Source organism: Mirounga leonina, unplaced genomic scaffold, assembly GCF_011800145.1.
Source record: "Mirounga leonina isolate KUSES-001 unplaced genomic scaffold, KU_Mleo_1.0 Mir_104, whole genome shotgun sequence".
NCBI lineage: Eukaryota > Metazoa > Chordata > Mammalia > Carnivora > Phocidae > Mirounga > Mirounga leonina.
In genome coordinates, this window is record NW_023270231.1 from 14,095,938 (window position 1) to 14,168,026 (window position 72,089).

A 72,089-nucleotide genomic window follows, 5' to 3' on the forward strand; every position below is an offset into this window, starting at 1 on the left:
GTTCCCAAACTTCGCTGCACATTGCATTCTCCCCTGCATCTTTAAAAATCACTGATGCCTGGCACTCACCCCTACACATTCCAATTTAATTAGTGTTGGGTATAGCTTGAGCATCAGAAGTTGTAAAAGCTCTTCATTAATGTTCTATATAAGATGTTTCTTATGAAAAAAAAAGATGTTTCTTATGTAGAACAAAGTTTGGAAACTACTCTTTGAAATGCACATATATATATATTTCTTAGGATGAGAGTAGCACTATTTATTTTTACGGGAGTAAAAATGAAGTCAGAGCTTCCAACTATATTTAAGAATAGACTAGATGTTACTTTTTAAACCTATTTTTCCATTTGGCTGGGAGATTTAAATCCTATGAATGGGATGCTGTTTTTAAGAACTTAACTCTGCCTCTGTTTATAGGACACCTATTAATCCCTTTGCCAGGAGTTTTATAGGTAGGAGGATAACAGTCACCCAAGACCCTTTCGTAACTCCTGCCTTCAGTCATCTATAGTAATAATGATTACATGCCTATGTAATTCAGAAGACATACTTTTTGTGTGTGCATAGAGATTTAGGCCTTGCTACATTCAAATGTAGTCAAAAGGACACTGTATTCCTTCTGATTTTTCTTACAAATTGCTAAATGCACACTGATCCCTGGAATTGTTACTCCTCCAACATTTAAAAGGTTACTCACCCCCAAGAGATTATTCAGTACTGATCTGACAGAAAGTGCAAGAACATTACTTTTTAGAGCCAAAAGCCAACAGATCTGAATTTCCAAAGAAACATGCTCTGTGGGAGGATATGGGCTTTACCCCAGCTGGTTGGGTAATCTGAGAGCCAAAGGAAGACATGAGTGTCAGAGAGGACACCTGACAAGTTCCAGAACTTCATCTTACAGAAGTATTTCACAAGACTGACCAATTTATCAAAAGTAGACAAATACTGCCAGCATGTGGTGTGTCATGGGGGAGTTGATGGGGTTCATTTGTGATGATTCCAGGTTCCAAGCACCCTGCCTGATAATGCAAAGGCAAATAAAATGGTAAGGCAATGATCGAAGAAAGGATCACATCCCGTATCAAGGCTGCCTTAAGTTTTATCACCATGATAGGAAACAGGGCGCTTTTACTATCCATCTAAGGTATGTAAAGTCCACAAAATACTTATGCCCCATATTTTGAGAAAACTTTGGAAACAAAAAATTATCTTTTTAAACATGAATAACTAATACTTCTCTTACACTTCTCATTATTATACTTTTGGGCCACCTTACTTAATTAGCTGGCCACTTCATAACCAAAGGACTTTAAAAATTACTGAAATTATACACCCTTTTAAATATTTGCTATTTTTGGAAAATTAATAGGACAACATGTTTTGTTTTCCAGGAAATAGATAAATCCATCCATGGCGTGATAAAATATTAGGAAAACATGAGTCTTAAAACTTTAACTTCATCAAGGGTGGATCTTCCTTTAAAAGAATTTAATACGACTCTGTATTTACACACAAGTGAACACTTTCTTTAGCCAAGAATTCTTTGCTTTACAGGCCTCTCCAATAGGAGTATTTTCTATACCAGTTTCCTTAGTATAATTTAAAATGCTTGAATTAAAAAAAATATCAATACATAAATTCCCAGTGAAGAAATACTGGTTCAAGTGAGGGACACATATTATCACAAGTGAATGAAGTGATTAAAACTTCAGAGATTATTTGGTGTACCATCTCTGGAACACTTAATTTGTTTCATGTAAACAATTAATATATTTTCTGCATTTTTCATTCAGAATTAAGAATAGTAATTTTTTTTTAAGAATAGTAATTCTTTTATAAGTTACTTGACTTGGTTCTCTCAAAGAGAGTTTACAGATACCTCATTTAAATTAATGAATTTCATTTATTATTCATTAATCAAACTCGACCTTAACACCTACCTGTTCCACGCACTACGACACTTGCTGAGAGAAACCACAGTGAGTAAAACATATTGGCTTTTCTAGCCTCAAATAGCTTATAGTTTAGTAAGGGAGGCAGACATAAATTACACAAATTATTGCAAACTACTGTAAGTGTTCCAAAGGATAAGCACAGGGTGCCATAGACATACATAAAAGACACCTAGGATAGGGATTCAGAAAAGGGTAATCCTTTTCTATCCCAGATGGTGTAACATTTGAGCTGAGACAATGCTTTAGTAACAGCAGACATCATGCTAAGTGTTTAAAAAGTGTTAGTTCATGGGGCGCCTGGGTGGCTCAGTTGGTTAAGCAACTGCTTCGGCTCAGGTCATGATCCTGGAGTCCCTGGATTGAGTCCCGCATCGGGGTCCCTGCTCGGCAGGGAGCCTGCTTCTCCCTCTGACCCTCCCCCCTCATGTACTCTCTCTCTCTCATTCTATCTCAAATAAATAAAATCTTTAAAAAAAAAAAAGTGTTAGTTCATTTAAACTACACAATGACCTATCAAATTAGGTACTTTTGATCATCTCATTTTGTACTTGAGGAAACTGCGTCTTAAAGAGAATAAGTAGCTTGTTAAAGATTACACAGCTATGGAGTAACAGAGCCTACAACTGAACCAGATGTTGATTCCAGAACATGTATCATATTCTTAACCATTAGTCACAGGGCCTCTCCAGCCATGGAAAGTCTGCTCTAGGCTACAATAACAAAATTCTTAAACAACAGAGAATTTATTTCTCACAGTTCTGAAGGTTGAGAAGTCAAGGTCAGGGTGCTGGCCCAGTCAGTTCTTGGGGAGGGCTCTCTTCCTGATTTGTAGATGCCACTTTCAGACATGGCCTTTCTTCTGTGGTGCATGGGGGCGGGGAGAGAGAGAGTGAGTCAGAGAGAGACAGAGAGAGATCTTTCTCTTCCTTTTCTTGTAAGGCTACCAATCTTACCAGATTAGGGCCCCACTCTTATGATCATATTTAACTGGAAGGACCTCCTAAAGCCCTATCTCCAAATACAGTCACATTGGAGGTTAGGGATTTAACATATGAATTTTAGGGGAAGCAATTCAGTCTGTAGAAAGGAATAAGCTAGTAGTAAGAGGAGAAGAGTGCTCCAGATGAGGAATAACTATGATCTCAAGTCACCAAAAGTGTAGGTTATAACAAACACATGCGCTTGCTTAATCTTCTAGCTGAGGGGCGCCTGGGTGGCTCAGTCATTAAGCGTCTGCCTTTGGCTCAGGTCATGATCCCAGGGTCCTGGGATTGAGCCCCGCATCGGGCTCCCTGCCCCGCATCGGGCTCCCTGCCCCGCATTGGGCTCCCCGTTCTGCGGGAAGTCTGCTTCTCCCTCTTCCACTCCCCCTGCTTGTGTTCCCTCTCTCACTGTGTCTCTGTCCAATAAAATAAAATCTTAAAAAAAAAAAAATCTTCCAGCTGAAACTAGCAAGGTAACCATCTCTCCCAACAGAATCTGATTTCTGTCAACACAAAGACACTCTTTCAGATGAAATATTTGTAAAGACTGTCACCTAGTGGCAATAGGCAAGAGGTAGTTCATGAGCATCACTGAACAGGTGTATTCAGCTGCTTACTTGGGGGTGCTGACTCATCAATTTCTCCTTTTACTGTGTACACTCCCAAGTTGTTTTTTTCTAGGAATAAAATATATTAAGCAAAATATTACAGCATCAAGACAGTTACCACTTCTTTCCACTGAATCCACACATACACACACACGCGCGTGAGAGAAAGTAGTGTGACAGTTTCAAGCTCTCAGAGAAAGAACAAGACCTTAAGTTGTATCCTATCTCACTTTGAGTCTGCCCAAGTAAATCCGGGCCAACAGAATAGTGAGTAATATAGATAATAACTAGTGAATATGTTCTATTCAGTAGTTAAGATCAGAGTCACTGTACTGGGTAAAGAGCACCAATTAGTTGAGATACTGACAGAAAAATGAAAGAAATATGTAAAGGGCACTGGAAGATAGGTTGTCATAAAGTAGCAACTACAGTTTTGTGAATAGTTGCAAAAATTAAGACTGGTATTTTTCATATACACATATCTTTAACTAGGCTGGGTACTATTTTTGGCAAGTAAAAACTACAACTGATATAAACCTTCGGTCTAATTCTGTCTTAGGTGCTAAAATCACCTGAAGAAGTCAGCTTCACAGGGGCATAATGATAATGTGAGGTGTTGCCAAGAAAGGGATTACATGCAAGCTGCTTGGATCCTTATTTTACTCTACTATACACTACGCCCCTTCATTTAGAATGTCTTTCTTTTAGTTCAACCAATGAATTTTTCTCAGAGGAGCCATCACTAAATCCTATCTCTGGACATTAGCAACTTCCAGTTTTGGTCTCATGGCATCCTAAATGTAAACTGGGAACTTGACACGTTAATTAGTCTACTCAAGTTCAGACTTAAGTATTATTGAGTGTATTGGTTAAAACCTTTCATGTTACAAGTAACAGAAAACAAAAATTGAAGCCACTTGAGCAAAAACTATTGTTCAGGGATATTTCTTGCTTTAAGAGGAGTTTGATGTAGGGGTACAAACAGTATGACCTGGACTCTTTTTCAACCTCTCTAATTATCAGCTCTGCTTTTCGGTCTATTCCAAGCAAACTTAAGTTTCACGGAACCAGGATAGCAGCAGGCAGCTTTGAGCTACAAAATTTAAATGCAGAGGGGCTTAACAAACTCCATTTTTCCAGGAGTCTCAGTGAATATCTCATTTTGTTTCACTGGCTAGGATTCAGTTGCATGCCCATCTTTGAACAAATTACTATAACCAGAGTGATGGGATACCTTACAGCTGAAGGGTAGGATCAATTTTAAACAATCTGCATGGTTGAAATGGACAGGAAAATGAATTATTAAAGAATAATCAGAATGCTTTGGACAGGAAAAGGAGAATGGAATTGATTCTGGGAAGTTAGCTAATAAATGTCCACAATATTGGGATGATGCAACTTTGCTCCAAGTGAGGACTGCCTCTATTCAGGGGGAAAAGGAGTATAGCAATAGGGCTCATGAAGAACTGAAGCTGGTTATAAATAGCAGGGCCAAGAAAGACTGCCACTGTCATTCTTACTATTAAACAGTCAAATCTGCTGGCCTGATACAATCATTCATATTGATATCTAATTAACACAATAATTGTGACAGTTAAATTTCCTGATCACTTCTCAGATGGTTCTTCTGATTTTTTTTCTTGCTGTTGTTGAATCCTTATTCTTCTCTTGTTTTGTGGATTAGAACAATCACCAAATTCCTGCACATAGCCCTCTCTTCTTTCTTTTCTTTCTTTTTTTAAAAAAGATTTTATTTATTTATTTATTCGACACAGAGAGAGGCAGCAAGAGAGAGAACACAAACAGGGGGAGTTTGTGAGAGGGAGAAGGGAGAAGCAGGCTTCCCACTGAACAGGGAGCCCAGTGTGGGGCTTGATCCCAGGACCCTAGGATGATGACCTGAGCCAAAGGCAGAGGCTTAATGACTGAGCCACCCAGGTGCCCCTCTAAGACTGTTTCTTGATCTCAGCCATTCTGCAGGTCTCAATTACCACAACCTTGAGTTTAACTTCCAAAACTTCATTTTTTGGCCCATCCTATAAATTATGGAGCTTTGTAGATCAATCCAGTTCCTATTTGCAAACTGTGTCACAGAGTCCTGGGCTTGTTCTTGCTTGATCCCCCCAAAACTATCTTGGAACTTTATTTAATAATATGAAGGAACAAGAAAGTCTAAACCATACTCTGAGTAAGGATTTATTGTTTGGTAAATGTCTCTTTCACTAAACCCTAAGTCCCTCGAGGACAAATATTATTCCCCTATAATACCAAAAACAAATTTAATTATTCAGTAAGTTCATATCAAAATACACACAGGCTTTCAGTACAGTGTAACACTCCTTCTACACCATTTCTGATAACCAATCTTCCCATTTCCACTGTAACAGTCATATCAAGGAATGATGGCCAGTGCACAATAGCAGTCTTTTCTAGTTTTGAACAGCTATAATATCAGGAACTATGCTGGAGAGGAGGGTTGTTCTTTCCCAGCATCTAAATTCCCTTCCTATGCTTGGTGAATCCACTACTCTGTGTGAGGAAGCAAAATCCCGACTCACATTATATAAACTGAAAATAACAGATATATGCTTTTTTTTCCCCTGATCCATGGCATTTAGTGCATGGTGTGTGAACCTCATCTGGGTATGTGCATCTATATCAGGAACTATGAATCTTAAGCAAGTTATCCAAACAAGCAGGAACCATCCAGAATTCATTCATTTGTGACATCTAGTGTCCAGTGGTGGTAGTGGTAGCACCTTACCCAGACTGTTCCTAAGGAATGACCATAATTATAATACAGGTTGCTTGTATGATTTTGCTAATGTTGTGCCCTCCCCTTGAATGCACTCCTCCTTAGCTCAACCATTCTTCAAGGCCCCGCTCAAGTGCCACCTGCACTGTGACACATTAATGGAACAGCCACACAAAACTGACCTCTCCCTTTTCACCCTTTAGTGTAGGGTATATGGCATTTATATACAGCCCTCTAGTTATTTATATTTGTTTTTTTTTTGTCCCCTACTATTTTGTAAACATTTTCCAGACAGTGGTGGAGATTACCACATCTCTGAATTCCTTCCACTGTGCTTAATACATTATGGCCACTTGGTTAATAGTTTAAAATATTAAAAATTAGATTTGGAAGAAACATTAGTGAAATGTAGGTCTACCTTCTCATGTAACAAAAAAGAAAAATGAAGTTCAGGTACATTTTAGATTACCTAATTTCACTCAGTCATGGTTGACCTAGGCTAGAATGGTGTCTTACTTTGAGGAATTCAGTTGAAGAATCTTTGTTAAATCGTAGGGAAAATGGAATTTCATTTACTCAAAAACATGGGGGTGATGACAAATGAACAAGCATCTCACTCATTCAGACCCCAAGTGCATCTGCTAGGCAACTTGAAGGTATCATTGTTGCCAGTCTTCAAACCTAGATGAATTCTTGTCTGGCCTAGCTCAATCAGAACTAAAAGTCCACAAAGGAAACTAAAAAGAGGAAAGCAAGGAAGGTGTTGCACCGCAAGACCTAAACCCAGACTCAATAAGAGTAATCAACTCTGTCATAATACAAGAGAAGTGAGGATTTTGCAAGACAGAACTCACTGGTGATGTTGAGAAGAGCCATTTTACTGGATCTGTGGGGACCAAAACCTGAAGTGGGAAAAAATGCTACAATGAAAGGTAAGAAAATGAAGATAACCAGTCTCATTTTTTTTTTTTTTTTCAGGAATTTTGTTACCAAGGGAAGCAAATAAATGGAGGGGTAGCTGACTGGAGTCAAGGAAGATTAGAATTATTTTTTCAGATGTCAGTCATTACAGCATGTTTAGGTAAGATCCACCAGGGAAGAAAAAAACTGATCACGAAAAAGAGAGGAGCTATGGTCAAGGGCTCAAGTAAGCAAGAAAGATGGTTTCAAAGCACATGACCTATCATATAACAGCTGCTCGGACTCAGAAATGCTCAGTAAATGTTGGCTAGTGTTATTATTTCTGATTGCTTAAATTTTAGAATAGTGAATAGGCATCAGGCTTACAAAACATAAATTCGTTATTTAAATGGACCTTGAGAGAGCTTGTTTGGAGGTTCTAGCAGGGGAGCGCAGCTACTCGTATACCCTTGACCGAAGAACGGTCCTCCTCTATCGGGGAAGGTCGTCCTCTTCGACCGAGCGCGCAGCTTCGGGAGGGACGCACATGGAGCGGTGAGGGAGGAAGGGGACACCCGCCTAGCCAGCCAGATCAGCCGAATCAACCCTGGCGATCAATGGGGTGACAGATGTCGCAGCCAGATCGCCCTCACATCCCAAATTCGTTATTTAAACACACACGCAAAAGCCTGGCCGCTAGCAGTAGACTGCATTAGTTCAAATTCTAGTTCTACCACCTGGCCATTATACTTTTCTTCCTCCGGCTGTTTTCCTCAGTAGAAAGAGAGGATAATAATACCTACCTCCTCAGGCTGTTCGTGGGCTTAACTGAGATAATCCGTGTAAAATTTAGCACTGTACTAGCACATGGTGAAAGCCCAAATGTTAGAGCCATTATAATGATAACTGCCATCCTGTTCTGTAACAGTAAGTGTGATACTGTCCTATGATGAGTTTAGGCACTGTCACACTGATTCAGATTCCTGGAACCATGGAAGATATGAGAGGGCACAGCCCTCGGGGCGCGCGCCAGCCAACCTGCGAGTAGGATGCCGGAGGCCTGCACACCTCAGAATTCCCCACCGCCTCGCCTTCTAGTGACACTGTCTCTCCAGAAGGTACAGTCGTCAGAACAAAACAGAAACAAACGGCATGGCAACTAAACGCAGACATGGGGAAGACACGTACAAAACCAAGCTTGTGTAAAGCTGACCAGTTAGGGAACTACGTCGGCACCGGCACCCAAGTCCCCAGTACGCCACGTGCTTCTGCGCAGGCGCGGCAGAGAGGGCGGGGCGCTGGATCGGACGTTCCTCCCTGTTTTTCCTCTGCGCGCGGCTTGGGCGGAACATCTCGCGAGATGTGTGAGTTGTCGCGAGAACAGCATTCAAAAAGCCCTGGCGCTTACCCGAGAGCTAGGTGAGTGAATGGGCGGGCGTGTCTGGTTGTGGGTCGTGTTACCGTCGCGAACCTGGGTGCCCTGAGCCCTCGTCACGAGCCGCCGGCTGCAGTAGCAGGGAAAAGGGGTGAGGAGAGAGGTAGGGGCAACGGGCCTGGAGGGAGGTGTGTGTGGAGAGGAGCGGTGGGAGCGGCGAAGGGATTCTCTATGGGGAGTGGGGAAAGCAGGGCCTCAGGAAACCTGGGGTCTGGGTCATGGCGGAGGCCCTTACCCGGAACAGCTTCTTCAGCGGAACCCGGAGTTCTTGTCAACCAGGTTCCGAGCCGGTCTCAATCTTCCGTTGGGCTGTGTGGCCCCCCTCCGCCCCCCCACACCCCCGGGTATCGTGCATCAGTAAGGAAGGCCGGGTCGCCTGCGCGGTCCGGGATGGTAGCCACTAGCCACATGTGGCAGTCCGAATTGAGAAATGCTGTAAATATAAAATGCACGTTGAATTTCGAAGACTACACAAGAAGAGTAACAGCCCGTTAAGAATTATAAAGGTTACATGTTGAAATGCTAGTGTTTTGGATGGATGGGTTGAATAAAACATTACTAAAATGAATTTCACCTGTATTTACTTTTCTTAACGTGGCTCCTAGAAAATTAAAAATGACATATCACAGCTCGCATTCTTTTTCCGTTGGACAGCGCTGCCCCAGACAACTGCGTGTCAGATTCTAATTGCTTATCATCCCTTAGCTGGTTTAATCTCAAAACCCCTGTTAGGTAGATGTTACTGTCTTTATCTTATGGATGAGAACACAAGACCTTAAATAAGTTGTCCAAGCTCATGCTGCCAGTGTGTTGTGGAGTAAGAACTAAAGCAGCCTGAATCCCTGAGCTCCCTGTCCTAAATGCTTTGTGCATGTTATGTTTCTGAGAGGCTGAACAGAAAAGTGGTTAGGAGTACCAGACTTTGGAGCTAGACCCTGGTTCCCATCTCAGCCACTTATTAGCTTGGTAACCCTGGGCAAGTTACCTAACCTTTCTGTGCCTCAGTTTGCATATGTGTAAATGGCGGAAATACCTTATATTTCCTGGGGTTGTTGAGTTAGATAATATATGCAAAGTACCAAATACAATGTCTGGCATGTGTTAGGTATAGTTATTCAACCCTGCTACCTCTTTGCAGATTGACAGGTTAACTCTTACTCATCCGTTAGACCTTTGCAAAAAAAGTCACTTCGTCAGGGAAATCTCTTGTCCATACTCCCTCACCCCCACCTCAGTTCCCAACTTAGAACAGCACCCCCATGTTACAGGTTCCCTCTTGCACTTATCACACTTATAAAACTTTACAGTTATTTGATTTAATGCCTTTCCACTAATGGACTGTAAGATTCAAGAAGGCAGGGACATTGTCTAGTTTTGGGGTCCACATTGTGTCCTCAGTAATAGCCCAGTACCTGAGACATAATAGGAATTCTAGCAAATCTTTTGAAAGAACGAGAGCTAGTTTTTTTGACTTCCTTGGACATCACTGGATGGGATGTCTTGAAGCTAGCTCCCTTTTCTTCCTTGGTAAATGTTTATGACATTAATGTTTAACTTAGGCCCATCAAGAGAATTAAATGAGATAATTCGCCTGAAGCACTCTGCCTGACAAATGGTAAATCCTCAATAAATACGTAATAAACCAGTGCAATAACTAGGGACTAGCCCCATCACCTACAGGCTTTGGAAAGGTCTTGTACTTTATTTTTAAAGATTCTATTTATTTGAGAGAGTGAGAGTGAGCAATGGGGAGGGGCAGAAGGAGAGGGAGGGAGAGTCTGAAGCAGATTCCTCACTGAGTGAGGAACCCCATACGGGGCTCAGTCTCACAACCCTGAGATTACAACCTGAGCCAAAAACCAAGAGTCAGACCCTTAACTGACTGCTCCACCCAGGCACCCCAGAAAGTTCCTGTATTTCAGAGCAGTAACTGCCAGCCTTGGATACCTTTTTTTCCCTCTCTCTCTCTTCTGAAACCATTTATCTCCTTCATCTTCATTTTTACTTAATGACCTTGCTTCCTAATTCACTGATAAATTGGAGCAGTTAGAAGGGCACTTACTCAGATTCCCACCACTAATCTACCTACTTATCAGTGTCTGTACCCATCTATTTTGCTTTCCCTTACTTTAGTTGAAATATTCATGTTCCCGTCTAAAATCAGTCCCTGTACATTAGACCTCATTCTTTTTCACCACTTTAGCAGTTCTCCATACCTTCTATATCATCAGTTTTTCTTCTCTCCTGAATCTATCCCATGACATACAAGCATGCTATTTTTCCTTAAAACATTGTATCTTAAAAAAGATAAACTTAATCCTACTTTCCCTTCAGCTAATGCCTCGTTTATCTATTCTGCTTTGCAGCAAAACTGTTTCCTGTTTTCCCACCATTCTCTCCAGCCCATTTCAGTTGGCTTCCAGGATAATATGTGCTCTTGGTTTTCTTCCTACCTCACTGGTCATGCCTGAGTATATTTTGCTGTCTTCTTTCCCACCTCTTAAAGGCTCAATCCTTGGTCCTCTTTTCTTTAATTATGCTCGTACTCTGGTGACACCAAGACTCAAGGATTTAGGTTAATAACTCCTAGGTTTATATTTCCAGCCCAGATCCTTTTCATATTGCCAACTGGTTACTTGATACATTTCATGTCCAAAACATAAGCCCCTGATTTTCTTTCAAAACAATTTTTACTCATAATTTTTGATGATTCAGCTGATGGCAAATTTGCTCTACTAGTTGCTCAGGCCAAAAGCCTTAAAGGCTTTTTGACTTCTCTCTTTTTCATACACCCCACATTTAATTTTTCAGAAAATCATGTTGGCTTTACCTTCAAACTATATGTGCAGAATCTGATCATTTCTCCCCACCTCCTATATAATCACCCTTGTGTAAGCAGTCATCTCACCTGGTCTTTCTGCTTCCCACTTGCTCCCCTCCAAAGTATTCAACATAACAGCCAAAATGATCCTTTTAATGTATCGGCTCTCTACTCCAGACTTCACAGTGACCCCCAATCTCACTCAGAGTAGAAGCCAAAGTCCTTGTGATGGCCTGCTTTGCCTATTCTCCCCTATTAAGGCCTGTGACTTAAACTCTATCTTGTTTATTCCTTGGGTGTTCTTCCACTTTGGTGCTACCCCTCTTCCTCTACTCCTTTTTCTTTCCTGAAATAGATACATAGCTAATTCTTTTATCCTCTGCAAGGTTTTTTTTTTTTCTTTCAGAAATCACCTTGAGGGCTTCCCCCACAATTTTATTATTTTAGATTTTAGATTTCATCCTAGTTGCAATACCCCCACTTCTTCCAGGATCCCTTATCCTGTTGTTTTCTTTCTTTTTTTTTTTTTTTCACTTTCTAATGCATTTAATTATGATACTATTATTGCTTGCCTTCTCCCACTGGAAGGTAAGTTTCATGAAAGAAGAGCACTTTTTTTTTTTCTTTTTTGGCTCATTTGGCTTCTGATGGATCTGAAATGCCCGAATGGAGTTCAGCACATAAGGCTTTAAGAAATAATTGTTGAATGATGACTACATTGTCTGGAAAGTGGGGAAACAACCTTATTAACAGCCTGTTGCTCTTTGAATGCAAAGCTGAGTTTGAATCTGGCCTAAGAGATGGACCAATTTGAAAAGGCTGATGAGTAAGGTTGAATTACATGGAATGTTTCTATATAAAAGTCCTTGATTGTTTAAGTCCTTGATTAAAAATCTAGAATGAAAGAAATGTTTTTAATTACTCTGAACATGATTCTGTTTTTCATGTCTTCTTATGAATAATGGAAAATACTAGTGAACCTGTTGTCAATACAGCAAATTTAATGTGTTCAGGAAGTTAACACTGTTGTGAAAAATTGTGGACATGATAGTCCTTGCCTTAGAAACCTTATTCAAAGCTGCATGTTTGTATTTTAAGTAGCAGTCATGTTACTCTAAGTTCTTGATTTCTTTCATTGTGCTCTTAATTTGGTTACCTGTATAGTGATATAAATATGAGACCCACCCTTCCTCAGCATTTAAGGAAGCTTAGCACACAAGTGAACAATTTCCTGATAACTGCATTTCTTAGAAACAAAGTTAAATGTGTTCAATTTTTTTTTTCTCTGTTTGATTTGGTCTCAAATCAGGTAAAAGAATTATCAGACCTTGCTTTTAGAACGAGAATGCAAATTTGACCACTTAAAAGCCAGTAATAAAATCTTCGATGCTATGTTTTTAACATGGCAATAGTATTGGGGGGAAAGATATATATGTCTTTTATTATCGTTATCATTGTACGGGATATTTTGTTTAAGCTTAAGTACTTTCATTTCCTCTATTTACAGTAGATTAAAAACGAAAGAAAAAAACATGGAGGCAGATATAATTGCAGATCTTCGATGCAAGCTCAAAGAAGTCGAAGAAGAGCGACTAAAAGCTGCACAGTATGGCTTACAACTAGTGGAGAGCCAAAATGAGTTGCAGAATCAGTTGGATAAATGTCGTAATGAAATGATGACCATGACTGAGGTAGGACCCTGGATTCCTGTGTTTACAAGGTTGTGCTTAGCTATTGAACATTTTTATTGTCTAGCAATTATTATTAGTAGTAGTTTTATTCCTTTTTGAAGATTATAGTTCTAGTTCTTATTCACCCCTGTCTCTAATAAAGGGGACTGAAGTGAATGAATTCCTAGTATTCTTTCTGACCCTGTGTGTTCTGAATTTGAAAAATCAAGTTACTGTTTTCTTTAGGACATATTGGATTTTAGATATTGTTTTATCTGTACTATTCCTTGGTGACCTCACTTGTTTCATAGTTTTAGATAACATCTAAATGCCTTATGACACTACCACCAAGTCCTTAGTTTACCCCTAAAGTCTAGACTTGTGTATTCAATTGCCTACTAATGGACATCTCAAAAGTAACATGAACAGAATAGTTGATTCCCTGCCTGCTAACAACATTCTCTTGCAATTTAGCTTACTTAGTAAATATATAATAACTTGAACCAAATTTCAGGGAATTTTACTCCGTATCTTTGTGGCCCTTACTTCTCTTGTTTAATCCATCAACAAGTTCTAAGAACCTGACCTACAAAACACCCATCTATGTTACTGCCACTCTAATTCAGACCACCATCATCTGTCCCCTAAATTACTACTGTAGCCTTCTAACCAGGTTGCCTGCTTCCCTCATTGCCTTTCATACGGTTCATTCTTTCACAACAGCAGCCACATGGCCATTGAAAAATAAACGAAAGATCATGTCACAGTCCTGCTTTTTTAAAAACACAACTATGACTTCCAATTATATTAACAACAAAATCCAAACTCCTTACTTGGGTTTGCAGATTCCTGTGTGATCTTATCCATGCCAACCTTTTGACCTCATTTTAAACTACTTTCCCTTGTGCTTAGCTATACTAGTCCTGCCTTATGGGCTTTACACGAGCTGCCTTCATCTGCATTGCACATCCCCTCACTGTCATGGATTGAGTCCTCAACCTTTAGGTGTCTGTTAAACGTCACCTCAGCTGAGAGGTCTTCCCTGAGTGTTTTGTAAAGTTGCTATCATTCACTGATTCACTCTATTAACTCCAGATTGTAAGCTCCATGAGAAAGGGAATTTTGTCTCTCTTGTTCATTGCTATGTGTGTAATGTCTGGCACACATTAATTGAAAGAATGAATTAATCTGTTTTATGTAGCAAATGCTCAATAATATGTTTAAACTTTGATCTCAAAATTTAAGTATAGGGAAAAAAATAACTTGCTTATTTTTCTCTGATTTAATCTAGTTTTATTTTATCTTATTTGAAAAACTTACTGAATGAGTTTGAACTAATGCTTTTTTAATCTTTAAACTTCCCTGTGAGAGGGGCGCCTGGGTGACGTGTTGACATGCCATGGAACACCTCTTACTTCCTTGACAGGGTATAGAAGCAATTACCACATCAGTAGAATGGACTAAACCTCTCCGGGCTTTTCTTAAGACTGATTGGCTACAGAGTTATTCCAGGTCTACATGTGGTTGTTACTTAGAAAGCAGCAAATATGTGAAACAGGAACGAAACAGTTGAAGGTGAGAACTGTTTATATGTGGTGGCTTTAAGTTATTTTTATGTAATTGAATTATAATTGAATCTGTTTTCAGGACTATGAACAAGAAAAATATACTCTTCAGAGAGAAGTTGAGCTTAAGAGTCGAATGTTAGAAAGTTTGAGCTCTGAATGTGAAGCTATTAAACAACAACAAAAAACACACCTGGAGCAATTAAAAGAACAACTGAGCAGAAGCCATGGACAAGAAGTAAATGAACTAAAAAATAAGGTTTGGATATCTATGTATGTCAAAACAAAAATGTTTCATGTTTATGGAGTTAGCAGTATGTAAATTTTAGGTGATGAAGATTTTCTTAATGCCATCTATGCAAAATAGCTGAGATCAAGGCTCCATCATCATAATATTGGGAGTGGGAACACTGAGAAACAAGAGTTTACCTAAGGGACTTGTATTAATAACATTCTACTAATTAAATACAGTTATTTAATTTCAATAACTGGATATTTGTTATGGCATTTTAATTTAGTGAAAAGCATGACTTTCTTGCTTATAGTGCATAGTATGGCAGTCCCCTTTCAGAAAGACTAGTGTCCTAGCTTTCACTGAAAGGAGTAGTACACTTTGTAATCCTACAAAAGAAACCAGTAGTTTATTGTAAATTAATGTACATTAGAATTGATACTTTTCTAGTTTGGTTATTGAAGATAAGCTAATGACATATGATCTGCCTCTTACAATCAGTAAGGAAGGTACCATTACTGTCTGTGGATAACAGATGAGAAAACCAATGTTTAAACATATTGAGTAAATTGGACAAAAATTACAGAAATCAGTCAAGATTTGAACTGGAGCTGTTTGATTCCAAAGCCCACGTCACTGTACTTAAACTAACGACATGTACACTGGCTTCATTTCATGCATTAAAAACACGTTGTCCATTCTTTTTCGGTTACCCCCAACTATCTAGTTCCTTCAGGTTACTTCAGAGGAATCCAGAACCTTTATCATGGCTCTTCTTTGTAGAGAGTCCATACTTTCCAGACCCTTTTCTACAAAACCTTACCTGACTTTCGGCCTATTTTCTAATTTTCCATGTTTTGTGTAGCGTCTTTTAAGATTTGTCCATATCTGTACCACCTATACTGTTAATTTCTTTAAATTAACTCTCTTTTTAAATGTTTTCTCATTTTAAGTAATGATATCAATGAAATTATATATTTGAGCTGGTTAAATTTTTTCCTAAATTTTAGTCAGATGAACATGGCTATCAAAATCCGTTTTCGTGTAATACTTAGAATCTTCTTGCATTCATACTGGCAAACAGTAATCCACCTTGTCTGAAACTAATCTGAGTTGAGACACCAATGACTGATAATGAGGCCTGCCCATCCCCCGCCCCTGCCATGTTATTTTCATTTTAGCAGTGGCTTTCATTACCTAAACAAAAAAGAGTAATGTAGGAAATATTCACAATCTGAGGCAAGGCCACTTATATAAGAGATGGCTTTTTGGTGAGCAAAGACTAAATTAGTCAAAAAATATTTTGTCTTAATGGGTGTTCTCAAATCACCTCTGCCAAAATTTTAGAGTTATATTTGATATCTTTTACTTTGTCTGTCTTTCTTTCTTTCTTTCTTTCTTTCTTTCTTTCTTTCTTTCTTTCTTTCTTTCTCTTTTTTGAGAGAGAGTGAGCAAGCGAAAGAGCAAACATGATCGGGGGTTGGGGCAGAGGGAAGGGGAGAAGTAGACTCTCCCACTGAGCAGGGAGTCCGATGTGGGGCTCGATCCCACGACCCTGGGATCGTGACCTGAGTCGAAGGCAGATGCTTAACTGACTGAGCCACCCAGGCACCCCTCACTTATTTCTCAGTTATTCCATCAACTGGTTGTAAGAACTTGATCTACAAAGCATCCATCTCTGCTGCTACCATTCTAGTCCAGATCACCGTCCTCTCTCCCCTAGACTACTATTGTAGCCTTCTGTCCAGGTAGCCTGCTTCCATCTTTGCTATCCATACCATTCACTCTTCACATAGAAGCCAAAGTGGCCAAGAGTCCAGACATACTTTCATTACTTGTATGGACTATTTGTATGTTTGTGGGACAACGCATATCACTGTTGTAAGATGCTTAGCCATGGCCAAATAGGAAACCTTAATAGTCTCATCATGCAGTAAATTTAGGTCAGTCAGTGATGTTTTTCAGAAAGATAGCCACATTTCAACATAGATTGTTCAGCTGAAATTTTTTTTCACATAATGAAAATAGAAAAAGGAAAACAAGTCAAGAGGCTCTTATTTTTTAAATAGAAAACAGATATCAGGATATAGAATGTTGATACCTCATTGAAGATAATTCAAAATAGGTGATAATTATAACCCTGGACATCAAGCAAAAGTTTTTTCTTGATAACAGAAATTGTTTAGTGAATGCTAGGCATCATGCGGAATGTTTTACCACCCTGATCTCAGGTGAGAGCCACACAGTAACCCAGTAATGGTAGATACAGTCATTCACAGTTTTTACCTAGGAGGAATGGAACAGCTAAATCTAGGCTTGACCCTACAACTTCATCCTTCTGCTATTAGTTTGTTTCCTTTAAACTGTGTATTTTAGTTTTCCAAGATAGAGAACTATATGAAAGTGTAGTTTTGTTCAGCTTGACTGTCTTATAAAATAGTTATTCTCTGGTTACCAGAATAATTTATACTGTATTTTCTGCTGACCTTCAATTACCTTTTGATTTTTTAAGATTGCGATTTTTTCTTTTTTACTTTAGTTAGAAAAACTGAAAGCCGAATTAGATGAAGCTAGGCTTAGTGAAAAGCAGTTGAAGCACAAAGTAGATCATCAGAAGGAACTCCTCTCATGTAAATCAGAGGAAATGAGAATAATGTCTGAGCGTGTACACGAAAGCATGTCTTCAGAGATGCTGGCTCTTCAAATTGAGCTGACTGAAATGGAAAGTATAAAGGTAATTTTTATGGCATTTATGTTCTTAGGTTATTTTTTTCTTTTTTCCTTGCATATTTTTTTACATGTTTTTGTTATAATTCTTAGGTAATTTTAAAGCTGAAATATTTTTTGTCTTAACTTCGATGTTACTAATTAAAAAATGTAGAGTTTTTTGGTGGATTATTCATTCATAGTAAAGCTTTAGATTATGTGATTATGTAAAGCAGATTACCTTTAGATTAATGAAACCTCTGGGAGAACTTAGAGTCATTAACTCTGACCCTAGTTTGTGTCATAAAAGCCCTATATAAAACATTGGTTTCATGGAAATTGATATGCATATGAATGTAGATTTTTTTTCACTGCAGGCTGAGGTTAATTAAAAATTAAAGGCTTAAATTTATAGGAAAGAAAGATAGCCTTTCATTTGGTTCCCTGCTGAAAAATTTAGTAATTTTTATTTTATTATGCACCTTACAACTGCTGACTACGTCTTTAGTTTTAGTTTTGGCTGTAAACCATTTCTGATAGATAAACTGAGCAGCTGCTAAATGAAAGATTATTTAAGAGAATTTCCTCTTTTTCAATTCCTATTGAATAGAGCACCCTCAAAGAAGAAGTGAATGAACTACAGTACAGACAAGAACAACTAGAACTTCTTAGTACTAATTTAATGCGCCAGGTAGACCGACTTAAAGAAGAAAAAGAGGAGCGAGAGAAAGAAGCAGTTTCTTACTATAATGCCTTAGAGGTACTACGATTAAAGTAACATTTTTTCCAATTTATAATGAGTTGATTCCTTGCTAATCTAACCTCTATTAGCTAAATTGTTTTCTTTCAAATTTAGAAAGCTCGTGTAGCAAATCAAGATCTTCAGGTGCAATTAGACCAGGCACTCCAGCAAGCCTTGGACCCCAATAGTAAAGGCAACTCTTTGTTTGCAGAGGTATGTGACAAATACTCTCATTGATTAAATTGGCATTTCACTTAATACGAGTAATTAAACATGCTAATATTTTCTAGGTGGAAGATCGAAGGGCAGCAATGGAACGTCAGTTTATCAGTATTAAAGTCAAGTATCAGTCACTAAAGAAGCAAAATGCATTTAACAGAGAACAGATGCAAAGAATGAAGGTATAACGTTATCACCATCAAAGGTTTATTAAACTGATTTTGTATCCACATTATGTGTACAGATACATCAAAGAAAGCATCTTTTCCTTCAAAGAGTGTACTTAGTTATTTCTAGAACTGCATTATTTTAGAAAAAATATCTTTAGATTGACTCAAAGATCTATTATATTTTATTTCAAAAAATTAATCCTTTAGTAGTAGTATAGTTAGCATCCGTTGATTGATTTTTTTAATGGGTACTCAATAGCTTTGTGATTGATTTTTTTTTTTTTTTTAAATGGTTACTCAATAGCTTTCCCAGAAATATATAATCTTTATGTAATGGAGAAAAAAATTTCAAAAGTTTTTATTTCCAGCTGTTGGCCTGGCATTTCTTAGCACAGGCCTAAGGTTTCTACTTCAATGAAAACTAGCTCTCTCACCATTCTTCAGTTCTCCTGCAAAGGCTTATTATAGAGTGAGATTTGAATATCCTTTTCTTGCAGTTCCTCAAGTCAAGCATATAGGCCCATATAATTTAAAAAAATTTTTTTTATTTAAATTCAATTTAATTGACATACGCTGTATTATTAGTTTCAGAGGTAGAATTCAGTGATTCATCAGTTGCATATAACACCCAGTGCTCATTACTTCAAGTGCCCTTCTTAATGCGCATCCCCCAGTTGGATGGTGAGATTTAAAAAGAAATAAGAAAAGGTAATAATTAAACTGGTGTTAGATCAATTTGGGATTGAATCCTACTTCTGTCACTTGCTAGTTATGTGACCTTGGACAAGTATTTTTACTTTTCAGAGCATCATCAGTCGCCTCGTCTATAAAGTAGATATGATAGAACCTGCTTCTTAAATTGACCTGGAATTAAATGAAAGCATAGTAAAATGCTTATACAGTGCATATAAGGAAGTGCTGACTTAACAAACAGCTGTGGTTTTTAAAGGATTTCAGTGGTACTGCCTCGTTTACCAAGACTCACCTATCCAGGAATGATTTTTTTGTAAATTTTCTCACATTTTCTTTTTGTTTTCTTTCAGTATTTGTTGGGCTACTATTATTAATCTTCAAATGTTCCCATGATATTCCAAGTTATCTTTATAAACAGGTAGCATCTGAATCTTCTTAGACTCCAGCCTGAAGCAGGAACAAAAAATGGGTCCTTAAAAATGTTAAAAGTCAGGGCACCTGGGTGGCTCAGATGGTTAAACGTCTGCCTTTGGCTCAGGTCATGATCCCAGGGTCCTGGGATCGAGTCCCGCATCGGGCTCCCTGCTCAGCAGTTAGCCTGCTTCTCCCTCTGCCTCTCTCTCTCTGTCTCTCTGTCTCTTAATGAATAAATAAATAAAATCTTTAAAAAAAAATGTTAAAAGTCATCTTCCTAACTTCATAACCATAACTGCAACCATATATCATTGCTTATTTTACTCAAAACTATATTTAAACTATTGGCACTTTTTAGAACTCCAGAAATTTCTGGAGGCAGAAAGGAATGATAGTTTTAGATTCCAGTTAATTTCCCTTCAGTTGGTATACAACTCCAGGTTTAGGTGGAGTCATAATTAGGTAAGTTGATTGCTGCTATTAAAAAATAAATATATTTATATTTATATTGAAGATTCCCTCGGTATCCTTAGATGTCTTTTACCTTTGTTTTCCATCCTTGTCATTTGTAAATCTCACCGTTATAAATGTGAATAGCTTAATAATTTCCTCCACTTAATACTATTGAAGTTAATCAAAATTTTTGAGAAACCCCATTAGACCCTTAATGACAATGCATCTGATGAGTAAAGTACAACATTATAGCATTTGGACAAGTTTATTTACCAATTAAGTGATGCTTCTGGATCATAGCCATTCAGTTCAATTTTACATTTCACCAGAAGTACAAATAATTGTTATAGATGTCAGATATTACTCCTAAGTACTCAAATAAGTACTCAAGAGTTATATCTGTAACTAAACTTATTGATATAAATATTTTCAAATTATTAGATTATTAAAGTAGACATAGCTATTAGTTTCCAAACTGAATTCAAGGTGATGTAGTATAGAATATGCACTGTACCAAAATATAGTTATCAGAATCTTCCTCTCCCCTACAGTTCTCTGTTGGGGGCGGGGGGGCACTAGGGTGGTAATTTTTTTTTTTTTTCCTAGTTACAAATCGCCACATTGCTACAAATGAAAGGGTCTCAAACTGAATATGAGCAGCAGGAACGGTTGCTTGCTATGCTGGAGCAGAAGAACGGTGAAATTAAACACCTCTTAGGTGAAATTAGAAATCTGGAGAAATTTAAGGTACATGTAACCCCTTTAATTATGCAGCCAGGTTTGGTTTGAATATCTTAAATCAGTTGACTCTTGAACAACACAGGGGTTAGGGATGCCCAACCCTGTGCAGTCAAAAAGCTGCATAACTTTTGACTCCCCAAAAACTTTATATGAGTAGCTTACTCTTTACCGGAAGCCTTACTTACAAACAGCCAATTGACACATATTTTGTATGTTATACATATTATATACTGTATTCTTAAGTTAGAGAAAGTAAAATGTTATTAAGAAATTTGTAAGGAAGAGAAAAATACATTTATAGTACTCTATAGACTATGAAAAATTCACATATGAGTGGACCTGTGCCATTCAAACCTGTATTGTTCAAGGACAACTGGACTAACCTAATTTGTTATTGATCTTAAGTAATAACAGTTGTTTTTTTCTTTAGAGTTTATATGAAAGTACAGAATCTAAACTTCCTGCCAACTCTGGCGCTCTGGCAGATAACACCTATTACACGGATTTACTTCAGATACAGCTCGACAACTTAAAGTAAGTGCTGGGCGCTTAGAAAGATGGACATTCTCTTGACTTGCTTATAAGTACTGTTAAAATTTTTGTTTTCAAATTGCCTAAAGAAATTCCAGAAAAGAAAAACAACAAAAATATCTTTGTGTAGCAAATAAGATATAATCAATATATACTTAGTGCTGGTTATTGAAGAAAAAAATACTTTCAATGAATAAATATTTTTATTTCTCCATCTTTAGCATTTTAGATTGGTAAGTGAAAAGAACTTTGACATAGAAAATGTTCTTACAATCTAAATTTTTCAGGAACAAATATCATCTAATTTGAAACTTAAAAGGAAATTACTTACACATGCATTAATGAGGAAAGAATATTTTCCTCCTTTCCTTTGAAGAATGCATGACATTTTTTATTTGAAAGTGCTGCTAAAGCTTATTTTGTTTGTTTTTTTTAAGATTTTTATTTATTTGAAAGAGTAAGAGAGAGAGACAGAGCACGAGAGGGGGAAGGGTCAGAGGGAGAAGCAGGCTCCCTGCTGAGCAAGGAGCTGGATGTGGGGCTCGATCCCAGGATCATGACCAGGATCATGACCAGGGTCATGACCTGAGGCGAAGGCAGATGCTTAACACACTGAGCCACCCAGGCGCCCCTATTGTTTCTTTGTTACTTAAAACCCCAAGGAAATACATGTTTATCTAAGAATTCGAATATATAATAAATGATTTGCACTAATAAGTTTTATATATATTATATAAAACCCTTATGTATATTATGTGTTATTTTACTATTCCTTGGTTCTCCTTTTTTTATTTATATAGCAAAGAAAATGAAAGCACTAAAGGTGAATTGTCCATACAGCGAATGAAAGCATTATTTGAAAGCCAACGGGCTTTGGATATTGAGAGAAAACTTTTTGCAAATGAAAGATGCCTCCAGCTCTCCCAAAGTGAAAATATGAAGCTGAGAGCTAAACTAGATGAGCTAAAACTGAAGTATGAACCTGAAGGTATGCACGTCTCATATGTTTTGTCTTTTTAAATTATGAGAAGCTCTGAGAAATCATATCAAGTTTTTTTTCTTACTACAGCTTTATGCAAATCCCATTACAAACTAATTTGTGGTTATGTATCTCTAATAAATTTGCAGCTACAAAATGTGTAGGAAAATTCAAAGAGAACTGAGTACTGGGTATGTTTGAATATAATACGTATTCTATTGGGTATCTGTATATTAGAACTAAGGTTTGAAAACCTTAGAGACTTTTCCATTTACAACTACAGCATCTTATGCAGTATGTCAAAGAGTTTGATTTTGTTGAAGCAACTGATGTTTGGGAGCTGATTTAGTTAATATTGTTTATAGAACACCTAAAATAATGGAGACTTAAACAAGATAGGTAGTAAGTCTCCTCCCATTACAGAAGTCTGGAAGAGGCATTCCAGGACTGGTCGGAGTGTCACGATCTAGGCTTCATTTGCATTGTTCTTTGGCATAATCATTGAGCAAAATTGAGTCATGTGGCCTCACCTACCTACAAGAAAAGCTGAGAAATGCAGTGTTGATTCTCAGGAGCCATGTTCCCAACTACATCTTGGGATTTTCTTTTTTTAAGTGTAATAGACATCTAATATTCTATTAGTTTTGGGTATATATCATAATGATTCAATACTTACACATGACAAAATGACCCCCCATGATAAGTCTAGTTACTATCTGTCACCATGCAAAATTATTACAATATCATTGAGTATACTCTTGGGGGCTCTATTATTGAGGAATACTAGTAGGACAGATATTAGAGGACAACTAGCAAATATAATCACTGAGGTAGAAAATAGCCTTACCATAAGGACTCTGCATGTTATATACTAAAAAGAGTGATTTCACTGTTTGTAAATTAAAAAATAAAAGGCCCAAAGTAAAAAACCCTAAGAATGCAATGGTTCTTAGAACCAAAAAAAGTGTTATTACACGTTTTAGGTTATAGATTTTCAGCCAGTTTTTGCCCCCACACTGTTCACATGCCTAAGACTATCTTTATTATTGTCTCAGTGACTCGAGGGATTCTTCACTGTAGTGGGGAGGTTGTCAGCAATAGTAAGGTTTTTAATAGTTTAAAAAGGCTTCTCTTTCATCCTTTTCTCTTCCCCATTCTAATAGGCTTTCCTAATTAAGGATTATACATTATGAATTTCAGAAATCTGCTGAAATGAACACAGCAAAGAGACAGGGAAGTATAGTGAATCTAGTTGATGTGGGGAGCAGTACAAGAGAAAGGGAAAATAATGATTTAAAAAGAACAATGTAGAGTAGGAACACCAACCCCATGTCCAACCATGATTTTTCCAACTTTACTAATGTTTTTTATTTTGAAAATGAAAGACACATTGTTATGGGGTTAGGGAAAAGGTATTGGAACAATTAATTAATGTAGTGACTGTAAATAGACCTGCATAGGGGATGGAATGATGTTATTTTAGGCAGTGGGGGTAGAAGGCTCTTGTCATAGTCTGCAATGAGACATACTGTGGTTTGAATTTGGGAAGTATCCATAGTAGAAGTACTCAGATTTTGAATATAGTTTGTGGGTGGGGCTAATAGGCACAAGTTGCCATAGAGAGTTTAACTTGTTCTTTGCATGTAATCATTATAACATTACAATAGTGGAGTGGATTTTTTTTAATCCCCATTTTACAGATAAAGAAAATAAAACTCAGGAGATTAAGTACTTCCTCAAAGTCACCCAGCTGCAGGGTGCTAGTATGGAATTAGTACCTGGATTCCTTGACTCTTAGCCACTGTAACCTTTCTTACCTCCCCACTGAAATCTTATAAAGCCCCATGTAACTTTTATCACAATATCAGAACATAAGTTCTCCTTGCGAGAACTAAATCTTTTGAGTTCCCAAGGAAAAATTTATAGCCAGATAACCTTTAAAAGATAGTTAATGAAGTCCTTGAAAAAAGAAAGGATAAAAGATTTCAGTAAGGAGATAAGTGGGTTTCAAAAGAATGAAGAATAAGAAAGGAAAGAACTATAATTTGTTCTATCTTTTTATGTTTACTGTGTCTTTGTTTTGACTTATTGACTGAATATATTTTTAATGGTTTTTATTCTCAGAGAAAATTGAAGTGCCTGTACCCAAAAAGAGGCGAGAGGTCCTGCCTGTGGATATAACCACCCCTAACAATGTATGTGCCAAAAGTGCTGTTGGGGAAGAAGTTTATAGATTACCACCTCAGAAAGACGAGGCCCAGTGCTGTCCAAGCAATTCTGAAGATAACTTGCAGTTAGAAAAGATAGTTTCTATAAATACACCAGGAATCAATCTCTCTCCTCACAAAAGTCTGCCCATGGACATTCAGCCAAAGAAGGAAAAGAAATGTGTGAAACTTATAGGATTTTCAACTGACTCTGAAGCCTTAAGTGAAAGAAGTGGAAACACCCCCAATTCTCCCAGGTCAGTGTCCTCTTTACTTCAGGGCAACCAGCAGACCTCTCCATCTCTTCTCTATCGCTGCATGAACTGTGCTATCTGTTTCTTTATCTATTTTCTTAGTATTGCATGTAGTATAATTTCGCAGTTTCATCTACCTAACTTCAACTTTTCTAAAACTAAGAAAAACTAAAATGATTGCAAAGGGAAAGAACTCCTGAATAAGAGAATTATTTTTAAAAGTCACACTGTGCTCTTTCATGAAACAAAAATATCACAGTCTAGTACATCTCTGAATGTTTTGTTGGTTTGAATAAATGTACAGTTGGTTATTTTTTCCCTAGTTCAAGAGTGGCCATGAAAGAAAAATTAACTTACCTCCTAAAAGGGCTTTCTAGTGGTCTAAGAAATTTCAGCTTTCTAGAAAACTGTTAGGCGAAATTTTTTTATGGCTTTTGAAAATGTTTATGCTAAGTCTTTAAGAATGAGCTTTGATTTTGACATTTTTAAATATCAAAGGTAATTCATTTTCATTTTATATCAAAATTCAAAGCCTCTAGTTTCTACGTATTTCAGTTTGTGACTAAAAGAGGAAGTGTCAGACGTATATGTATATAGGAATTAAAATTTTAAGAGCCTTATCTTTAAAAAAATAATAGAGATAAGATAAGAGAAAGTGAGTGAAAGAGAAAGGTAGGTAACAGTGACTGAGGCTAGGGTGGAATAAGACACAAATTCAGGGTGTATACAGCAGGACCAAGGGTAGGGCAAAGAGAAATGAATGAGGAAAATGGAGAAGGTAATAAAAAGATGATAAAGGATGTCTGTATGCAATGGAATAATAGATGAATTTAAAACAAATATCTTTAGACATTTAAAAAATTAAGCATACTGCTGTGAAAAGAGCTTGGATTGTCTGATTTTGAAAGGAGATCTTTAAAGTGCTGCTAGGGCTACATGAGTTGTAGATGGGAGGGTATAGAATAAGACATTTTACAAGTGGGCGCATTTGAGTTAATATAGTCAAGCATAGCCCACCTTTTTAAAGGGGCTGTTTTGTATGTTTTATCTGATTTTTTTTTTTTTTAATTTAAAGTCTTCAGTGTTATGAAAGGTGGTGCTCTACAGTGAAAGCACCTTAACAATGTGAGCTGCTGTTACTATTAAGAGAAGTACAGTTGACCCTTGAACAACACAGGTTTGAACTGTGGAGGTCCACTTATATGCGGACATTTTTCCCTAAATACATTGTTGTAAATGTATTTTCCTTCTGATTTTCTCTTATAACGTTTTCTTTTCTCTAGTTTTACTATAAGAATACAGTATATAATATATATATACAAAATATTTGTTAATTGTTTATGTTATGGGTAAGGCTTCCAATCAGCAGTAGGCTATTAGTTAAGTATGGGGGGAGTCAAAAGTTATACAAGGATTTTCATGCAAAGGTCGGTGCCCCTAACCCCTACATTGTTCAAGGGTCAACTGTAATTTATAACTCCATTCCTTGAATTTTTATATAATAACATTATAAGTCTCATAAAATAAAAGTTTAATATTCTCAAGGAAAAAGTAACTTCAAATGAATTTTGTCTGACACACACACACACACAGAGTTCCAGGTAGTTCTGAAATGAACTCAATAGGTTATGCTTGTATATATGTGATTCATGGTGTAAGTGTGCTTGACTATTGTGTATTTATGGAGGTAAAGTTCCAGAATTGATCAGTGCAGACCTTGCTATCTGTGTTGTCTTAATTTCTTTTCCTGCCTTTTTTTGCTTGATAAAAGTTACTTAAGCGAATGTACTTAGCTACTTGTTTGACTCAAATTAAGTAGCATGTTGGAATTTTGTCTGGCAAATTAAACAAAAACAAATAAAATACCACAAAACATTTGTTTTTGTGTATGTGTGAGTCCATCTGCTAACTTAAGACGTTTCCAACCTTTTGCTGTCTGCATGATTAACGTAGACACACAGTCCTATGATAGTATTGTAACAATAAATATGGGTTTACTGGGGACTATACTATTGCATGCTTTATAAATTTAATTGATGCTCTTACTATAAAATCTTTATAAACCTTTTAAAATACCTCTCCACTGTTTATTTTTTCTTAAATTATTATTCTAGTTGAAATTCAGTTTAAGTTTTATTTTTTGTTTTTTGAGACAAATTGGTTATGTATTCATGCAGCCCAGGATTCCATGTTATTTTTATCTTGTGTTTGCCTTTTGTTATATCATGTTAACATTAAAATTGTGCTCTAGCTTTTAAATTTTTTTGTTAGGTGTATTATCATAATAGACATCCCATTATATTTTAATTCTTTAATTTAGGCTTTGCCATGACTTTTATCAACTTTAAAAATACCATTTTAGGCATTTAAAAAATTAAGTTTGTTGATATAAAAAAGTTTCTTTTAGAGAGGCAGTGACTTAGTTCTTAATGGTATTGGAGTCAACTATAATTTTTTCCTCATATACATAAAAAAATTGATCACGTTTCATTAGAGGCCTATTATATGAGAGGTTTGTTTCTTCTTTAATTTTTTTAACTGCATTTGAATTCAGAGTGGATGCTTTAATGCCTGTAGGTTAGCTGCTGAATCAAGGCTTCAAACAGAAGTTAAAGAAGGGAAAGAAACTGCAAGCAAATTGGAAAAGGAAACTTGTAAGAAATCACACCCTATTTTATACGTTTCTTCCAAATCAACTCCAGAGACCCAGTGCCCTCAGCAGTAAGGACTTTTCTTTAATGAGAGTAAGGTACCACTTGCCCAAAAAAGTTGATTTGGAACTTAGTTAAGATTGTCTTCATCTGAAATATACAACATTGTAGATTATTTCTTTCTACCTGTTATGCCAAGACCTGGAATTTTCATGTTCCTTTGACCAAATGTTCAAAATTTGGTTGTGATTCTAACCAGGAGAGTTCCTTAAATGATGACTCTTCATGGAGCTTCTATGAATTACGGTGAATAAACTAATAACTGAAGGAAAGTGTTATAAATCTATTTGTTGCATTTTATATGTATTTTTTAAGTGTTATTAATACATACCTTCAAAGTCACGTATTTGAAAAGAGAACACAGAATTAGCTATTAACTATTATATTTTCCTATGTACTTTTTAATGAACTTAGTTTTTCACTATATTATAAAAACAGAAAACTTGGTTTAAAAATATATATTATATTGTAACTGGGTTTTGTCAGTGTTTTAAGTAGTTATGTCCATCTTTGTATCCATGTACATGATTTAAATTTTATGTCTCAAGCTTATGAAAAATATAATTTTGAAATTTAAAATAAAACAATAATATATCCCCTTTCTATTTTGTTTTTTACTCTGTATAGATAACACATTGTTATCAAAAGGGGATAAAAGAAGTAAAATGAACTTAACAGATTCTTAATTCTCTGGCACATATAATTTTTATATTTATACATACATAATTAATATAATTATATACATATATAATATATATTTTTAATTCTAAACTTTCCAAATAAAGACTTTTTTTCCCCCTTTAAATGATTATAGCCTGGTCTACAACTTAATTTCGTGTATACTGTAGGTGGGTGTATTTATATATAGAGGAGTAGTGGTAGAGGGAGGGAAAGAGAGTTATGTTAAAAACTTGGCTTATGTGATTATGGAGGCTGGCAAGTTCAAAGTCATCAGGGTGGGCTAGCAGGCTGGAGACTCAAGGAAGAGCCAATGTTACATATAGTTCAGGTCCAAAGGCTGTTTGCTGCAGAATTCTCTCTTGCTCTGGGGAGCTCAGTCTTTTGTTCTAAACAGGACTTGCACTAGTTGCAAACTACGTTATTCAAAGTCCACAGATTGAAATGTTAATCCCATCCAAAAACACTCTCATAGAAATATCCAAAATAATGTTTGACTGCATATCTAGGCTCTGTGACCCTACCAAGTTGACACATACAATTTTTTTTTTAATTCAATTAGCAAAGGTATAGTACATCATTAGTTTTTGACATAATGTTCAGTGATTCATTAGTTGAGTATAACACCCAGTGCTCATCATATCACGTGCCCTCTTTAATGCCCATCATAGTGGTTTACATAAGTTTATTGAAATATATTAAGTAAAAGGAAATTGCCTTCCACTTGTAAGAGATTAAATAAACTTTTAATTTTCTGCAAAAAGCATACTCTAAGGAATTTAGAGATTTCACATTAAATAATATCTCTTGCAAAAAGAAGTAGCTGAAGGCACCAGGAAATGAAAATTTTAACCTGAGGAAAATAACAAATAATTGACTATATTCGTTGCATATTATAGAATGTAGATCAATTCCTTCCAATATTAAGTTTTTACTATTAGCTGTGTGCTAGGGGCATAAAAATAACCCGTTAGAGTTTACAGTTTAATAGACCCACATAGATAAATAGTGGTAGTGCTATTATTACTAGTAGTAATACTTGTATTTAACATTTGTATAAATCTAATGTCAAGCATTCTTCTAAGCCCTTTCATATATTACCACATTTAACCCTCCAACATCTCTGTGAGTTAGATATTGTACTTAGTTATCCTTATTTTATAAATGAGGAAACCAAGGTCAGAGAAGTTACTTATCCAAAGGCACAGGTGTTAGTAGGTGATGAAAAACATGTGGTAGAGGTTGTTAATAGCAGAGTATACAAAGTACTGTAGGAACAGAGAAGGAAACAAGAAACTGCCTGTAGGCTTCTTATATTTTTGTCATCTTTAAGATTGTCTCAGAGGTTTCCTAAGGCATGGAGAGAATAGCCCTATAGGTAGAAGAAATAGCTGTTGAAAGAATAAAGGCATTAAACAACATCTCTAATCCTGCAGATAAATTGAGCAACTGTGATTAAAGCTTGAAGAATAGGGATGACAAAAGAACCTCATCCACATACCTTCAGCTTTATCATCCTTAGAAACTGAGGCAATCCTGTTGAGTCTTGAGTGTTTTAAGAATATATTTTTGAAAACCACTGTAGATGATAGGAAGCCACTGGATAATTGATATAACAAGCCAATTATTGAATAAATTGAAAAGGTTGAATAAATTATTGAAATTTTAGTTAAAACACTCTAGAAGCATAATGGAAAATTGGATATAGAAAAAGATAATGGAGGCAGGAAAGACTAATTTGACCATTTGATTACTCCAGGTAGGAAATACAGGTGGGAACTGAGGCAGTGGCAGTGGGAATGAAGATTGGTGGTTGGATTCAAGATACTGTTTAGAGAAGCAAAGCAGTCAAGAGGTGTTGGCAAAGACTATTTAGACTATAGGAGTAAAGGAGACATCTGATGTGAGTGGGTAAGTGGTGGTGTTAACAGAAAAGAGGAGTGGGAGATTTTTCAGTTTTGAGTACTTTTATTGAAGTACCAGGGGGGTGTCCATGTTTGGGATAACGGTTGTATTCATCTCTTTATGTAATCAAAAATAGTAAGTCTGTTTATCAAATTTTTTTTTAAGGAAAATGTAAGACTAACTTATAACTCTATTCTAATAGATTTTTTGAAGCTAATTTTTTGTTGATTTGCTAGGTGTTTTACCTATGTTATCTCTTAATACCATATAGTTTAGCATAATAGTTAATGTTATTGCCCATGTAGTTAGACTGTCTGAATTGAAATCTCAGCCTCTCCACATAAATGTTAATTAGACATGGGCAAGTTTATGACTCTGGGAATAGTTTGTTTAGGTAACATAAAATATTTTAATTTTTTAATAATTACCTAAATATGGGGATCTAAAGTAAAATCTACAAAACAAGGTGTATTTAAAGAAATCTAGCTTCAGTTCCTGTTTCCTCCTTTTCCCACCAGGAGCCCCTTACATTTTATGGTTTGTTTTTCCTTTTTTTTTTTTTCTTTTCCCTTAACATAGGAGATATAGACAGGTAGGTTGATAGAATCTTCATACTCTTTCTTAGATAAAAGTAGAATACTGACTAAGGCCAGAGAATAATTGTGGATAGGAAACCAAAATCCAATCCCTTCACAAAATCAGCCAGTAAACTGACAAGGATTATTAGAATTAACTTTATTGGACTCTGGAAACTAATCAAGGGCTTAAAACAATCAGGTGAACAATTAAGAAAAATCAGTGAGTTTTGACATTTCAGGAAATTTCTTATGAATGACTTGCTGACCACTAAGCTGATGGAGCAGAGACTTCAGTAGCCACACACAACAAAGAACATAAGACTTTACAAAATTGGTGCAGAAAAGTCATTTTAAAATCACAGAAACAACTAAAGCAGTTATAACAAACTCTGGGGAGGGGGAATATATAATTTCCAGAGTTGTCACATGGTGATACTAGAAATGCCCAATTTTCGACAAAAAATTTCAAGGCATTCAAGAAACAAGTATGGGCCATATATGGGGGGAATAATAAGGAAGTTTTGTCTATAAGGAAGCCCAGAAATTGGACTTATTAGACAAAAACTTTTAATCAATAATTTTAAATATGCTTAAATTGCTAATGGAAACTATAAGAATAATGTCAAAGAGAGACTATCAACAAATTGTAAAAAGGAACTAGATAGAAATGCTGGAGTTCGGGGCACCTGGGTGGCTCAGATGGTTAAGCGTCTGCCTTCGGCTCAGGTCATGATCCCAGAGTCCTGGGATCGAGCCCCACATTGGGCTCCTGGCTCGGCGGGGAGCCTGCTTCTCCCTCTCCCTCTGCCTCTCTCCCTGCTCATGCTCTCTCTCTCTCTCTGTATCTCTGTGTCTCAAATGAATAAATAAAAAAATGCTGGAGTTGAAGAGTACAATAATAAATGAGAAACTCACTGGAGAGGTCCAGCAGCAGATTTGGACAAGTAGAAGAATCAGTGAACTTTGAAGATTGGCTAATTGAGATGATTCAGGCTGAAGATCGGAAAGAGAAGAGTATTAAGAGAAATGAACAGGGCCTAAGAGACCTGTAGGACACTAACAAGTATAGCAACATCTGTGTAAGAAGAATCCTAGAAAGAGAGAAAAGAGAGAAAGTGCAAAAAGGGTATTTGAAGAAATAATGGCCCCCAAATTTCCGAAATATGAAAGACATTAGTATATGAATGAACCAAAGATGGCCTCTGCAAATTGGTTCCTAGTTTGTCTTCACTACAGGCTGAGACCTATTAGCTCAAAATCCCCACCAATGCCAACCTCAAATGTTTACACATCCAATTATTTTAAAAATAGCACAAATAAGCAGATTCTTAGCCATTTAGAGCTTGTGTCTTTTGCATACTCTGCAAAACTGACCACATTAGTTGTTGCCTAACAAGAGAGGGCCTTATAAGGTCCTAAGCTGCTGCTGTTCTTCAGACATGGAGACTCCCACCAGTTTGCTGAGCAATATCCCCTAGATACATAAGCTTTCTCTTCAGTCCCCTTCTCTGCTAGGAGTTTCCTTATGCTCTCCTTCTTGATGGTGGTCCCTTCCCTGTAGCTTCTGGACATTCTCATGCCCTAAGGAACTTCCTCACTCAGGCAACACTGTCTAAGTGCCACCCAGTAAAGCTTACTGTGTGTTAACTGCCTCTCATGGTTATATCATTTTTTTTCTTGATCAGTCCCCAAATCTCTCACACCCCCTACAAATATGAATCGTAAAATGGTCAATCCATCAAGAAGGTGGGACAATTGTGAACATGAACCTAAGAAGAAAGTCCCAAAATACATTAGGCAAAAACTAAAAGAATTGAAGAGAGAAATAGATAATTCAACAATAATCATTGGAGATGTTAGCACCCACTCTCAATAATAGAATTAATATAAACAAGGTAACAGAAGAGTAACACTATAAACCAACTAGACTTCACAGATATATAGAACAGTTCATCCTACAACAGCAGAATACATATACTTCTCAAGTGTACATGGAACATTCTATAGCATAGACCATATGTTAGGCCACAAATCAAGTCTCAATAAATTTGAAAAGTTAAACACACAAAGTATCTTCTCTGACCACAGTGGAATGGAATTAGAAATCATAACATAAAAGAACCTGAAAAATTTGCAAATATGTAGAAATAACACAGTCTTCAGCAGCCAGTAAATCAAAGAATAAATCACTAGGGAAATTTAAAAATACTTTAAGATGAGTGAAAAAAAAGTACACTATTAAAAAACTTACGGAGTATAGGAAAATCAGTACTTTAGAGGGAAATTTGTAGCTATAAATGCCTACGTTGAAAACAGATTTCAAATCAATAACCAAGACTTTTACTTTGAAAAACTGAAAAAGAAAACTAAACTCACAGAAGGAAGGAAATCAAGATTAAAGCAAAGATAAATGGTTTGGAAATGATCAAGTTCCTAGAATCAAACTATCAAAACTTATTCAAGAAGAAATAAAAAATATGAATAGAGCTATCACAAAAAAAAGATTGAATTAGTAATTAAAAAAATTCCCACAAAGAAGCTTAACATCAGGTGGTTTCACTAGTAAATGCTACCAAATGTTTAAAGAAGAGTTAATACTAATCCTTCTGAAACCCTTCCAAAAAATAGAAGGGATCATTTCCTCACTCATTCTATGAGGCAAGTATTACTCTAATACCCAAACCAAAGACATCATGAAAAAAGAATACTACAGACCAATATACTTTATGATATGGATGCAAAAATCCACAACAAAATAGCAAATTCAATTCAGAAGCATTTCAAAAGGATTGTGCACTAGTACCAACTGAGATTTGTCCCAGGAATGCAAGAATAAATCAAGATGAAAATCAGTGTAATACTACTGTATTAGTGCCCAAGGACTGCCATAATAAATAACTACAAGCTGAATGAAACAATTGAAATTTACTGTCTCATAGTTCTGGAGACTAAAGTTCAGAATCAGTGTCAGAATAGACATGGCTGAAGAAAGAATCAGTGAACATGAAGGTATCCCAATAGAAACTTTTAAAACCAAAATGCAAGAATAATGAAAGAGAAAATTAAAAAAAAAAAAAAACCTAGGACAAAATATCCAAGAACTCTGGGACAGTTATAAAAGGTGCAAAATACCTGTAATGAGATAAGTAGAATGAGAAGAAGGAAGGAAACAGAAGAAATGTTTTAATATTAATATATTAACAAATAATATATTAATAATGGCTGAGAAATTTCTAAGATTAATGATAGATACCAAAACATAGATTAAGGAAGCTCAGAGAGCCCTAAGCAGAATAAATCCAAAAAAATCTGCAGCTAGAACTATAATGAACTGCAAGAAAAAGAAAATCAGGAAACAAATCTTCAAAGAAACCATAGGAGAAAAACATAAAAAAAAACAAAATACCTATAAAGAAAAATATGAATCACACCAGACTTCTCTTCAGGAGCCTGCAAGCAAGAAGAGAATGGAGTAAAATAAAGTGTTGAAACAAAAAACCTCATGCACCTAGAATTCTGTACTCAGTGCAGTTTTCCTCCAGAGTGAAGGAGAAATAATTTCTCAGAAAAATGAAAATTGAAATTTTACCAATAGACCTGCTTTGGAAGAAATGTTAAAAATAGTATTTCAGAAAGAAGGAAAAATGATTCTGGGTCAAAAACTTGGATACACATGAAGAAAGGAAGAGCATTAGACAAGGAATGAATGAAGGTAAAATAAAGTCTTTTATTTTTTTTTTATTTTTAATTGATCTAACAGAAAACAGTTTGTTCAAAATAGTAAAGCAACAATGTATTTGGTGATTACAGCTGATAGCCAAGTAAAATCAATGGCAACAATGAACTAAGAAATGGGAAGGAGGAATTAAGAATGCTCTGTCATAAGGTATCTATCTGCACTACCTATGAAGTGGTATAATGTTATTTGAACGTGGAATTAGATTAGTTGTAAATGTTATTGTGAACTCTAGGTCAACCACTAATTTTTTTAAAAGTGAAATTGATAAGAGAAAAAATAAAATGGAATCATAAAATGCTCAAAACCATTGAAGGTGGAAAAAGTGGAAGACAAAAAATGAACAAGAGAGATGAACAGAAAACATTTGCAAATATGGTAGATGTTAATTTAGCTGTCACTTTAAATGTGAATGGCCTGAATACACCAATTAAAAGATGCCTGTCAGTAAATAAAAATAAGATAAGACCCAACTAACTCTATGTTGTCTATAATAAACCCACTTTAAAGACTTAGATTAAGAATAAAGGGATGGAGAAAAATATGTTAACACTAATCAAAAGAAAGCTAGAATAGATATATTAATTTCAGACAAAGCAGACTTTAGAATAAGAACAATTATTAGGGGTAAAGAGTCATTCAAATCTCCAAGAAGGTATTACAATCCTTAATGTATATGCACCTAATCATTGTCAAAATATACAAAGCAAAAGCATAGAACTGCCAGGAGAAAGAGACATCCATTATTATAGTTAGAGAATCTAACCATCCCTCCATTATTAACTGACAGAGCCAATAGATGATAGATAGATAGATAGATAGATAGATAGATATGGATATAGTTGAACTGAATAGAACTTTAATGAACTGAATCTAACTGAAATTTATAGAACAACAGCAGAATACATTCTTCTAAACCTCATATGGAACAGTAACCAAAATAGACCACATTTGGGGCCATAAAACTAACAGATGTAAATGGATAGAAATCCTACAAAGTAGGCCTTCAGGCTACAATGGAATTAAACTCGATATTGGTAACAGAAAGATGGGTGAACAAATTCCCAAATATCTGGAGATTAATCAACACACTAATAAATAACAAATAAGTCAAAGAAGAAGTCTCAAGAAAAACTTTAAAATATTTTGAATTAAATGGAAATGAAAACATAATTATCAAAATTATGGGATATAGCAAAAATAGTGGTTGTAGGGAAATATGTCATATTGAATGCATATGTTAGAAGAAAGATCTAAACAATCTAAGCTTCTCCCTTGAGAAACTAGAAAAAGGAAAGCAAATTAAATCCAAGGTAAGCAGAAGAAAATAAATAATAAAAGCAGAAGTTCATAAAATTGAAAACAGGAAATCAATAGAGAAAATTAATGAAAGCAAAAGCTAGTTCTTTGGAAAGATACATAAAATAATAAACCTATAGCCAGACTAAGAAAAAAAACACAAATAAGAAATGAAAGAGTGGTCATCACTACCAATCCTATGGACATTAAAAAGATAATAAAGGAATATTATGAATAACTCTATGCCCACAAATTTGATAATTTAGATGAAATCAATCAATTCTCTGAAAGACACTATTTACCAAAACTCACATAAGGAGAAATGCATAATCCAAGTAGGCCTAAATCTATTAAAGAAAATGAACCAGTAATAAATAATCTTTAAAAATAGAAAGCAGTATACTCATGTAGTTTTACTGGTGAATACCAAATGTTTAAGGAAAAAATTATACTAACTCTCTTCAATCTCTTATACAAAAAAAAAAAAAGCAGAGGGATTACTTCCCAACTCATTCTATGAGGTCAACATTGCCCCCAATACCAAAACCAGGCAAAGAAATTACAAAAAAGGAATATTACAGACCAATATTTCTTATGAACATAAATGCAAAATTCTCAACAAAATATAAGCAAATTGAATCCAACAACGTACAAAAATAATTATATGCCATGCCAATGACATATTCCTGGTATGGAAGGATGGTTCAACACTCACAAATCAACTAATCTGTTAGTCACATCAACAGACTAAAGAAGAAAACTCATATGATCATATCAATAGATACAGAAGTAGCATTTGACAAAATCCAAAACTCTCAACAGACTAGCAATAGAGTGGAACTTTCAACTTGAACAAGATTTACAAAAAACCCTACAGCTAACATTATACTTAATGATGAGAAACTAGATGCTTTCCCTCTAAGATGACGGATAATACAAAATGTCCCCTGTCACCATTCCTATTCAACATGTTCTGGAAGTTCTAGCTAATGCAATAAGACAACAAAAGGAAATAAAAAGTATATGGCTTTTGAAGGAAGAAATAAAACATTTTTGTTCTCAGATGACATTGCATATCTAGAAAATCCCAAGTAATCATCATCAACAAAAACCCTGTTGGAACTAATAAGTGATTACAGCAAGATTGTAAAATATAAGTTAATATGCAGAAGTCAATTGCTTTCCTGTACACCAGCAATGAAGAATTGGAGTTTAGGGGCGCCTGGATGGCTCAGTCGGTTAAGAGTCTGCCTTCAGCTCAGGTCATGATCCCAGGGCCCTGGGATTGAGCCCTGCATCGGGCTCCCTGCTCAGCAGGGAGTCTGCTTCTCCCTCTCCCTCTGCTCCTCCCCCTGCTTGTGCTCTCTCTCTCTCTTTCCTCTTTCTCTCAAATAAATAAATAAACTCTTAAAAATTTATAAAAAAATGAATTGGAGTTTAAAATTTGAAACATAATGCCATTTACATTATCACCCCCCAAAATGAAATAGTCATAAGCAAAATATGTACAAGATCTATATAAGGAAAACTATAAAACTTTGATGAAAGAAATAAAAAAGATAAATAAATAGATATCCTATGTTCATTGGTAGGAAAATTCAGTATTGTTAAGGTATCAGTTCTTTCCAACTTGATATATAGATTTCATATAATCCAAATCAAAATGCCAGTAGGTTACATGTTGGGATGAGCACTGGGTATTATACACAACTAATGAATAATTGAACACTACAACAAAAACTTATGATGTACTATATGTTGAACATAATGAAAAATAAAAATAAATAAACAAATAAAATTTTCCCACAGGGGAAAAAAGTGCCAGAATGTTGTCTTGTAAGTATAGATAAACTGGTTATAAGGTTTGGGTGAAAATGCACAAGCCCAAGAATTAGTCAACAAAGTACTGAAGAAGAAAAACAAAGTTGGATGACTGGTACTACCCAACTTCAAGACTTAATATAAAGCTATATAATCAAAACAATGTGGTACTGGTAAACAAGTAGACAAAATAGATCAATGGAACAATGTAGAAAATGCAGAAATAGATCACCAGAAATAAAATAATTTATGAAGAGATGATTCTTTCCCCATTGTATAATCTTGGCCCCTTTCCTATAAATTAATTGACCATATATGTGTGGGTTTATTTCTGTCTTCTCTCTTCTGTTCTGTTGATCTATGTGTCTGTTTTTATGTCAATACCATACTGGTTGGTTTACTGTAGCTTTGTAATGCAATTTGCAATCAGGGAGCATCATGCCTCCAGCTTTGTTCTTTCATAAGATTGTTTTGGCTATTTGGGTTCTTTTGTGGTTCCATACAAATTTTAAGATTGTTCTATTTCTGTGAAAAAAAAATTAGAATTTTGATAGAGATTGTGTTGAATCTGTAGATTGCTTTGCATAGTGTGGACATTTTAACTATTAATTCCTCTACTCTGAGCATGGAATATCTATTTGTGTCTTCCTCAATGTCATAGTTTTTTAGTGTGCCCTTCTTTCACTTGTGATTAAATTTATTCCTAGCTGTTTTATTCTTTTTTTGATACTATTGTAAATGGAGTTGTTTTCTTAACTTATTTTTCTGGTAGTTCTTTATTAGTATATAAAACACAACAGATTTTTGCATTTTGATTTTTTATCCTGCAACTTTATTGAATTTGTTGATTAGTTCTAACAAATTTTTAGTGGAGTCCTTAGGTTTTTCTTTATATCATGTCTGCAAATAGAGAAAATTTTACTTATTTCTTTCCAATTTAGATGCCTTTATTTTTATTTTCTTGCCTAATTGCTCTGGCTAGGACTTCCAGTACTATGTTAAATAAAAATTGTGAGACTGGGCATCCTTGTCTTGTTCCTGATTGTAGAGGAAAAGCTTTTAGCCTTTCACTGTTCAGTATGATGTTAGCTGTGGTCTTGACATATATGGTCTTTATTATGCTGAGATATATTCTCTCTACATCCAACTGTTGAGAGTTTTTATCATGAATGGATGTCATATTTTGTCAAATGCTTTTTCTGCATCTATTAAGAACGTCATGATTTTTAGCCTTCATTTTGTTAATGTGGTATATCACATTGATTGATTTACATATTTTGAGTCATCCTTGCATCCCTGAAATAAATCCCACTAGATCATGGTATAATGATCTTTCTAATGCACTGTTGAATTTAGTTTGCTAGTATTTTGTTGAGGATTTGTGCATTTATCTTCACCCGGGATATTGACCTATAATTTTCTTTTCTTGTAATGACCATGTCTGATTTTGGTATCAGAGTAATCCTGGCTCATAAAATGAGTTTGGAAGTGTTCCCTCCTCTTCCATGTTTTTGGAAGTGTTTCGAGAGGGATTGGTATTACTTTTTCTTTAAATATTTAATAGAATTCAGCAGTGAAACTGTGTAGTCTTACACTTTTCTTTGTTGGAAGGCTTTTGATTGCTGATTCTATCTCCTCACTAGTAATTGATCTGTTCAGATTTTATATTTTTTATGATTCAGTCTTGATAGGTTGTATGTTTCAGGAATTTGTTCATTTCATCTAGGTTTTCCAATTTGTTGGTATATATATTTTTTCATATTATTTTCTTATGATTATTTGGATTTCTCTGGTCTCAATTTTATTGTCTTCTTTTTCATTTCTAGTTTATTTGAATCCTCTCTTCTTTCTTGGTAAGAGTAGCTACAGGTTTGTCTATTTTATCTTTTAAAAAAACAGCTTTTAGTTTTATTGATTTTTTTTTTTTAGTTTCTATTTTATTTATTTCTACTATGATTTTTGTTATTTCCTTCCTTCTACTAACTTTAGGTTTAGTTTTTTTTCTAGTTCCTTGCAGTGTAAATTTAGGATGTTTTTATGTGATCTTTCCTTTTTTTTTAATGTAGGTATTTATTGCTATGAAGTTCCCTTAGAACTGATTTTGCTGAATCTCATAAATTTTGTATGTTGTATTTACATTTTCATTTGTTTCAAGATACTTTTTTAGGTCTCTTTTGATTTCTTCCTGGACCCTTTGGCTATTCAGTAACATATAGTTTAATCTCCATACATTTATGAATTTTCTAGTTTTCTTTTTGTAAACTGATTTTTTTTATCTCATATCACTGTGGTTCGAAAAGATGCTTGATATGATTCAGTCTTCTTAAATCTATTAAGACTTGTTTTGTGTTGTAACATATAATCTGCCTGGAGAATATTCCATGTGTACTTCAGAAGAATGTGTATTCTTCTATTTTATGGAATATTCTTTAAATGTCTGTTAAGTCCTTCTGGTCTTAACATGCATTTTCTGTCTAGATGATACATCTGTTGTTAAAGTGAGATAATGAAATCCTTTACTGTTATTGTATATTGCTGTCTATTTCTCCTTTTAGATGTGTTAATATTTGCTTTCTATATCTAGGTTCTCCCATATTGAGTGCATAAATATTTACAAATGTTTTATCCTCTTGTTGGATTAACTGCTTTGTCATGATATTATAACCTTCATTGTCTCTTATTTCAGTCTTTGCCTAAAGGTCTATTTTGTCAGATATAAGTATCGCTATCCCTGTTTTCTTTTGGTTTCCATTTGCTTGGACTTTTTTTTTTTTTTTTTTCCTATTCCTTCACTTTCAGTCTGTGTGTCCTTAAAGATGAAGTGAGTCTCTTGTAGGCAGCAGATAGTGGGTCTTGCTTGTTTTTATTTAAATCCATTCATGTCTTTTGATTGGATATTTTAGTCCATTTCCATTTAAAATAAGTATTAATAGCTGTAGATTATTGCCATTTTGTTCATTGTTTCCTATTTTTAATTCCTTTGGTCTTTTGTTCCTCTCTGATGTTTTTGTGATTTGATGATTTTCTGTAGTGTATGTGTAGATTCCTTTCTCTTTCTCTTTTGTGTGTTACTATAGGCTTTTGCTTCATTATCATAAGGCTTATATATAACATAACAATCTGTTTTAAGCTGCTAACAACTTAACTTCTAATGCTCTACATTTTTACACTTTCCCTCCCTGCATTTTATGTATTTGAAGTCACAATTTACACTTTTTTTACCTTGTATATTCATTAACAAATTATTAGTTTTGTGGGGTTTTTATATGTAATTTTGTCTTTTAATCTTCATGGTAAAGTTATAAGTGATTTACCCATCACCATTAGAATATTCTGAATTAAGCTATATATTTATCTTTACCAATGAGATTTATTTATACCTGCATATATTTTCCTATTACTAATTAGCATCCTTTTGGTTGAGCTTGAAAAACTCCCTTTAACATTTCTTGTAAGGCCAGTCTAGTGGTGATGAACTCCTTCAGCTTTTTCTTGTTTTGAAAACTCTTTATCTTTCCTTCAATTCTGAAGCTCACCTTAGCTGGGCAGTGTATTCTTGGTTGTCATTTTTCTTTTTTTCAGCCCTTTCAGTATATCATGCCACTGTCTCATGGTCTGCAAAGTTAGCTGAAAAATCTGTTGATAGTCTTATGGGATTTCTTTTGTATGTAACAAGTTGTTTTTTCTGTGGCAGCTTTTAAGGTTCTCTCCTTGTCTTTAACTTTAGGCAATTTAATTATAATGTGTGTTGGTGTGGGGCTCCTTGGATTTATATTTTTGGAATTCTCTATACATCCTAGATCTGGATGTCGTTTCTTTCCCCATGTTGAAGAAGTTTTCAGCCATTATTTCTTTGAATAAGCTTTCTGCCCCTTTCTCTCACTGTTGTCTTTCTGGAACCCTCTATAAAGTGAATATTGTTCTATTTAATGGTGTCCCATAAGTTTCTTAATCTATCTTCACTCTTTTCATTTTTTTTTCTTTTTGCTCCTCTAATTGGATGAATTTCAACGCCCCATCTGTCTTCGAGTTTGGTGATCATTTCTTTCATTTGATCTAGTTTACTATTGAACCCCTCTGCTAAAATTTTTGTCATATTCTTCAGTTCTATGACTTCTATTTAGTACTTTCTTGTATTTTCTATCTCTGTTGAAATTTTCACTTGTTCATACATTATTCTCCTGACCTTGGTGAACATCTTTATGACTGTTGTTTTGAACTCTTTATCAGGTAATCCACTTATCTCTTTTTCATTAAACTGTGTTTCTAGAGTTTTATCTTTTGTTTGTTTGAAACATATTCCCTGACTCTGGGCATTAGATAAAACAGCTACCGTTCCTAGTCTTTATGGAGTGGTCTCATGTAGGAGATTAACCTTATTGATTAGCTCAGTTTGAGCTCTTGGTTGTCTCTCAATCCTTTGTAATTGTCGAAGCAACCTTCTTTTTTTCCCGTGTGGCTCCTAGTAGTAGAGGGTTTGCCGAGACCTGTCAGTGTTCCAAAGGGGAGGATTGCAGCCAGTACCTAGACCCTCAGGCAGCAGCTGAGAAAGCATGTAGTTAGAGCCCTTCCATGGGAAAAGTAGGAGATGGGCTTTTTTGCCTGCTGCCTCTGCACTGGAACCAGGCATATAGCCACAGGCAAGTACTCCTGTGCCTATTTACTGCTTCTTTGTTTGCTACAGTCCTGTGGGACTCATGAATACAAGCCCCTTTGGCTATCAGAGTTAGGCATTCCAGGGGCCCAGCTCTTGGGTGGCAACCACAAAAGACAGACATGTGTACAAGCTCCTTCCAGGGAGATACTGGTGACAGAGTGAGCTAGAGGGAGAAGGCAGAGAAGCTATCTGCAGACTTACCTGTTCTCTGGGAAAGAACACAGTCAGCTTCTAGATGGATGCTAAATTAGAAGCCTGATCCTCAGGCAGCAGCTTTCAATGTATGTAAAAACAACAAAGAAAGAAGGCAGTCTTACTAGCCTACATACTGTATGATTGTTAACATGATACATGTTACTTTGGGAAAGGTAAAACTATAGATATAGAAAAAGGATCAGTGATTTCCAGGGTTTTAAGAGGAGATTGGGGATGGAGGGAGGGAGGACTAGGCAGAGCAAAGAGGATTTTTAGGACAGTGAAACTATTTTACATGCTACTGTGCTGGCAGATACATGACATTATGCATTTCTCAAAACTCTTAAAACTCTACAACACAAATAGCAATCTAGTGCAAACTATAGACTGTACTTAATAATAGTGTATCAGTGTTGGTTCATCAATTGTAAGAAATGTAACCACACTAATGCAATGTTTTAATAATAGGGGAAACTGCTGGTGGGGGAGAAAAGGTTTATGGGAACTCTATTTTCTGCTCTATTTTTATGTAAACCTAATACTACTCAAAAAAAAAAAAAAACCCTACCCAACTTTATTCATTTCAAAAATTGAAACCAATGAGTAATTTCTTATTGAGGATTCCTTTGTAGATTGGAAAATAAGGGGAAAAGAAGCAAAAGGGAGGGTTGCCTGGGTGGCTCAGTCGTTAAGCATCTGCCTTCAGCTCAGGTCGTGATCCCAGGGTCCTGGGATGGAGCCCTGCATCGGGCTTCCTGCTCGGCGGGAAGCCTGCTTCTCCCTCACCCACTCCCTCTGCTTGTGTTCCCTCTCTCACTGTGTCTCTCTCTGTCAAATAAATAAATAAAATCTTTAAAAAAAGAGAAAAGAAGCAAAAGGGAAAATGTGGGGTCTTATAAGACAAAAGAACCATAATAACAGAGGACTCAGAACTCTCCCAACTCCCCCATCACTCACAGCAGAAACTTTTAAAGACTATACTTCTCTGCACTGACAGGAGGGGGCACCCTTTGACTAGGAACCTTATAAAAATCACCCTGAATTTCCAAGACCTAAATAGGCAAAAACAACTGAAACTATATAAAGCTATTATATGAAGGAAACAGAAAACAAGACCACTTTATGAACTGATGAGTCCCCGCGCCCCCCAACAAAAGCTCTATGAAGTAGAAGCAAATGATAACACAACACTATAAACTGGGAAAATTGATTCAGAATGCTCAAAACTATTAGATTTTTTTAAACAAAGGAAAATCCTCATTGACTCCAGAAAAAAAAAAAATCAATTAACTTACAGAGGTGAGAGAATTGGTCTGACATTGGACTTCTCTAAAACAACATTCAGAAAAAGACAATAATGATGCAGGCTTTAAAACAAAACAAAAAGCCTTAAAGAAAGAAAGTGTGAACCAAGGATTTTATTTGTATTAAAGCTATTTTTTTAGACATCAGAGCTTTAGGAAAAGTTTAAACATGGTAAGATTCAGGAATTTTTGTACCCGTGGACCCTTCTTGAGGAATCTCCTAAGGGTAATCATTCTAACAAAAAATGGGGAAACTTGCAAAAGAACTGAAGGATTGACTAAACTAAATGTATTGTGAATAATGGGAACCAGATTTCTCACTGTTGGTGAGAAGAGTAAAAATTAATGAAGGGGAAAGCTAAAAATGAACTCTTTGGTGTTGACTTGGAATTGGAGGTATCAGTAATAAAAAAAGCTTAGGTAGATAGATACACATGTATGGGTACACACAGTTTTATACATGCACACATGTACATACAAACACAGACATGTGTATACGTATACATATATATGTATTTCTATCTACTGAGAAGCCTCAGAAACAATAGCATCTCAATAGCAATTAGCACATCTAGTACATCTAGCACCCAGATCTTTGTTTCTTAATATAATTCTCCACTAAAATGATCCTCCACTAAATGAACCATTTCTTTGAGAAATGACTACTTTCTGGTCTAAGGCTGAGAATGAATGAGAAGAGCCCTGAATATCTTGTCCCAGAAAGTAAGAAAGAACATAAAGAATGATGGGGACATGTCAAAATGGCATGGAACCCAACTTCATTGGCCCCCACTGGCCAAATCTAGGATAATTTGAGCATCTAAATACATGATGGTAATGGATTATAAGGCATTGAGGAACATCACAAACCATGAGCCCATATTCATTTAAATAAATAAGTAAATACATGAATGAATAAACAGTGAAAGGTTAGCTCTTTGTCACAGTAGAATTCCATTTAAAAATGATAGAATTAAATTTTTTTTGTCTATGATTCAGGAAAGAATCATTTTTATAGATATTAAAACAAGTGGGCTGAAAATATGAGTTGTAGAATATTTACATAGTCTCACAATATCTCTTCACAAATAGATATTAATTACAATGGGAAAACTAACATTCACATGGGGAAACTTGGCAAACATGACCCTAATTAATGATCAAAGTTAACATCACCAGTAACAGAACAAATTGATAACATGTGTCTCCTGATACAAAGTAGTGAGGAAAACATAACATCACTTATTTGGTATTCCTGCCAATAAAGTCCATAACTTGAATATAATCACAAGGAAACATCCTGAACCCCTAACTGAGGGGCATTCAATAATTGGTCTGTGGTTTTCAAAATGTAGCGATTATGAACGACAAGTAAAGGTGGTGGGACTGATCCTGATTAAAGGAGACTAAAGAGACATTTAAGTCCTGACTGCAACTTGTGACATGGAATTTTCTGGGACAACATGGGACAACTGGCAAAATTTGAATAAGGACTTTGATTAGCTGATGGTATTGTGTTGATGTTAATTTCCTAAATCTGATCATTGTACTGCAAATCTGATCATTGTACTGACTTTGTTTTTAAGAAATGCGCAGTGAAGTATTTAGGGGTAAAATGGTATCATGTCAACCTTATTCTCAAATGACTCAGAAAAAGCATATGTATATCTATTGAAAGAGGCATAATTAAGCAAATGTGGTAAAATGGTAACATTTGGAGAATCTGAGTAAAGAGAATCCAGAATTTTTTTTTTACTATTCTTGTAATTTTTCTATAAGTCTGAAATTGTGTCAAAATTAGAATTTCTTAAATTTCATTATTCACAGATGATACGACAAGACGTGGAAAATCTAAAACATTTTATAGATAAAACTGAAAATTAAGAACTGTATTTGCTAAGGATATCTATTGAATACAGTGCTAATTTAAAAAAATACCAGCTACAAACAGAAATGAAATTTTAAATTTTATGCTATTCATAGGAGCATAAAACGTATATATAGTATGCCTAAGTATAAAGTGAACAAAAGATGTATGAGACCTCTACACAGAAGATTGCAAAATATCACAGGCATAAAGAGCTAAATAAATGGTAGAATATACCATAGAATTCACTTCTCTCCAATTGATCTAAAGATTCAAAGCAGTTCCAATAAAATTCCCAGCAAGCTTTTGGGTTTTGCTTGTTTGTTTGTTTGTTTTTTCCTGGAACATGACAAGTTAATTCAAAAGTTGATTCTAAAATTACATGGAAATGCTGGGGTACATGGGTGGCTCAGTGGGTTGAGCATCTGCCGTCGGCTCAGGTCATGATCTCAGGGTCCTGGGATTGAGCCTCACATCGCATTGGGCCTCCCTGCTCAGTGGGGAGTCTGCTTCTCCCTCTCCCTCTCCTTCTGTGCCCTCTCTCCCTCTCTAATGAATGAAAATCTTTAATTAAAAAAAATTAAAGTGGAAATGCAAAAGGCCAAGAATATTCAAGGAAATCTTGAAGAACAAGTGGAGGACTTACATTAACAGATACAGAGATCTGTTATAAGATGATAATTTAGTGTGATGTAAATGCAAACATAGAAAACAGATCAAAGAAAGAGAATAGAGAATCCATAAACAGAGCCAAACACATTTGCTCACCTGATTTGTGACCAAAAAATGACACTACAGATGCAGTGGGGAAAGGGTAGTCTTTTTGAAGAATAATTCTGGGTCAATTTGTATAATGTATGAAGAAAAAATAAATCTTGATACCCATCTTCACCTAACAGAAATAACTTTTTTTTTATATTTGTAAATACTTTATTCTGTTTCCAGATAGGATATTAAAATTCACATGTTACTTTTAAGACAATAATATACAGCTAACTAAAATAAAATCTACAAGAAGTTTATGAGATACAAGATACAGATGAGAAAACCTGGAATGTTAACTTAATTTGACCTATTAGGAACATCGGCACTTGTGAAATTGATACTGGCCTTGTGTATCAATTACTTTTTTTACTTTTTTCTATAAGTACTTGTTGATCCTTCCAGAGATCATATTGTGCCATTGTGCTTAAGAATGCAGATGTAAATATAAGGAAAGGTAATTTTTCTTTAGAGCCCAGCCTTAACTCCAGAAATTTTGCCCCCATATCTAGTGTTCTTTTTTAATAATGGTATTTCTTATGAGCCTTGAGAGATATCTTATCTGGAAAAAAGGGCAAAGAAAAGTCAACAAAGAAACTTTGAAAGAAGCACAGGCAAAGAATAATTCAGAACAGAATAAGAACAGTGAAAATTAAAACCTAAAGCAGTGGGCGCCTGGGTGGCTCAGCCGTTAAGCGGCTGCCTTCAGCTCAGGTCATGATCTCAGGGTCCTGGGATCGAGTCCCGCATCAGGATCCCTGCTCCGCGGAAGCCTGCTTCTCCCTCTCCTACTCCCCCTGCTCTCTCTCTCTCTCTCTGACAAATAAATAAATAAAATCTTTAAAAAAAAAAAAAAAAAACCTAAAGCAGTGATTTCTCCTAAATGAAGAGATGGCTCTTTTTTTTTTTTTTTTTTTTAAAGATTTTATTTATTTATTTGAGAGAGAGCACATGAGAGGGAGGAGGGTCAGAGGGAGAAGCAGACTCCCTGCTGAGCAGGGACCCCCCCGATGCGGGACTCGATGCTGGGACTCCAGGATCATGACCTGAGCCGAAGGCAGTTGCTTAACCAACTGAGCCACCCAGGCGCCTGAAGGGATGGCTCTTTGAAATAATGTTTTTCCTAACTTGTTACAATGAATTTCTTTACCCTGAATAATCTGTTCTTTACATTTCCTCTAGATTCTGGTTGTGAAAGCCTCTCTATTTTTGGAAAGAAGGAAAGGAAGAAAAAGAAGGAAGGAAGGGGAAAAAAAAAAGAGTGAGAGAGAGAAAGCAAGCAATTCCAGAAACTTCATTTTGGAGTTGTACATTAGAAGTAAAGAGGGAACCTGGGTGGCTCAGTCAGTTAAGTGTCTGCCTTCAGCTCGGCTCATGATCCCAGGTTCCTGGGATCGATTCCTTTATCAGGCTCTCTGCTCAGTGGGGAGTCTGCTCCCTCTCCTTCTGCACCTCCCCCTGCTCATGTGCTCATGCTCTCTCTTGAGCACGCTCTCTTGCTCTCTCTCACTCTCTCTCTCAAATAAAGTAAAATCTTAAAAAAAAAAAAGAAGAAAGTTGGCTTAAGCTGTTTTTACTGTGCAAGCTGTCCACAAAGTTGGGAAATTACATTTTCAAATAATGTTCAATAAGTTTTCAAATGAAATACTCTAAATTTAAAGCAATAGGTCTAATTGCTAACCTGGAAAAAAGTATAACAGGGAAAATCATGTTTATTGTACATTTTTTAAGATTAACAATTGAGCCCTTTGTCTTAAATTTAGAGGTCCTTCACCTGAAAAGGTATCAGGATAATGAAGAAAAATATATTGAGCATATTATTTGACAAAGTAACTAACAACTCTTTACGAATAAATTCATTTCATGTTTCTTGACTTTGTGGACAGATTGTACAGAAAAACATAGTTTCCAACACTTAGTACTTTTCTATTTCACCTAAGTAGCAGCATGTAAAATGACTTAAGATTGCACTGGTGTATATTTCGTGCCTCTCTTATTTGATGGTTTTCTTTGCTGTTTATCTTGCTGAATTACTGTAAAAGGATATCAACCATGGCAGTTGTAAAAATTACTAAGTCCAGTTCCATTGTGTAGCTTTGGTAGTTAGTTATTCCTGGAAAACCAGTGTCTGGTTCTGTGACCCATTTAATACACTGTAATATATTAGTTATAATAGATTGTGTTCTCTGTAACTGAACTCCCTTTAGAACAAAACCACTTTAGGTCAATTGGATTCAAATCATAACTTCTTAGGAACAAGAACAAGAATAATTCTCATAGTGTACTTCAATTACTTAAATTTTTGTGTTGTTTATGTAAAACATCTGAGGGCTTACAATGTATTTGGCACTTGGGATAAAGATAGATGATCATGAGCGATTTCTGTTCTCAGAGTACCTCCCACATCAACAATTCTACTCCAGTGGGAACTGTAAGCCTTGACTCTACCAATTTTCTACTGTACATCATGGAAGTCTTCAATTTTTTCCTTAACTAATTTAATTTACATTCTATTACTCATAATTAATCCTTCCCTTGATCTCTCCTCCTCTGAATTCCTCTGGACAGACCCCCAAACCTCAGTTAAACCCGACTCAGTAAAACTGAGTTAGCTCTTCCCTTACTCCAGTGCTTCTCTGCTCTAGCTGCACATTAGAATCTTTGAAAGTCTATTGGACTCCCATCCCAGACCAGCTTAATCAGAATCTGGGGGGAAGAGGGGGACCTGAGACATAGGAGGTTTTAAAAGCTCTCCAGGTGATTCTTATAGCACCCAGAGTAGAGAATCACAAGCTTAATTCACGTCTGTGCCCCAATAGCTAAATGTGGCAGAAATCCAGTCATCTTGACTCTCTCACTTGAATCTTATGACCAGTGAACACTCATATACCAATTCTGCAAGATGACTTCCACTTCTCTTTCTGTCAAGAAATAGGGTATTTCTTGACAGTTATTTCTTTCAAATAGGGATGATTTGTTTTTTGGGTGTTGAGTTTGAGAAGTTCTTTATAGATTTTGGATACTAGCCCTTTATCTGATATGCCATTTGCAAATATCTTCTCTGATTCCATAGGTTGCCTTTCAGTTTTGTTCACTGTTTCCTTTGCTGTGCAAAAACTTTTTATCTTGATGAAGTCCCAGTAGTTCATTTTTGCTTTTGTTTCCCTTGTCTTTGGAGACATGTCTAGGAAGAAGTTGCTGTGGCCAAGGTCGAAGAGGTTGCTGCCTATGTTCTCCTCTAGGATTTTGATGGGTTCCTGTCTCACATTTAGGTCTTTCATCCATTTTGAGTTTATCTTTGTGTATGGTGTCCAGTTTCATTCTTCTACATGTGGCTGTCCAATTTTCCCAGCACCATTTATTGAAGAGACTGTCCTTTTTCCATTGGATATTCTTTCCTGATTTGTCGAAGATTAGTTGACCATAGAGATGAGGGTCCATTTCTGGGTTTTCCATTCTGTTCCATTGATCTATGTGTCTGTTTTTGTGCCAGTACCATACTGTCTTGATGATTGCAGCTTTGTAATAGAGCTTGAAGTCCAGGATTGTGATCACACCAGCTTTGGTTTTCTTTTCAACATTCCTCTGACTACACAGGGTCTTTTCTGGTTCCATACAAGTTTTGGGATTGTTTATTCCAGCTCTGTGAAGAATGTTGAAGGTATTTTGATAGGGATTGATTGCATTGGATGTGTAGATTGCTCTGGGTAGCATAGACATTTTAACAGTGTTTATTCTTCCAATCCATGAGCATGGAATATTTTACCATTTATTTTGTCTTCCTCAGTTTCTTTCATAAGTATTCTGTAGTTTCTAGAGTACATACCCTTTACCTCTTTGGTTAGGTTTATTCCTAGGTATCTTATGGGTTTTGGTGCAATTGTAAATGGGATCGATTCCTTAATTTCTCTTTCTTCTGCCTCATTGTTAGTTTATAGAAATGCAACTGATTTCTGTGTATTGATCTTATATCCTGCTAGCTTGCTGAATTCCTGTATGAGTTCTAGCAATTTTGGGGTGGAGTCTTTTGGGTTTTCCACATAAAGTATCATGTCATCTGCAAAGAGTGAGAGTTTGACTTCTTCCTTGCCAATTTGAATGCCTTTTATTTCTTTTTGTGTCTGATTGTTGAGGCTAGGACTTCTGGTACGATGTTGAATTAACAGTGGTAAAAGTGGGCATCCCTGTCATGTTCCTGACCTTAGAGAAAAGCTCTCAGTTTTTCCCCATTGAGAATGATATTTGCTGTGGGCTTTTAGTAAATGGCTTTTATGGTATTGAGGCATATTCCCTCTATCCCTACACCATGGAGAGTTTTAATCAAGAAAGAATGCTGTATTTTGTCAAGTGCCTTTTCTGCATCAAATGAGAGGATAATATGGTTCTTGTCCTTTCTTTTATTAAGGTGATATATCACGTTGATGTATTTGTGAATGTGTAACCACGCTTGCAGCCCATGATAAATCCCACTTGGTCGTGGTGAATAATCCTTTTAATGTACTGTTAGATCCTATTGGCTAGTATCTTGGTGAGAATTTTGGCATCCATGTCCATCAAGGATATAGGTCTGTAATTCTCCTATTTGGTGGGGAGATCATGCTTTTGGTTTGAGATTATGGTAATGCTGGCCTCATAGAACGAATTTTGAAGTTTCCTTCCCTTTCTATTTTTTAAAACAGCTTCAGAAGAATAAGTATTAGTTCTTCTTTTAAATGTTTGGTAGAATTCCCCTGGGAAGCCATCTGGCCCTGGACTCTTGTTTGTTGGGAGATTTTTGATTACTGCTTCAATTTCCTTGCTGATTATGCTTCTGTTCAGGTTTTCTATTTCTTCCTGTTTCAGTTTTGGTAGTTTATACATTTCCAGGAATGCAACAATTTCTTCCAGATTGCCTAATTTGTTGCTATATAGTTGCTCATAATATGTCCTTACAATTATTTGTATTTCCTTGGTGTTGGTTGAAATCTCGCTTCTTTCATTCATGATTTTATTAATTTGGGTCCTTTCTCCTTTCTTTTTGATAAGTCTGGCTAGGGGTTTATCTTATTAATTCTTTCAAAGAACCAGCTTCTAGTTTCATTGATCTGTTCTATTGTTCTTTTGTTTTCTATTTCATTGATTTCTGCTCTAATCTTTATTATTTCTCTTCTGCTTGGTTTAGGCTTTACTTGCTGTTCTTTCTCCAGCTCCTTTAGGTGTAAGGTTAGCTTTTGTATTTGAGACTTTTCTAATTTTTTGAGAAAGTTTCATATTGCTATGTACTTCCCTCTTAGGACCACCTTTGCTGTATCCCAAAGTTTTGAACAGTTGTGTTTTCATTTTCATTTGTTTACATGATTTTTTTCAATTTAAATTCAGTTAGCCAACATATCATCCTTAGTTACAGATGTAGTGTTCGATGATTCATCACTTGCGTATAACACCCAGTGCTCATCACATCACGTGCCCTCCTTAATGCCCATCACCCAGTTACCCCATCCTCCCAACCACCTTCCCTTCCTCAACCCTCAGTTTGTTTCCCAGAGTCAAGAATCTCTCATGGTTTTTCTCCCTCTCTGATTTCTTCCCATTCAGTTTTCCCTCCCTTCCCCTATGATCTTCTGCACTGTTTTGTTATATTCCACATATGAGTGAAACAATATGATATTGTCTTTCTCTGATTGACTTATTTCACTTAATGTAATACCCTCCAGTTCTATCCACCTTGGTGTAAATGGTAAGTATTCATCCTTTCAGATGGCTGAATAATATTCCATTGTATATGTAAATCACAACTTCTTTATCCATTCATCTGTTGAAGGATATCTCGGCTCCTTCCATAGTTTGGCTATAGTGGATATGGCTGCTATGAACATTGGGGTGCATGTGCCCCTTCTTTTCACTACATCTGTATCTTTGGGGTAAATACCTAGTAGTGCAGTTGCTGGGTCATAGGGTAGCTCTATTTTTAACTTCTTGAGGACCCTCCATACTGTTTTCCAGAGTGGCTGTACCAGGTTGCATTCCCACCAACAGTGTAAGAGAGTTCCCCTTTCTCCACATCATTGCCAACATCTGTTGTTTCCTGCCTTGTTAATTTTAGCCATCCTTACTGGTGTAAGGTGGTATCTCATTGTGGTTTTAATTTGTATTTCCCTGATGCCAAGTGATGTGGAGCAATTTTTCATGTGTCTGCTGGCCATTTGTATGTCTTATTTGGAGAAATGTCTGTTCATGTCTTCTGCCCATTTCTTAACCGAATTATTTGTGTTTTTTTTTTAATTCTTCTTTAATTTCCTCATTGACCCATTCCTTCTTTCAGTAGGATGCTCTTTAACCTCAAAGTGTTTGAGTTCCTTCCAACTTTCCTGTTGTGACTGAATTCAAGTTTCAAAGTGTTGTGGTCTGAAAACATGCAGGGAATAATCCCAAATTTCTGGTGCTGTTTGAGACTTGATTTGTGACCCCGTATGTGATCTTTTCTAGAGAATGTTTTATGTGCACTCGAGAAGAATGTGTATTCTGTTGTTTTGGGATGGAATGCTCTGTGTATATCTGTTAAGTCCATCTGGTCCAGTGTATCATTCAAAGCCCTTTTCTCTTTGTTGATCTTCTGCTTAGATGAGCTCTCTGTTGCTGTGAGTGGGGTTTTGAAGTACCCTACTATTATTGTATTATTATCAATGTGTTTCCTTAATTTTGTTACTAATTGGTTTATATAATTGGCTGCTCCCAAGTTAGGAACATAAATATTTATAATTGTTAGATCTTCTTGTTGGATAGACCCTTTAAGTATGATATAGTGTCTCTCTTCATCCTTTACTACAGTCTTTGGTTTAAAATATAATTTGTCTGATATGAGGATTACTACCCCAGATTTCTTTTGATGTCCACTAGCATAATAAATCATTCTCCACCCCCTCACTTTCAATCTGGAGGTGTCTGTAGGTCTAAAATGAGTCTCTGGTAGACAACATATGGATGGGTCTTGCTTTTTTATCCAATCTGATACCCTGTGTCTTTTGATTGGGGCATTTAGCTCTTTTACATTCAAAGTAAGTGTTGAAAGATAAGAATTTAGTGCCATTGATTGTATTACCTGTAAAGTCCCTGTTTCTGTAGATTATCTCTGTTTCTTTCTGGTCTATGTTACTTGTGGGCTCTCTCCTCGCTTACAGGATCCCCTTTCATATTTCTTGCAGTGCTAGTTTAATGATCACAAATTCTTTTAGTTTCTGTTTGTCCAGGAAGCTCTTTATCTCTCCTTCTATTCTGAATGACAGCCTTGCTGGATAAAGTATTCTTGGCTGCATGTGTTTCTCATGTAGTATCCTGAATATATCATGCCAGCGCTTTGTGGCCTGCCCAGTTTCTGTGGATAGGTCTGCTTCTAGTCTAATGTTCCTACCCTTGTAAGTGAAGAACCTCTTGTCTCGAGCTGCTTTCAGGATTTTCTCTTTATCTCAAATTTGCAAGCTTCACTTTTATATGTTGGGGTGTTGATCTATTTTTATTGATTTTGATGGGGGTTCTCTCTACCTCTTAGACTTGAATGCCTGTTTCCTTCCCCAGATTAGGGAAGTTCTCAGCTATGATTTGCTCAAATATATCTTCTGTCCCTCTATCTCTTTCTTCTTCTTCTGGGACCCCAATAATTCTAATATTGTTTTTACATTATGGTATTGCTGATTTCTCAAAGCCTCCCCTCATGGTTCATTCATTGTTTTTCTCTCTTTTCCTCAGCTTCCTTCCTTTTCATCATCTTATCTTCTATGTCACTGACTCTCTCTTTTGCCTCATTTACCCTAGCTGTTAGAGCATCTATTTTAGACTGCATCTTAGTTAAAGCATTTTTAATTTTTGCCTGATTAGATTTTATGTCTGCATTAAGAGATTCTCTAGTGTCTTTTATTCTTTTTACAAGCCCAGCTAGTAACTTTATAATCATTACCCTGAATTACAGCTCTGACAGTTTACTCATATCCGTATCAATTAGATCTGTGGCAGAGAGTATTACCTCTGGTTCTTTCTTTGTTGTAAATTCCTCCTTCTAGTCATTTTGCCCAGGGACGAATGATGAATTAGAGAACGAAATAAAAAAATATCAATCCCGACCCAAACAAAATACTCACTAGACAAATTTGAAGAGGTCAGAAACCAAAAAATAAAATATAAAGAACAAAAAGGGGAGGAGGGAAGACACAATATAATCTCCCAGGTGGACAAAACAGGGTGATACACTTGGTCCTGCATGTATTTTGGTCTGTTTGTTAGAAGAAACTAAATCCCAAAATTGTAAAGAAAGCAAAACTTATATATATATATATATATATATATATATATATATATATATATATCACACACACACAAATATATATATATACAAAAATAAAATTGAATACAGTGAAAGGAAGCAAAAAAATGAAGAATACGTCTATAAAACATAAATTTAAAAATGAAAGTTAAAAAAAGACTTAAAAACAAAGGGTTGATAAAATTAGAAACTAGTTGAAAAGGAAAAAAAGAAAAGGAAAATTTTAAACTGAAAGATAAAAGAATCATAAGGAAAAACCTCAAATTCTATATAATATTTTCCTCTAGTGCTGGCGTTTTGTAGTTCTGTGTGCTCTGTAAACTTGGGATTTGCCTGCCGTTCCAGCTGTTCTTCTGGGGAGGGGCCTGCTGCACTGATTCTCAGGTATCTTTGCCTGGGCAGAGTTGCACCATGCCTTGACAGGGGCCTGGGCTTAGTGTAAGCTGATTCTGTTTGCTCTGTGTGGCTTTTGTTCCCTGAGGGCTTTCTGTGGGGCTTTAAAGGATGAAAATAAAAATGGTCATGCCCTGTTCTCCAGCCCCAGAGCTGAAAGATCACAGGCCCCTCTCTTTAGTAAACCCTCAGGGAAAAGCAGTTTTCACTTTTGCATGCCCCAAACTCTGTGGACTCTGTGGTGCATGCCCATGATGATCCTCCCAGGGGAAGGTGGAGGGTCACCATGTTTCTGCCCTTTGCAGGGCTCTTGCTAGAGCAGTCACTGATGGCGACGAGGTTTGGCCGAGGTTCAGGATTTATAGCAGACCGAGCTGAGAGCCCCCTCCCATTGCTGATTTCCCTGCTCCAATGCTTGGGAATTCTGCTGGCTCAAGCACCCTCGGTCTTTCTGTGACGCCTGAGAGCACAGTGTCCCACCTAGGATTTTCCCTGTTTCACCACCTGAGCACCTTTCAGGCAGGGATGTTTCTCACTGAAACAGACTTCTCAAAGTTCTGATTTTGCACTCCTATCATTTTCCTGTAGCTGGCTTATGGAGGCTCCCTCCGTATATCTTCTGATATATTCCTTCAGATTCTCTTCTCCACACCTCCTACCTTGCAAAAAGTGGTCACTTTCCTATTTGTAGAATTCCAGCAATTATTTTCTTATATCTCATGTTGAATTCATAGATCTTCAGAATGATTTAATAGTTATCTAGCTAAATTCAAGGGAACAGATGAAACGAGGTCCCCTACTCTTCTGCCATCTTGGCTCTGCTTTCCTTCCTTTTAGAATAGGTGACTCTGGGTACCCCCATTTAAAAACATTCATCCCATCCCATATACTCAAGGATTTGTCAACTGTAATGATTCCTTCTCCCTTAAGCATGTTCCCTTTCCCCCCTCATCCCTGGATCATTCCCATCAAGCTATAAATATACTCCAATATCTCTTCTCCCATCAGTTCAGGTCTTCCAAGAAGCAGATTCCAAGACAGAATTAGATGCACAAAAAATGTATTGAGACATTTTGCTCACAGACACTGGTGAGGGAAAATGGGAAGAAGATTGAGAGAGTCATCAGATTGTGATGCAGATCTGAGCTCTGAAGGAGAGGGAAAGAAGGAAGGAAGGAGGGAAGAGACAAATGAAGGTCTAAGGTTGCATTGTAATTCTAAGTAAGTTTTGGCAATGCCAAGGATGTGTCCTCAGGCTCAAGTTGCTGGTCAGAGAAGTCCTGTGTCATGCAGGAACATGCCTACCCTGGTCTCTGCCACCTCTAGTCACTAGCTGTGAGCAGGCCATGGGACATATGGTCTTGTTATGAATGAGGAGGAAAGAATTTCAGAACATGGCACCTGAGGCCATAGGTAATTATGTTCTTCACAGGAGGAGATTTTAAAGGCACATATCAATTGTCACCACATCTCTCTTAACTTCTTGATTCTGTGGTCTTCTCCAGCTGCCACCCCATTTATTTCATTTCATTTCTAATAAAACTCTTTAAAAGAGGCGCCTGGGTGGCTCAGTCTGTTAAGCATCCATCTCTTGATTTTGGCTCAGGTCATAATCTCAGGGCTGTGAGAGCAAGCCCCACATTGGGCTGCATGCTCAGCACAGAGTCTGTTTGAGATTCTCTCCCTCTCCCTCTGCCTTTCCCACTGCACCCCCCCCGACTCATGCCTGCACTCTCTAAAATCAATCAATCAATCAATCAATCAATCAATCAATCTTAAAAAAAAAAGTTGCTTATATTCACGGCTCTATCCTCTTATCTTATATTCTCTCCTTGACTAACTCCAACCAGTGTTTGTCTTTCCTTTCCACTGTTTCAATGACTGTTTTCCTATTCTCTCACAGTAATAGACCATTTAGATGAACATATGACCACACAGATAAAGGCTATATTTTCCTAACTTCCTTGAGTTAGGTATGCCATACCAAATCCTGGCCAAAGGAATATGTGCATAAGTGATGAGTGCTACTTCTCAGCTGTGCCCTCCTCTTCTTCCCTTGTCTCTCTTCCTGTTGGCTGGAATGGGAATGTGGTGGTAAACCATCTTGGATCCTGCCTTTAGTGTTTGTAAACCTGAGGGACTGTGGAACAGCAAAAAAGAAGGAGCCTGGCCCCTGATGATTTCATAGAGCTGTAACGCCAACCAGGACTTTATCTGAAAAAGAAATAGGCTTTTATCTTGTTTAAGCCAATTTTATCTTGGGTCTCTAACTTTCTTTCTATTTTATCTATGTATCCATCCAATTCATAGGCAAGTTCTGCCGATAGCACCTCTGAAATATATCTTGAATTTGACTGTTTTGTTATACCACTTTGGTCCAGTCTATTATCATTTTTCCCTGAATGCTTAAACAGCCTCACACTCATCTTGTTGCTTCTATTTTTGACCTATAGAAGGTTTTTTTTTTTTTTTTCCCAATGAGAATAATAATAAAAAATGGGGCACCTGGGTGGCTCAGTCGTTGAGTATCTGCCTTCGGCTCAGGTCATGATCCCAGGGTCCTGGGATCGAGCCCCGTGTTGGGTTCCCTGCTTGGTGGGGAAGACTGCTTCCCCCTCTCCCACTCCCCTTACTTGTGTTCCCTCTCTCACTGTATCTCTCTCTGTCAAATAAATAAATAAAATCTTTTTAAAAAATGTTATATCATCTCCTACTTAATATCCTCCAGTGACATTTGGCAATGCTTTGGCTTATTTTGGTGATTTTGGGTAGTGTTTAAGGAAGCAGTGTTAATTCTATTATTAGATACATTAATAAATCTCATCTAGAAGGATGGAACATTAGAATAAACCTAAAGCTGAAATTGGTTAAAAGAAGGAAGCATCAGTCACTCATATTAGCCATGATAGGGAGATGTTTGGTCATTTTGTGGTTTATAGAGTACTCATATTTTTTCTGTGTTTAGTCACATTACAGAGTAATCTTGTTTTTGTTTTCATCCATCATGGTCATAGATTATCTGATGTTAATGTTCTGAGAAATTGCTCATCTTCAGTGGAGAGAACAGCATAGTCTAACGTGAGTGCCAGGCCAGCTCCTGACTATGTGGGGCTGCTTGTTTCTTTCTCACTTCCAGTGCACTTAGATTAAACTTCAAACTTTTTACCATGGCCTTCAAGGTCCTCCATAATCTGGTTCCTACCTACTTTCCAAACTCATCTCCTACCATACAATCACTGCATTCCCAAAACTCTGGCCCTTTTTAATTTTTTTGAATGCTCCAAGCTTGTTCTTCCTTTAAGACTTTTATGTTTGTGGTTACTTCTCCCTGGAACACTCTCTTCCCAGGTGTCACTTCTTAAATATTACCTCCCAGGGGGTTCTTCCCTGACTCTCTCCTTTTCCAGCCCCCAGGACATTCTTTGCATCCTTCCTGTATTTTATTTTCATTATTAAACCTTCTGGTGTATTTGCTGATTTTCTGCCTTCCCTGCTGGGCTACAAGATCTGTGAGAGCAGGAATTGTGTCTTTGTTCACCAAGGTGTATCCTCAGTGCCTGTCATAGCACTTCTCACATGATGGGCTCTCAATAGATGTTTGTGGAGTAAAGGAGCTCTCAACCTCTAGGGATGAGTGGAAGGCAAGTAGGTCAATAATTACATGGTGTGCAGGTATACATTGGACTTCTTAGGGAAGAGTCACATCCAAATTGTTGGAGGCTTATTGCCAGAACACAAGAGTTTATGAGGAATCTCTTTCCTCCTACTAAGGCATATCCTTGATCTGGTATTGATTTCTCCAAGATTGAGACTGTTTAGGAGATACTCTTGGCTCCAGCAATTTGCTTTCCCTAAGAGCACCTACCATTTATACTTCTGAAATGAGAACCTGACTGGAACGGTTTCCTATCACCTGATACAAAGCTTCCCTCATTTTCTACACATACCAGGGTCACGACTCAAATGTCTACAGGACTAGGCAGGCGCCTTAAGTGAGTGAAATAAACTGGGTTATGGCAGCTTAAGAATTCTTTTGATGTAGACTTACATCTAGGACTGTTCTTCACATCTATAAATATATTCCACTTCTCCCATCTTTCCTGAAACATATATCCTCTCAGTCTCTCTTGTTTTCCCACCTCTCATGGAATAGGAGCTCAAATATTTTATCATTTTTGTCTTTACCTTAAGAAAACCAATAGTGTAAACCTAATGATAAATGGCAGTTGAGACTTGGCCTCAGTACTGGGTGGGGAAAAGGGAATGCTGGGAACGTTGGCAAATGAGAGTGTGTATTCTGGGGCTGAAGAAGGGCAGCTGACATTACTCTGGCTGATTTCTGCCTTGTGGAAGTGAAGATTCAAGTTGCTAGATTTTCATATTTCATATTTATTTTGAGGAAAAACTAGAAATCTAGAAGTTTAGGTGAAATCCCTTGATTGTTAGTTCTTGGTTATATATATATATATATATATATATATATATATATATATATTTTTTTTTTTAATTAAACACTGTGAGAATCAAATGAGCTTGTTGAAGAAAAAGGTTATTTTCCAGATTTGGCCTTTGGACTGCTGGTGCTGGAACTCTGGTTGAAAGTAGTTGTCTCTAGATAAAGACTCATTCAGTGCCAATCAGACATGAACGAGGGACAGGATTGATGTCACTGTAGCACAATATGAGCCTTGGCAGCTTTGCCTAGAACTTCTGGACAGAATAGGCAATTAAAGAGTAAGGATAGCAGTTTGTAAGCATGCGCTACTGTAGGTACCAAGGAGGGTTGTCTGGCTGTGGTTGGAGGAGGAGCTGGGAGGTGAGGAGAGGGTTACTGAGGAAGTCTTCTTAGAACAGGTTAGCCTAGAGACAAAAAGGTGTTCTTGTTGGGGCAAAGATAAGAGCACACAGAGATGTGAGAACTTGTGGCACTTTGGGGAGACTTCAAACACTACACGTAATAAGACACCACCCATTATATGGACAGCAAAATTGTCCTCTGGTGGAGAGTGACTGTGTGTGTGTGTTGTGGGGAGGGAGAGGTGGTAAAAGAAAGGGCAGTGCAGAGGAGGCATGAAATGAAGCTGTAGAGGAGAGCTGGAATCTGATTGTGAGGGGCCTGTATGATGTTCAACTTAGTTTAACTAATATCCTAAAGGGTATGGAGGATGCACTGAAGGACAGTTAACTAGGGCCTTGACATCTTAGCTTGAAAATTAGATCCCCCTAGCAACCTGTGGAATGTTAATTAGTAAGGTTTGAGGCTATTGACATTTAATGGAATAAAGTAAACCCTATTAAGCAGTAACGCTTCTGATCCTCATCTCCAACCTTCACTCCCACATCCACTTCTAGAGATTTGACTGTTACCTTAAGGCAGATTATTTGAGTGCTTCCTTATCTACATAAAGTCTTTGTGGTTGCTCTTGCTGCTTCTTTTAGTGTAGCTAATTACTTTTGAGTATATATATCCTTCTTACCTAGAGTCTTTCTGGTTCTGATAGGGACCTAGAGTTTACTCTGGTAAATAAAAGCTGGGTAGTTGAGTAGTAAAAGTTTTTATCTCCAGACTATTTGAACTGACTGGAACATATTCATAGAAGCTATTTGTCTTAACTCTTATGAGTAACACAAGGAGAGATGATGGTAAAAATATTGAATAATACTGTGGAGGCCAAAGTTCCCAAAGTTCCAGCCACCTGAAAGACACCAATGGATGAGCCAGAAGACCCTCAGCATTTACTTACTGACATGCCAGTGCTACCTCCAGGCAGACCTCTCCCTACCCTGGGTCCAGGTACACTCTGGCTGGGAACTATGAAGACACACAGGGAAGAGCAACCCACACACACACAAATTATAGGGGACAAGCTGGCAGGCAACATAGTGACCCCAGTAGTGCCCATTGAGTACTTCCCAAGGCAGGAATAGGAGGAGGCCACTTCAGGGGCTTGAGACAGTGGCTTTTTAGCAACTTATATAGGAATATTTCAATATTTAATAGCCGTTACAGCCATACTAGTGAATTGTAGCAAAATTGCAGACCCGAATCTATGATTCTGAGAAAAACAGACATTAAAAGCTTCCTTTTCTGTGTGCCTTGTGGAAAGAGATTTCTATAATTTACCTAAACATAGTTCCAGATGGATTTCTTTGACCTGCACTTGAGTCTTTGCATGGCCCTTTTTTGGGCAATGTGTTGATTTCACAAAGATAGCAAAATCTCCCAAGTTACCACAGACTGCTTTGTTTATCTTTTCTAGCATGTTCCAGGAATTTGAGGAGACCACAATTGCTTGAGCAAAGTGTCCTGGAAGTAACATGATGAAGAGATTGGAAGGAGGCAAGACTGGAGGCAGGGAGCTCGAGTCCAAGTTTCAAATGAGAATCTTAACAAGGTAGCAGCATGGAGGAGAGGGCAGATCCAAGAGCTGTTTTTGAGATGATCATATGGAATAAAAGGGAGATTAATATGAGTCAAGTTTCTAACCTGAGCAAAGGGGAAAGTGATGATACCATTCATAGGTAGTCGTAGTTGTTGGTAACTATAAAGGGGTCTCACCTCTTTGACCTCTGTTTACGTATTTTACTTATTAGCAAAATGGGATAATGATGGTACCTACTTCATAGGGCTACTTTGAGGACTAAATGGGATAATGAATGTATAATGTTAAATCAGAGACTGGCGTGCACTGTGTTCAGTAAAGGTTAGCAATTTTTTTTCTTCAGGAAACAGGCTTAGAAAAGTTAAATAATTTGCTTCAAAGTACACAGTTAGGTAAGTGATGGAGTTAGGATTTTAGCACATCAGTTGGAACACAGTCTGGTCACTTCACCTGTTACATAGGATAGAAAGCATCAAAAGAAGGACAGGTGTGGGATGTGACTATGATGATGAGCTTGGTTTTGGAAATGGAGACATGAATGTGGGTTGGGGAGAGGAGGTCCAGGAAGAAGTTGGACACATGGATCTGGATCTCAGGAGGGTCTTCGCCAGAGAAGTCCTTGTTCTTCACTCCGAGTGTGTGAAATTACAGGCATGAATAGTGCACTACCTAATAGCCAGGTATCTGGCTTTGATAAATAGATAGATGGTGTTTAATAAAATTGTATGGCCAAGACAATTATAAATTCTTTAAGAGGTTTTAGTAAGATTTTTGTATTTGACCATCAGTCTCACTTGCTAAAATTTTTCATGGTGCCATATAATCCGTAACTATAATGAAAAGCCTATATTTCAGAAATACAAAAACCATCTGCGAATCAGTATGAAGTGTAAAGATTTTTATATTAAACCCCCCATTTTAAGAAGTTAATTAACCTTATTCAAAATAACTTCCTAAACGTCATCTACCTTGACTACAAGCAGTTTTTCAACTCTTTTAATATGTTGAATAATTTAACTACATATATATGTATATATATATATATATACATATATATGTCATGTAAGTCACAACAACTGTGCTAAAAGAATACAGTATAACCGAGGAAGCACTCATCACAACAATCTCAACAACAAGAAAGCAATGGCCAGAAGTTTAGAAAATTTAAAACAGAATTTGTCACCATAGTATAATTTCTTCATGAAAATAAAATGAGACTGCAACTGAAGTAAGTTTCCAAGTGGCTCATTTACTACTCACATGAGGAAAGATATATTTTTTTAAATTTTATTATGTTATGTTAATCACCATACATTACATCATTAGTTTTTGATGTAGTGTTCCATGATTCATTGTTTGCGTATAACACCCAGTGCTCCATTCAGTACGTGCCCTCTTTAATACCCATCACCAGGCTAAGCCATCCCCCCACCCCCCTCCCCTCTAGAACCCTCAGTTTGTTTCTCAGAGTCCATCGTCTCTCATGGTTCATCTCCCCCTCCGATTTCCCCCCCTTCATTTTTCCCTTCCTATTACCTTCTTCTTTTTCTTTTTTCTAACATATAATGTATTATTTGTTTCAGAGGTACAGGTCTGTGATTCGTCAGTCTTACACAATTCACAGCGCTCACCATAGCACATACCCTCCTCAATGTCTATCACCCAGCCACCCCATCCCTCCCACCCCCACCACTCCAGCAACCCTCAGTTTGTATCCTGAGATTAAGAATTCTTCGTATCAGTGAGGTCATATGATGCATGTCTTTCTCTGATTGACTTATTTCGCTCAGCATAATACCCTCCAGTTCCATCCACGTCATTGCAAATGGCAAGATTTCATTCCTTTTGATGTCTGCATAATATTCCATTGTGTGTGTGTGTGTGTGTGTGTATGTATATGTATATCACATCACATATTCTTTATCCAATCATCTGTCGATGGACATCTTGGCTCTTTCCATAGTTTGGCTATTGTGGACATTGCTGCTATAAACATAGGGGTGCCCGTAACCCTTCGGATCCCTACATTTTTCTCTTTGGGGTAAATACCCACTAGTGCAATCGCTGGTTTGTACAGTAGCTCTATTTTCAACTTTTTGAGGAACCTCCATACTGTTTTCCAGAGTGGCTACACCAGCCTGCATTCCCACTAACAGTATAGGAGGGTCCCCCTTTTCCACACCCCTGCCAACATCTGTCATTTCCTGACGTGTTAATTTTAGCCCTTCTGACTGGTGTGAGGTGGTATCTCATTGAGGTTTTGATTTGGATTTCCCTGATGCTGAGCGATGTTGAGCACTTTTTCATGTGTCTGTTGGCCATTTGGATGTCTTGTTTGGAAAAATGTCTGTTCATGTCTTCTGCCCATTTCTTGATTGGATCATTTGTTCTTTGGGTGTTGAGTTTGATAAATTCTTTATAGATTTTGGATACTAGCCCTTTATCTGATATGTCATTTGCAAATATCTTTTCCCATTCTATCGGTTGTCTTTTGGTTTTGTTGACTGTTTCCTTTGCTGTGCAAAAGCTTTTGATCTTGATGAAGTCCCAATAGTTCATTTTTGCCCTTGCTTCCCTTGCCTGTGGCAATGTTTCTAGGAAGAAGTTGCTGCGGCTGAGGTCGAAGAGGATGCTGCCTGTGTTCTCCTTTAGGATTTTGATGGACTCCTGTCTCACATTGAGGTCTTTCAATCATTTGGAGTCTATTTTTGTGTGTGGTGTAAGGAAATGGTCCAGTTTCATTCTTCTGCATGTGGCTGTCCAATTTTCCCAACACCATTTGTTGAAGAGACTGTCTTTTTTCCATTGGACATTCTTTCCTGCTTTGTCAAAGATTAGTTGACCATAGAGTTGAGGGTCCATTTCTGGGCTCTCTATTCTGTTCCATTGATCTATGTGTCTGTTTTTGTGCCAGTACCATACCATCTTGATGATGACAGCTTTGTAATAGAAGCTTGAAGTCTGGAATTGTGATGGGGTCAGCTTTGCTTTGCTTTTTCAACATTCCTCTGGCTATTTGGGGTCTTTTCTGGTTCCATACAAATTTTAGGATTATTTGTTCCATTTCTTTGAAAAAAGTGGATGGTATTTTGATAGGGATTGCATTGAATGTGTAGATTGCTGTAGGTAGCACTGACATCTTCACAATATTTGTTCTTCCAGTCCATGAGCATGGAACATTTTTCCATTTCTTTGTGTCTTCCTCAATTTCTTTCATGAGTATTTTATAGTTTTCTGAGTACAGATTCTTTGCCTCTTTGGTTAGATTTCTTCCTAGGTATCTTATGGTTTTGGGTGCAATTGTAAATGGGATCAACCTCTTAATTTCTCTTTCTTCTGTCTTGTTGTTGGTGTATGGGAATGCCACTGATTTCTGTGCATTGATTTTATATCCTGCCACTTTACTGAATTCCTGTATGAGTTCTAGCAGTTTTGCAGTGGAGTCTTTTGGGTTTTCCACATAAAGTATCATATCATCTACAAAGAGTGAGAGTTTGACTTCTTTGCTGATTCGGATGCCTTTTATTTTTTTGTTGTCTGATTGCTGTGGCTAGGACTTCTAATACTATGTTGAATAGCAGTGGTGATAGTGGACATCCCTGCCATGTTCCTGACCTTAGGGGGAAAGCTCTCAGTTTCTCCCTATTGAGAATGATATTCGCTGTGGGTTTTTCATAGATGGCTTTTAGGATATTGAGGTATGTACCCTCTATCCCTATACTCTGAAGAGTTTTGATCAAGAAAGAATGCTGTACTTTGTCAAATGCTTTTTCTGCATCTATTGAGAAGATCATATGGTTCTTGTTCTTTCTTTTATTAATGTATTGTGTCACATTGATTGATTTGCAGATGTTGAACCAACCTTGCAGCCCATGATAAATCCCACTTGGTCATGGTGAATAATCGTTTTAATGTACTGTTGGATCCTATTGGCTAGTATTTTGGTGAGAATTTTTGCATCCATGTTCATCAAGGATATTGGTCTGTAATTCTCCTTTTTGATGGGGTCTTTGTCTGGTTTGGGGATCAAGGTAATGGTGGCCTCATAAAATGAGTTGGAAGTTTTCCTTCCATTTCTATTTTTTGGAACAGTTTCAGAAGAATAGGCATTAATTCTTCTCTAAATGTTTGGTAGAATTCCCCTGGGAAGCCACCTGGCCCTGGGCTCTTGTTTCTTGGGAGATTTTTTTTTTTAAGATTTTATTTATTTATTTGATAGAGAGATAGACAGAAGAACACAAGCAGAGGGAGTGGCAGAGGGAGAGGGAGAAGCAGGCTCTGCACTGAGCAGGGACCCCGATGCGGGACTCGATCCCAGGACCCTGAGATCATGACCTGAGCCGAAGGCAGACGCTTAACCATCTGAGCCACCCAGGCGCCCTCTTGGGAGATTTTTGATGACTGCTTCAATTTCCTTAGTGGTTATAGGTCTGTTCAGGTTTTCTATTTCTTCCTGGTTCCATTTTGGTAGTTTATACATCTCTGGGAATGCATCCAGATTATCTAAATTGCTGGCATATAGTTGCTCCTATTAGGTTCTTATAATTGTTTGTATTTCTTTGGTGTTGGTTGTGAACTCTCCTCTTTCATTCATGATTTTATTTCTTTGGGTCCTTTCTCTTTTTGAGAAGTCTAGCCAGGGTTTATCCATCTTATTAATTCTTTCAAAGAACCAGCTCCTAGTTTCATTGATCTGTTCTACTGTTCTTTTGGTTTCTATTTCACTGATTTCTGCTCTGATCTTTATTATTTCTCTTCTCCTGCTGGGTTTGGGCTTTATTTGCTGTTCTTTCTTCAGTTCCTTTAGGTGTAGGGTTAGATTGTGTATTTGAGACCTTTCTTGTTTCTTGAAAAAGGCTTGTATTGCTATGTACATTCCTCTTAGGTCTGCCTTTGCTGCATCCCAAAGATTTTGAACAGTTGTGTTTTCATTTTCATTTGTTTCCATGATTTTTTTTAATTCTTCTTCAATTTCCTGGTTGACCCATTCATTCTTTGGTAGGATGCTCTTTAGCCTCCATGTATTTGAATTCTTTCCGACTTTCCTCTTGTGATTGAGTTCTAGTTTCAAAGCATTGTGGTCTGAAAATAGGCAGGGAATGATCCCAGTCTTTGTGTACTGGTTGAGACCTAACTTGTGACCTAGGATGTGATCTATTCTGGAGAATGTTCCATGGGCACTAAAGAAGAATGTGTATTCTGTTGCTTGGGGATGGAATGTTCTGAATATATCTGCGAAGTCCATTAGGTCCAGTGTGTCATTTAAAGTCTTTATTTCCTTGTTAATCTTTTGCTTAGATGATCTGTCCATTTCAGTGAGGGAGGTGTTAAAGTCCCCCACTATTATTGTATTGTTGTTGATGTGTTTCTTTGCTTTTGTTATTAATTGGCTTATATAATTGGCTGCGCCCATGTTAGGGGCATAGATATTTAGAAGTGTTAGATCTTCTTGTTGGATAGACCCTTTAAGGAGGATATAGTGTCCTTCCTCATCTCTTATTATAGTCTTTGGTTTAAAGTCTAATTTGTCTGATATAAGGTTTGCCACCCCAGCTTTCTTTTGGTGTCCATTAGCATGGTAAATGGATTTCTACCCCCTCACTTTCAATCTGGGGGTGTCTTTGGGTCTAAAATGAGTCTCTTGCAGACAGCATATTGATGGGTCTTGTTTTTTATCCAATATGATAGCCTGTGTCTTTTGATTGGGGCATTTGGCCCATTTACATTCAGGGTAACTATTGAAAGATATGAATTTTGTGCCATTGTATTGTCTGTAAGGTGACAGTTACTGCATATTGTCTGTGTTCCTTTCTGGTCTATGTTACTATTAGGCTCTCTCTTTGCTTAGAGGACCCCTTTCAATATTTCTTGTAGGGCTGGTTTCATGTTTGCAAATTCCTTTAGTTTTTGTTTGTCCTGGAAGCTTTTTATCTCTCCTTCTATTTTCAATGACAGCCTAGCTGGATAGAGTATCTTGGCTGCATATTTTTCTCATTTAGTGCTCTGAATATATCATGCCAGTCCTTTCTGGCCTGCCAGGTCTCTGTGGATAGGTCGGTTGCCAATCTAATGTTTCTACCATTGTAGGTTACAGATCTCTTATCCCGAGCTGCTTTCAGGATTTTCTCTTTGTCTCTGAGACTCGTAGGTTTTACTATTAGGTATCGGGGTGTTGACCTATTTGTATTGATTTTGAGGGGGGTTCTCTGTGCCTCCTGGATTTTGATGCCTGTTTCCTTCCCCAAATTAGGGAAGTTCTCTGCTGTAATTTGCTCCAATATACCTTCTGCCCCTCTCTCTTTCTTCTTCTTCTGGGATCCCAATTATTCTAATGTTGTTTCGTCTTATGGTATCACTTATCTCTCAAATTCTGTCCTCGTGATCCAGTAGTTGTTTATCTCTCTTTTTCTCAGCTTCTTTATTTTCCATCATTTGGTCTTCTATATCACTGATTCCCTCTTCTGCCTCATTTATCCTAGCAGCTAGAGCCTCCATTTTTGATTTCACCTTATTAATATCCTTTTTGATTTCAACTTGGTTAGATTTTAGTTCTTTTATTTCTCCAGAAAGGGTTTCTCTAATACCTTCCATGCCTTTTTCAAGCCCAGCTAATATCTTTAAAATTGTCATTCTGAACTGTAGTTCTGACGTCTTACTAATGTCCATATTGATTAGGTCCCTGGCAGTCAGTACTGCCTCTTGTTCTTTTTTTTGAGGTGAGTTTTCCCATCTTGTCATTTTGTCCAGAGGAGAATGGATGAATGAGAGAATAAAATGCTAACAGGGTAACAAGGACCCCAGAAAACTATACACCAAACAAACCAGAGGAGACCTGAAACTGGGGGAAAAGAAAGGGAAAGAAAGAAAAAAGAAAAAAAAGAAAAGAAAAATATTAAAAAAAATATATGATCAAATATGATCAGGCTGGTGTATAGATCAGTGCCACACAGTAGATTTTGGGCATATTTTGGTCTGTTAGAAGAAAGTGCCTCCCAAAATTTTAAAGAAAGAAGAACTTATATATGTACAAAAATAAGGGTAAATATGATGAAAGGCTGGAATATGATTGTAAAGATGAAAATTATAAAAGATTTTATAAAAGGAATTGATAAGAAGCTGGTTGAAAAAAGAAAGAAGAGGAAATAAAAAAAAGAAAAAAAGGAAGAGAATATGATCAGGCAGGAGACTAGAACAAAGCCATACACTAGAGATTTAGGGTATATTTTGGTCTGTATCCCAAAATTTTAAAGAGAGAAAAACTTATATATATATACCAAAAATAAGGTTAACTACTCTGAAGGGATAGAATATGACTCTAAAAATGGAAAATAAAAAAGATATTTTTAAAAAGGGATTGATAAGATGTTGGTTGAAAAAAAGGAAAAAGAAAAATTCAAAAAAAAAGAAAGAAAGAAAGAAAGAAAAAGAAAATTTAAAAAATTACCTTTGAAAGACTAAAGAATCATGGGGAAAAAGCCATGGATTCTACTGCAGTATTCCCCTAGCTGTGGAGTTCTGCCATTCTCATTGATCGGTAAACTTGGTCTTGGCTGGCTGTTCTTGCTGATCTTCTTGGGGAGGAGCCTGTTGCCACGGTTCCCAAATGTCTTTGCCAGAGGCAGAATTGCCCCGCCCTTGCCTAGTCTGGGCTAAGTAATCTGCTCGGGTTTGCTCTCAGGAGCTTTTGTTCCCTGCAAGCTTTCTATACAGCTTTGGAGGACGAGAGTGAAAATGACGGCCTCCCAATCTGCACCCAGAGGAGCCAAGAACTCAGGGCCCCACTCCTCAGTGAGCCCCCAGAGAAAAGCAGTCAGTCACTCCCATCTCCCCAGTCTCTGGCCACACTCTGTGCTCACCCAGCCTGTGACCGAGCCTTTCTATCTCTGGCACCCGACCCCGTTTGGAGTCTCCAAACCCAGCAGATTCCTGCAGTGTGCTCCTGTGCCTCTCCTCCTGGGGGAGGAAGGGAAGTCTCCCCCGGATCTGCCACTAGTTGGGTCCCTGCTGGAAGAGCAGTGGCCCAACTATGCCATGGATCATGGTTTATGGCAACCCTGAGCTGAGAGCCCACTCCTTGGCTCTGTCTCTGCAGCCAGCTTCCCCGCCCCGATACCTGGGAGCTCTGCCACACTCAGGCACCCTTGGTCTTCCTGTGACCCTGAGGGTCCTGAGACCTCACTGTCCCAGCGAGGGTTCTGCCCCCGCTAGCCACTGGAGTGATGTCCCTCAGTGGAGCTGACTTCAAAAGTTCCGATTTTGTGCTCTGTGGCTCTATCACTTGCCAGAAGCAGCAGATGGAGGCCCCCTCCCCCGCCTTCTATCTTCCTGAATATTGCCTCAGATTCACTTCTCCGCACATCCTACCTTCCAGAAAGTAGGGTCGCTTTTCTGTTCAGAGAGTGCTGCTATTCTTTTCTTCAATCTCCTGTTGAGTTCATAGGTGTTCAGAATGGTTTGATCCTTATCCTGCTGAATTCCTGGGACCAGACGAAATTAGGTCTCCTACTTCTCCACCGTCTTGTCGTTAAGCCTTGAGGAAAGACATGTTTTGATGGTAAGTTCTTCATGTTTGATTGTAGCAGCAGATAAAATGTATCTGATGAAATAAAGTAGTTTAAGACCATTAGCCTTTTGATAGCGGTGGTTGCCTGAAGAGTTGAGGACATTGGGAACTACATCAGTAATCAATTTAAAAACAAGGCAAATGATTTCTAGTAGCTCTTGATAAGTTGACAGATGTCACCAATACAGCACAGTTGTTATTTGATGAGTCAGTGCTGAGTTTGAAGTGAATGAAGAATTAGTTTCTATGAATAGTCCATGTGGAAAAACTATCGGCAAAAATATTTTCAAAGAAAAGGAGGAAACATTATTTCAGTACAACCTGAAGTGGAATCTGCTAAGATGTGTTACAACTCTTGGTGGTAAAAATATATATGGAGCAAATAAAGGCTTTTTGGATGAATTTACAAAGCCTATGCTAATTTATTGCAGTAGTCATCAGTAGGTACACTATAGAAAGTATTTGAATCTATCATGTGTTATTGAACCAGTTGTATCCAAGGTGAATTTCATTAGCTTTTCTGGACTTAACCATTTTGTTTTGTGAACTTTTGTCAAAAATAGAAGCTGAATGTCCTGACTTGCCTTACCAATCAATAGCAGTTTGATGTCTTAACAGTAATAAGTCACTAGTGACTTTGAGCTCAGCGTCGAGACTGAAAGTTTTCTTAACAAGAAGAATAGCCTTCAGCTGTTGACCAATGGATGGCTCTGGAAATATCATAATGATTCCTTTAAAAAAAAAAGATTTTATTTATTTATTTATTTGAGAGAGATAGAGTATGAGCTGGAGGGGGGAGGAGGGACAGAATGACAGGGAGAGGGACAAACAGACTCCCTGCTGAGCATGAAGCCTGATGCGGGGCTCGATCCCAGGACCTTAAGTTCATGACCTGAGCCGAGGTCAGATGCTTAACTGACTGAGCCACCCAGGAGCCTCTGTCATAATGATTCTTAATGGATTCAACCAAAATTCAAAGCAAAACAATGATTATATACAGAGCTCTGTGATAAAGTCATTTTGATGACAATTAATGTTTAAATCACAAGTAATGTCAATCTGCTTTAAAAACTTCCTATGCTGTCAAAACTTAAAACAAAAAGTGAGATTTCCATTACTACACAAATTTTCAGTGGACATATTTTCCCAACTCAAACTATAGTTCCCTCGATGTTTTTCAGATCTCAATACAAGTATAAAAGAAAGGTTTAAATTGCAAAATCCATTTAACTGAGCAATTGAGGATTTTCCATATAACCTTCAACTGGAAGTGATTAATCTGCAGTATGACACACTAAAAGGCAAACATCAAGATAAGATTTAATAAAATTCTATAAATGCCTTCCAAGCAATGAAAATGCTTAATAAAATCTTATGCTCATGGATTGATGCCAGTATTTGCCAGTATCTTCCTTTGAGAGTTTTAGCCAATTGTGAGACCTAGCCAGCTACAAAGTTTAGAGGATATACACTCCATACAAGACTATCCTTACTTGTGACACCAATTACAAGTTTGGGGTATTCCCCAAACCATCATCAGGGTCAATAATTCACTAGAAGGACTCACAGAGCTCACTGAAAGCTGTTATACTCAGTTACTATTTGTTACTGGGAAAGGATACATATTTAATTCAATCTAGGGAAGAAGTACATAGAGCAGAGTCCAGGGAAGTACCAAACATTTCTATTGTCCTCTCTATATGGAGTTAGGATTTGTTACTTTACTGGCATTAATGTGTGATGATATGTGTGGAGTATTGCCGACCAGGAAAACTCACCCAAACCTTAGTGTCCAGAGTTTATTAGGGCTTTATCACATAGGCATGATTGATTGATTGCCCACATAGTTGATCTCAACTTCCAGATCACCTGATACCATGTGGCCCATATTATACTGTCTTTCTGGCA

General features: G+C 36.9%; 1 protein-coding gene across 6 annotated transcripts; it reads left to right on the top strand.

The window, feature by feature from the left end:
* Positions 1-8,527: 8,527 nt before the first annotated feature.
* Positions 8,528-28,086, top strand: SPDL1 (spindle apparatus coiled-coil protein 1). Of its 6 annotated transcripts, none has more exons than XM_035013963.1 (12): positions 8,534-8,623; positions 12,968-13,151; positions 14,778-14,954; positions 17,467-17,661; positions 18,244-18,393; positions 18,490-18,588; positions 18,666-18,776; positions 20,931-21,071; positions 21,496-21,599; positions 22,397-22,584; positions 24,700-25,039; positions 27,614-28,086. In XM_035013963.1, the coding sequence occupies exons 1-12, from the start codon at positions 8,565-8,567 to the stop codon at positions 27,759-27,761; spliced, it is 1,896 nt and encodes a 631-aa protein (XP_034869854.1). In that variant the 5' UTR covers positions 8,534-8,564; the 3' UTR covers positions 27,762-28,086. The 6 variants fall into 6 exon arrangements, with proteins under 6 accessions (XP_034869848.1, XP_034869872.1, XP_034869854.1 ...); XM_035013972.1 differs by having other exon boundaries at positions 8,537-8,623; positions 27,591-27,656; XM_035013994.1 differs by lacking the exon at positions 8,534-8,623 and adding an exon at positions 8,642-8,742.
* The last annotated feature ends 44,003 nt before the right edge of the window (positions 28,087-72,089 follow it).

Bases quoted from the DNA above. Each gene is read 5' to 3' on its own strand.
- SPDL1 (XM_035013957.1), top strand. From the start codon at position 8,565: ATGTGTGAGTTGTCGCGAGAACAGCATTCAAAAAGCCCTGGCGCTTAC. The intron at 18,589-18,665 runs GTATGTGACAAA...AATATTTTCTAG, and splicing joins GCAACTCTTTGTTTGCAGAG to GTGGAAGATCGAAGGGCAGC. The intron at 21,072-21,495 runs GTACATGTAACC...TTTTTTCTTTAG, and splicing joins GAAATCTGGAGAAATTTAAG to AGTTTATATGAAAGTACAGA.